We start from the raw sequence: 72,089 nt of genomic DNA on the forward strand, positions 1-72,089 counted from the left end.
TTTCCTATAAATATACATAATCCCATAATTTGATAAATTTAATTAAGTCAGTTGTTCTTACGTTCAACTCACGTTTTAAAAGAAAAGTGAATGGTAAATGTTTAATAGTATAAAATAATAAATAAAAAAAAACACACAGAGGAACGTCAATATTAAAGAATCCATCTAAAAAATTAGCATAAACGATCAAACAATTAAAAATATATACAAAATATAGTAAAATTTAAATCCGTCATTAACCTAAAACATTGATGCATTTTTAAAAGTAGTGTTTATCTACAACAGTTATGGATAGACATCATCCAACCAAGGTAAATTATTTATTTTTTATGCTTGTTTTTACCATTTTTAAAATTTATATGTCAAACTTTAAATTTGATTGACATTGACACATTTATTTGCCTTTTAAATAATGTTTGAGAAGTTGAGAATCTCGTATTGAAAAAATAAAAAATGACTCATACTTGAATGAACTCCTCTTCTCATTATCAATTGGTTTTGAAATGAAATTTCATGCTATTGAATTTAACAAACAAAGATGCTTTTTGAATATCCAACTTTTCTTAAAAATAGTTACGAAAAAACAAAATTTGAAAAATCTACTTACAAAAATATCATAATACACGGACCATTCTTTTTAAAACAGTAATAATAATAATAAAATAAAGCAAATAAATAGGAGAAAATAAATAAATAAATAAAGGATATAATTTACCAAATCGATAATAAATAAATGAAAGGTTTAATTCAACCATTTATATAGTTTTATTTTTTCAAGAAAATCTCTTAGCCTTACATTTGTTTTTCTTTGGACGTGGAAAGATGATATAGATAGATAGATTGGATTAACCTTTTAAAAATATCAAAAAAAATATTAAAACTATATATATATTTTTACTATATTTTGTAAATAGTTTTATTATTTTATTATATATGTATAAACTATGTTAGATTGATTTGGATACACAGATTATATAGATTTTAAATTAATTGATATATCATCAAAATTATAACACTTTTAACAAACATGAAATCATTAACTAAGACTTAATGCATGAAGTTTACAAACGTATTTGGTTTATGTTTATTTATGAAGTAACATAAACACAGGTAATAAATATGATTAGAACTTCAAATTTGGTACAATTAGGACATAACTGTTAAATAAAACCACTAATTAAATTTTTACAACTTTTATGATTTTTTAAACATTTCTAAAAATTATGTTAACAGTTTAATAACTAACATTCTAAAAGTCAAAAAAGAAAGAAAGAAAAAACTGTCAACCATTTAAGAAAAAATCTAAATATAGCTATTTTAAAATATAGTAAAAGGATAAAAAAATGTTTATAAAATATATATTATATTATAGTTTACTATGTATTATGATATACTAATTTCCATTATATTTATTTAACCTAAGATGTAATTAAAAAAAGAAAAACCTAAAATGCATTTTTTATATTTATTAAAAAAAGAAATCTCTTTTACTAAAAGGAAAAGGGAAAATTCTCGGCATGTTCTCCGCTGCTCACCGTATAAATATAGAGATGAATGCGCCTCGGCTTCAGCGGAATTCACATCTTTTAATCAAACCTTCAACTGAATTCAAAATTCCCACTTGTTCGGTTCTTCTGAATCATTCGAGCGCCAAAATTCTCAGATTCTTACGATAGATTCCAGTCTCCACCGACCACCGGATTGTTTAATGCGCCGTCACATGCATAGTTTCCTCGTTCCACGTTCCAAATCTTGTTTCGTCGTTATAGAATGATTGTTTAATTGATTTACCATGCCCCATGTGCTCGGCTTTTGATCGTCGTCCTAGAATCATCTTTTCGCAGTTTTTAGCTTTTTAGAAATCCTTTGTTTGAGATTGATTCTGAGAAAGAGTAGTTCGTGTTTGTTCGTTGGTTTCATCGTTGTCGTTTTGTTTTTTAGATTGAAGTAGGGGAGGATGAGTGTGGTCAAGTGTCAGGTATGGCAACCGTGTAAGAAGAAGAGATCTTGATCGGGGGAGTTTGTAGGGAAGTAGGGGATTGAAGGGGTGAAGGAGTTTAGAATTGGAGACGGATATGGCTTCCAGGTCCAGCGGTCATAGCAAAACGCGGGTCGGGAGATACGAGCTGGGACGAACCCTTGGAGAGGGCAGCTTCGCCAAGGTTAAGTTTGCTCGTAACTGCGAGACAGGGGAGAACGTAGCCATCAAAATCCTGGACAAAGAGCGCATTCTCAAACACAAGATGATCGGGCAGGTATAATTTAGATTCCACGACTAATTCAAACATTCACTTAATTTTGTTATTTTCCCAATTAATATCCATTTCGTGCGTGGTGGTTTAGACTACGGGTGTTATTATTTTGTTCTGTATTAATTAGATCATAATAGCTAGACGCTAGGAACCAGTCGAACTTTACTGGCTAAAGGACAACGGAGGATTTATTACTTTTCCCTTCTGAGACCATAAACAGCGGTAGTTATTGGAGATTGACTGGAGATTAGTTCTATATTGTTTGGTTTTGACTTTTGGTCTATTTATGATGAATTATGGCTCTCTGAATCTGAAGTCATCGTTCAATGGAAGGGAGCTATGGAGTATAATTTGTGAATTCGGTATTTTAAGGTCTAGAGTCTTGATTATTGTTGGTTTCGAGCAATTATTTTTCAATACCTATGGCGGACGGATGTGTAGTTGTTATGATTTTCCCCAACACGGGGGGGGCTTATTATGATCATTGATTCTCCCATCCAGTCCTTGTTGGTTGTAATGAATGATTGAGATCATTCGTTTATGCGAGAAACTATTCCTCAGTAAGCAAGTCAACACTACAACTGCTAATTTTTGTTGTAAAACGACTTTAAGTTGAATTTTGGGAGTCATACTTCTTTTAAGTGTTCTTACTGTAAAATCGGTTTAAATTACTTTTAAGCATTCTGATCCTTTAGAAGCAACCTAAAAATCATTTAGAGATGGCTACACCTCCTAAATCCATTCAAGCGAGAATAAATGTTTGATTAATGCATATTAAGTGCCTTAAAAATGCATATGAAGAAACTAAGATGTAGTTTATTATGAGTAGTATGATTCTGTGTGTGTATTTAAGAACCATCTATAGAGACCGCAGTCCCAAATACGCTCTTTAAAAAAAACTCCATCCTTCATCCCCCTTGGGCTGCCAACTTTTTTGCCGAATATTTATGAAAGAAATCCAAGTTTTATTTCATAATCAATTCTTTTAATTTAAACAAAAAGTCTATATAATTTAAGCACTAACTTTATTTTTATTATGATTATTTGTATATATGCAGATTAAACGTGAAATATCCACTATGAAACTCATTAGACATCCAAATGTCATTCGCATGTATGAGGTTAGATAAAGTTCACTTTCCATCTATGGATTTAAATTCCTTATTATTTTAAATTCGCATCTATGAATTTATCTTGTTTCCTCAATTATTTTATTGCATCTCATCTGACATTAATTATCTTCTTGGCGCAGGTGATGGCTAGCAAGACCAAGATATATATTGTCTTGGAATTTGTAACGGGTGGAGAACTGTTTGACAAAATTGTGAGATACAGTGACTGATTCTATCTCATTTCCATGATGCAATTATAACTGCTAGTTGAACAATTTTTTTTTCTTCTTTTTCCTTGATCCAGTCATGTAAGGGGAGACTGAAAGAAGATGAAGCAAGAAAGTATTTTCAGCAGTTAATAAATGCAGTGGATTATTGTCATAGCAGAGGTGTTTGTCATCGAGACCTAAAGGTAGCAAATTATAAAAGATACCGTTCCATTGTCAATTTTGTTAATATTATCTTGTTAAACTACAATTTTAGTCTTGGTCGTAAAAATGGAGGCAGTGAATAGTTACTAAAAGGTTTTTGTTTATGAGCTTCAGCCAGAGAATTTATTACTGGATGCTAGTGGTGTTCTAAAGGTTTCAGATTTTGGATTGAGTGCTCTACCGCAACAAGTTCGAGTGAGTATGATGCCAATATTTATCCGACATGTAGTTTAAAATTGCATGCTTTGGATATTTACTCATGCTATGAAAGGTTGCATGGTTTTGAATTGATAGATTCATGAGTAATTCTTATCCCTCTTATCAGGGCGATGGATTACTTCACACTACTTGTGGAACACCCAATTATGTTGCTCCAGAGGTATATTGGATTTTGACTTCTACTATTTATTACTTTGCTCTCTTAAACTTACTTTTGTGATTGAATATGTACAATTGTACATAATAGGTTATCGACAATAAAGGGTACTTTGGAGCAAAGGCTGACCTATGGTCATGTGGGGTTATCCTTTTTGTCCTCATGGCAGGCTACTTGCCATTTGAAGAATCCAATCTCATGCAACTGTATAAAAAGGTAGTTCTACATGTACGCATTTATTTTCTCATTGGTTCAACATTCTTATTAGTTATAGCATTCCTAGTTTCTGTGCAACCTGTGCTATTGTGCTATTCTTTTAAGATGTGTGAAGTCCAACTGAGGAAAACACACTGGCCTTTTCTTAATTTATTTTCTTTTTTCCCCCCTTTTCCCCTTTCATTTCTATAAATTACATCTACAATCTCAAACCATAGGATTTATTTTTTTTGTGATTGCAGATATTCAAGGCGGACTTCACATGTCCTCCATGGTTCTCCTCTAGTGCCAAGAAATTAATCAAGAGGATCCTGGATCCGAATCCATTAACTGTATGCCTTTGTTTATTTGAATACTTACTTTTGCTTGCTCTTCTAGTTGGACTATGGAAAGCTTCATTCATTTTGTTAAGGATATCCTGCATAGTTTATTATGTAATCTTTATATGGCTAACCTCTTTTCAGCTGAGGATTTAACATTTTCTGGATTTCTTTGAAACAGAGAATTACTATTGCTGAAGTCCTTGAGAATGATTGGTTTAAGAAAGGATACAAGGCACCCAGTTTCAAAAATGACGAAATCAGTCTTGATAACATTGATGACATCTTTAATGAATCAGAGGTAGCGCAAGTTCTGTCAGCATTTTTTTTTATTCATGTTGAGACTAGTAGACATGACCTTTCTTATGTTGCAGGCTACTGATAGCCTTGTTGTTGAGCGGAGAGAAGATAGATCTGCATCACTTGCGTCACCTGTCACCATGAATGCATTTGAGCTCATCTCTAAATCTCGGGGCCTCAACCTTGCCACACTCTTTGAGAAGCAAATGGTAGGTTATGGTCTTTCCTTTAGCCCTAACATCTTAAGTTGTAACATTGACACTTCCCTGGGACGATCCATCTGATGCCTTTTCCACGTTGAGATAATTTATGAATGCAAATTTAATACATGTGCTGATCTGATCGAGTTTTATGGTGAGCAGGGCATAATTAAACGTGAAACAAGATTCACATCCAATTGTCCAGCAGATGAAATCATTTCGAAGATAAAAAACACTGCTGTTCCTTTGGGTTTTGATGTGAAGATTAATAACTTCAAGGTCAGTTTTTCATGTTAAATTCTATGACAGTAGGGTTAGCTATTTGACCAAGGTCTCAAAGCTTTGGCTGAAAAATCAATATCTTTGTAGATTCTATCAGTAGCTTACCAAACCCATTTTGGACTTAAAATATCCATCTCGCCTATTACAGATGAAGCTCCAAGGCGAAAAAACTGGACGCAAAGGTCATTTATCGGTCGCAACAGAGGTGCTTTTCTTTACTTTGACCTTGCATTTTTTTTAAATGCCTGACATTTCTAATGGTAGATTTATAAATAATAGCTGTCTTAAAAATTCTCTTCCCTACCCAACAACTCAACTGACTTAAACTACCTAACATCAACTAAGAGGTCAAAGCTTTGAACTCCCACTCCTATATATTTCTAAGCTAAAAAAGTTCTCCTCTCCAGATTTTTCAGGTTGCTCCTTCGCTGCATATGGTGGAGCTTCGCAAAGCTGGAGGCGACACTTTAGAATTTCAAATGGTACGCACACTACACACTTAAAAGGCCTAGCAAACATGCCAATTCAAATGCAAATTTGAGAGTGAGATTGTTCTGTATCAAGTCCATTTAGTTCTCCCATTAATCTTGCATTGGTTTTTTTACCTTTTCATATAATTAACGTAACTATTATTCTCTCATTATCGTTGTATCATGCTCATGCCATACTTGACATGAAACACCCATCAGTCAAGTCCAAAGTTCTCACTAGATGATATGTTATAATATTGCAGTTCTATAATAACCTCTCAACGGGACTGAAAGATATTGTATGGAAATACGGAGACGAGGTGGAGCAGGAAAGTAAGGGTAAGCAAGCATGTCGTTTTTGTTGATATGACTGAAAGAATGCAGTGGGATTAGTACAATATGAAAAGCTTACAACAAATTGAGCAAAACTATAGTTTTCAATACTAAACATAGTTCAGTTTTGGTTGAATCCAAAATGTCTTAGGACCCTTGAAATGAAATATAGCTGTTGCGTTGTGGACCTTTATATATAACTAACTTGATTTTACATTGAATTCTGCAGGTACAAATTGATGAAAATTCTGTAATTGCTTCTTTGGAGGGAATGATATGCAAACCCCACCCCCATCCCACCCCCCCAGATGAAATGACTTGTTAGAATGTAATGAATATACGATTTTTTATTTTATAATTGATTTTTTTTAAACATAAACTATAAATATGTTTGATAATTATTTTCAATTCTTTTTATCAGAAATAAACAATGATGCCTAGTTTGTGTTTGTTTTATAGTTGAAACGAAATTGAGTATGTGTAATATGATAAATCTTTTGTAACTTATTGAAAGAAACACAAAACCATTACTGAGTGCAGTTTCAGTTCTAAAATTTAAAATTAAGAAAATATAAATTTATACCTTCCAACTCGAACTTGTATCGATTTAACTAATAATTTAAACCTTAGACATCCTTAAAATATATTAATTTAAATTCTAAAAATTTCATACAATTCTCAACTTTCGTATATTAATCGACTTACGTGACAGATAGGAACTAGTTCGATTACACAATTCTGTAAATTATAAACCATAGTTATTTTATTCTACTTGATCTTTTTTATCAATGAAAATTTAAACTTCATGTAATGTTTTAATAGCGTGCATTTCATGAAATAGAAAAAGAAATCTGTTTCAGTAGATTTCAACTTTTAAGCAAGAATTTAAACACAATAACTCATTTCAGGATGTAGATGTTCAATTTTGATTTACAAAGACATCCTTGTGTTCAACCCCATTCATCCACTTCACTTATATAGTTATAGATAGGGATCTTATAATTTTGATACACGTTTTTTAATATTTCACACTGCACAATAAATAAATTTCCCATAGATGAAAAGCAAATTTAAAATTATCAATTTAAATAATTTTTTGTTAGGCATGAAAGGATAAAAATTTTGATTTTTTTTTTCCTTTCAATATATTTTTTTAAAATTACCATTCAACTAAACTCCAAAAGAAATACATAAATATAGATTTGAAGAAAAAAAATAAAGTGTGAAGGTTAGTTCCCTAATAATTGGAAGTGGGAGAAATTAATTGAATTTCAATTTGATAGAAAATGTGAAAAAGAGAAACAAAAACAAATGTCAATGAATTTCCAAGTGAGACTATGAAAAAATAGAAAAGGGCAAAGCTTTGAGGAGGTAGCTGGTAGGAAAGAGCGTTTCCTCTTTTGAGTTTTACACCGCTAAGTGTATGGCTATGCTTCGCCGTCGTCATCAAAAAGCCTTCAGCGGCGGCGCTCTCTTTTGTATCAAACCCAGTTTTTCCTTCTTCTCTCTATAACTCTTCTTCTCTTATCCCTCTCCTCTGTATCTTTTCATCTGTGAAGCAACACCATCGTCTTCTCTGTTATAAGCTTTTTGGGAGGTGCAGGATGTTGTTTTATCGTGGACTTTCCCGGATTTCGAGGATTTCCAGAAACAGCTCCTGTTGTCGGTGGTTTCTTTCTCATCGATCAGACACTCGTCCAGTTCTTATACCCAACGTTCCATCTTTGCATCCTTCGGAATCTGATCGCCAGGTAAATGCTACTTGCTTTTTCTATATATATATATATTTTTTTTTGGTTTTTGGGTTAGGGAAGTAGTTTCTTTATGATGGGTGATTACAAAATTTGAGCTTTGTGTTTTTGGTCTTTTGAGTCCAGTTGATGCGAAAACTAAAAGAGTAAGGTGTTTTGTGTGTTTGAATGAAGATCCGAACTGGTGGTTGTAACGGACATTGAAATGTGGGATTGGTTTGTTGGCTACTCCACGCTTTGGTAGCGGGGATCATCCAGTCTCTTCATCTCTAGTTAGAATTTAACTTGGATGTGCTCGAGGCTTGTAATGGGTTTAGCCGATTTTGTCATGCACTAACGTGAAGCATTATCTATTTAAATTGCCGTACTAACCTGGAAGTTATACTCGAGTTTTCAAGTCAATATTGCCATGTTGAGTTGATTAGTGCTATGGTACATCTGATGAAATATCTAATTAAATTCCATTTATTCTTGTCAATTAGTTTGATACGTTTGGTAAGGAAACAGGACTCTTTCCCTTATTTAGGTCTTAGGATGTGTATCATAACCTTTTGGGGATTTTCTCTGTTTTTATACTAACAGTTAGATTTCTTTTTAACCAGTCTAATTTAGCTTTCTGTTGGTTTGGATGTACTCTTTATCATAATGACTTCGTTCTGTTGACAACACTGCTAATAGAGCTTGGGGGAATTTGTAGATTGGTTTGGGTTTGGGTTAGGTTTGGAGAAAGTCTGGACCCAAATTAATTCTTTAAGTTGCAAGTTCAACCAGTTCACTAAAAACTTGTCAGGTGATGACGACTAATGTGTTAGATCACATTTCATATTTTTGCTGTTTGGTGTACATTGCCTTATTCTCTAATTTTAATATCACTTGGATCTGAAGACAGCCACAACGAAATACCCTGCTTGAAATATTATGCTGTGTTGTATCATGTTATTTCATGATCTGACCACATACTTTATGTTTATTGGTTAGATATAGTCCAGTATACATTATGAATTTCATAAGTTGAGTATGTATTTACTTGCACATCCAAACATTTAATGGTTACTATACGGGCAATTGATAGGCTCTAGGATGCAGAGAAATCATGTACTTGGCTTCCCCCGCTTTTCATGGTTTGGGACGTCATATTCATCATCAAAGCAGCTCTGTAGTTGAGGTAAGTTTCATTTTTGTCAGGTTTCTCTTTGTGTAAATGTTCTTCTTTTATAAGGTTCAAGATACAGATTATGCAAGTCTTTCTGTTTTGGGCTTAGTCTCAAGCTTATATAGAAAAGTGGGAAAAGCCGATGAAGCTTGGGGCTAAGCCCATAAATAAAATGGTGAAAAGAAAATGGAAGTGAAATATCTTAATCTGTTTATTAAGTACTTGCGGAGAAAAGGAACTAGTATGTACACTAGTTTTTAACTAATTACTATCGAATCCAATAATCTGGAAAATACAAGTACTTGTGGAGAAAAGGAACTAGTATGTACACTAGTTTTTAACTAATTACTATCTAATCCAATAATCTGGAAAATACAAACTGGATCATAAAAATAAAACAATTTCAGTCTTTAAGATATAGGCTACCTCATAAGATGCCATGCCAGCTGCAATCGACTAGTACTGCATAATCCTTATCTTCAAATTTTTGTACTATAACTGATACATATTTCAAGCACAGTAATTCAATATATCCTTTTGCTAAAGTAAGTGCGATCAAAAGTTCAAAACCAAATGGCTTTAGTTGATTAACTGCAACTGTTATTTGTTATTTCTAAAAGTTTATATTTACTCATGGCTCACTTTGAATGAATTGGTTGATTTAGGGAGGTTATCCAATAAATCTGACATTTTGGAATTCCATCTATTGCACATATATGCTGTCCTTAAAAAAATTGTTTTTTGAAGAGTTACAATGTTCTTGTGCTGTTCTTTTTCGTTTTCTTCATATTCATTTTTTCATGGTCAAATAGTTTATCACTCTTGTACTATATCTAAAACCCCATCCTTCAATAAAAATGATGTAGAACAGCCCCCAACAGGCCAACCGTGTTTATATAGTGAGCATCGATCTCTTTGTTTCATTTGCATTGCATTCCAGTTTGATTCAGGCTATGGAGCTTGGTTTATTATTAGTATTTTTCTTGACCCATTCCATAGTCTACTCATTATATCATGATGAAAATTTCAGGAACAGCTTGATCCGTTCTCACTAGTTGCAGATGAGCTATCACTTCTTGCCAATAGACTACGGGCAATGGTAGTTGCGGAGGTATCTGATTCTTTGTTCTTTGGTTTCTTTTACGAAATTGACATCTACTAAGCAATGCTTGTAGTGGTATTCTGAAATAAGTTTCTAATCGTAGTTGGATTTTTCTCATACAATAATGTTTACAAACCATCTCATATAGGTTCCAAAACTTGCTTCTGCCGCCGAATATTTCTTCAAATTGGGAGTTGAAGGGAAGAGATTTCGTCCAACGGTATTTGTTTGTTTTCTATCCTTTTTTTTTTTTTTGTTGGGAACAACACTTTTTGGATGTTAGTTGCTGCTTATTTTTACCAATATTTATATTTTAATTCAATGTAAAGTTTGTAAGGACAAAAAGATAACAAGGGGGAGTTTGGGGTGCTGAGTTTGTTACTATAGTTAGTGGTTATAATAGTTTATGTTTATGGTGCAGACTAGTTCGTGTTTAGGATGCAGACTATTTTAGTTTGGGTAGGAAGTAATAAACAACGTAACAATGAGAGAAAAAGAGGATAAGTAGGAAATGGTAAATATTGTAAGAATAAGGGATTTGAACTAGGATATGTTAGACAATTGTAGGTTATAAATAGTTGTAGGCACTACTATGAAATTTGGAATCCCTAACATACAATAGGCTATTATAGCCCAATGCAACAACTTCAAATTGGGGGGCCAAGCACCCCCCCTCAAAGTCTAGAGTGCTCGCAACTTCTATAGTTGCGACATTTTTTAACAGAGTTTGAAGTTCCTCTTCCAACCCCTTTTCGAGAGAATGGGTTGTTTTTGGGGCATGATAGGGTGTATGCTATTCTGTGGAGTCTGTGGCAAGAGAAACATTAAAATCTTCATGGAAGAGAGTGTTTTTTTAAGGATGTTTGGGACTTTGTTAGATTCTCTGTTCCTCTTCTGGCTTCTCTTTCTGTATGTGTGTATTCTTTCACTTTTAATCCAATGGAAGTTCAGTCTTTTCATTAAAAAAAACAGTATGTCCGCTGCTATTGCAGTAAGTTCTTGAAGCCATCCTTCGGGACACCAAGATGGCAATTTACTTCTTTGCATAGTTGGTTAAAACAAAAGGGAATATAACTGATAAGTGTATTTGACGTTGCGGGACCTGTATGTGTTATTCTATGTAACTGGAGGCGGTCTTAACATATGGTGCATTTCTATTGCAGGTTTTATTGCTAATGGCAACAGCTTTAAATATGCCAATTTCTAAACCTCTTCCTCATTTAGTAGAAGACAATTTGACAATGGATCTACGCACAAGGCAACAATGTGTAGCTGAAATAACAGAAATGATTCATGTTAGTTCTTTGCTATGATTAATTTTTCTTTCATGAAATGTCTTCTATAGAATTGCTTGCTTGAGCAAGGGTTCAAAAATAGAAAGCAAGTAAAATTATTTTTGTGTATATTTTGTCCAATTAGAAAATTTATATAAATGAAGTGCATTTTGGAGGTGATTGATGTGTCATTTTTTACTAGCTGAAAAGGGATCTCTGGTGCTTGCAATCTGCAAATCAAATTTTGCGAAGTAGTTGTTTGTATATTTCATTCATCTTTTCTGATAGGATACATGTTATCAACAAGATAAAAAAAATCACTAAGTCAATTAAAGGTTATCTTCAGTCTGTTTTCCCCTAAATCAAAATATTTACATACATTTAAAGTTTCTAATGTGTGCGGGTGTAATTTTTTTTTTAAAAATATTTATATAATTATATTTCTCATTTTTCTACTGAATTTATTTATTGAGAATATTTTATACTTGCAAGGTGGCCAGCCTTCTACATGACGATGTACTGGATGATGCAGACACAAGACGTGGCATTGGTTCATTGAATTTTGTGATGGGAAATAAGGTAGCCTTCAATGAACATGAACTATGAATTTATGCTAATGCTGAGATACTTGGATGAGCATAACGAAATTAATAGTCACTCTTTAATATTTTGCATGAGACGCATACCATGTTTGTTGAATTGGATTCTTTTCTTCTTCATCACAACTAGGCTCTCTATTTCATCACAGTTGTCTGCAGAATTCTTTTGCTTGCTGAAGATTCTAGCATTCTCTTTAATCATGTTTTCTATTATAGATATCAGTTTTAGCTGGAGACTTTTTGCTTTCTCGAGCGTGTGTTGCACTTGCCTCTTTGAAAAACACTGAGGTATGCATTACTTGCATGGTTGTAGACCGATCAATATTTACTTGGATTCTGGCATCTGAACAGCCTTGTTAAGTTTCTTCTACATTACCCTTTTTTTCCCTTTAGGTCGTATCATTAATAGCACAAGTTGTTGAACATCTAGTGACTGGTGAAACTATGCAAATGACCACTACATCTGATCAACGTTATAGGTATGCTTTCACCTTTTGGTTGTAAAGGTTTGAATTTCTTGTTGTGGAAAGTGGATATGAAATCATGATAATGTACTGCTTTTCAACATTTCTCGTATTTTTAATGAACAGCAGTGCATTTTCTGTGGATATCAGTACATAATAACTACGTAGTTGTAATATTCTGAATCTAAAAAATATATGTAATGAACAGAAGATAACCAGATAGTTCTGATTTAGCCTAGGGAAAAGGGGAGCAATAGTAGTGATAAGAAGGTTGAGAGTAGTCGAGTCCTCATTAAACCAATGCACAACAGGTAAAGAAACCTTCTAGATAATATTTTGATGGTCCTGACACAAGAACAATCAGTTTTTGACAGCCTTGAATGAAGGACTTCATAGCCGCATCAAATTTTCAGTATTAAACTTGATGTCAGTGAAGTTCATGGGAAAAATCTCTGAGTGCTTTAGCATCTTATCATTTCTTTTAGATGTGGAATTGCAAACTTTTATATAGCATAAATCATTTCATTGCTTATCGTGATTTGTGTTTTGACTTTGAATAATTCTTAATTGCAGCATGGAATATTACATGCAGAAGACGTATTACAAGACTGCATCACTGATTTCCAACAGTTGCAAATCTGTAGCCCTTCTTGCCGGGCAAACAGCTGAAGTTGCGATGTTGGCTTATGAGTATGGAAAAAATCTGGTATATGATTGCTTAAGTTCTTTGGTTTCTTGTTCTCAATCTATTCCCCCTCCCCCTAGATCCTTTTTAGGTGGGGTAAAAGGAGAATTAACCTAGAATATTACCCAATTAACCCTATCCTTTCCTCATCAAGTTTCTTTTTTTCTCTTAAGGGTTTTATTTTTTTAATCACTAGTACTGATTACTGAAATGATTACTACAAGGACACTTTCATTTAAAGGTCTGAAGTGATAGCATTCCTACATTGCATGGAAGGTGCATTATAACATATGGAGGATGCGTATCATAAGATGCCTGCCTTTTCATTTGGCAGAGTTTTGAAGTTATGATGTTTCCTCGTATGTTTGATCTCTCTCTCTCTTTCTTTCTCTCAGGGGTTAGCATATCAACTGATTGATGATGTTCTTGACTTCACTGGAACTTCTGCTTCACTTGGAAAGGGCTCTTTATCTGACATACACCATGTAATTCATTTGAGTTTATTGTTTTTGCTTCTGAAATTTATCAAACGACAATGCAACTGTTACATTGAATATTCAAAGGTTTAACTTCTTAATCGATGATTTTGTTTCAATAAAATTCGATGGAAAAACTTTGCTTTTGAAGAAAGTATAGGATTTATTGAAAGGGTAAAAGAGCGAGTGAGGGGGGGAAGAGGGAGTGAGAAAGTGAAGAAAAATTAAAACAATAAGAGGGAGGGAGGATCACATTTAGGGAGAGATGGTCTATAAAATCTATTACACTTCCTTACCACCCTCCATTCCACCCCACTCATAAATAGATAAACAATAAAGAATGCTTTGAACATTTTGATTTCTAAATGCAACATTTTGATGCTTCATGATGCATTACTTAATCTTGAACTACCCGGAAATTTTGTACAGGGAATCATCACAGCTCCATTGTTATTTGCCATGGAAGAGTTTCCCCAGTTGCGTACAGTTGTGGAACGTGGTTTTGACAATACTGAAAACGTTGATATTGTAAGTTATTTATAAATTAATCATTAACATACGTGATCTCCGTTCCATTTCTTATTTAATTTTTCTCCCCACCTGTTTTTAGTGGTCTCTGATAACATATATACCACCTTTCCAAACACTTCATAAACTCTTCTTTGGCTTTGGCTTGTGATAAGTACAGAATACATTCTATCTTCATCTCCTTACAATTGTAGTGGTACACATCATACATGACCTTCCTTTGAGGTTGAAGGTTTAATCCCCTATCCTTGTTATACGCAAAACAACTGGAAGTTTAACTGCTTGATAGAGGTTTCCTTGTTAGCATTATTACTAAGTTCTTAGTAGCTTCTTTGTCAAAGTTAAGACTCCACATGGAATTCGTCCGATCTTACTTAGGCTCTTCCGGAGATTTGATTAATATTCGAACGACTTTACTTGAACAAGTTCTGTTCTGTAGGTTATACAACGTTCTTGAGTTTCTGAAGATTTGATTAATATTATAATACAATAATATTATCAGTTCCTGGTTGTGTGTGGTCTTCACTTCTTTTAAGGTTCTAGAGGAGTTTGCCCTCTAGAAGTAGAAGCTATGGGCTACGGAAGCCTAAGCCCAGAGAATCACCTCGCCCTTCTCATGCACCGTTAAATGCTCATATTTCAATACATTTAAGCACTATGCTATAGTCATCATTTACTATAATGGATTGAGGAGTATCTATTGGAAGCTGATGATATGTTAAAAATGCAGGCAATGGAGTACCTTGGTAAGAGTCATGGAATTCAACGTGCGAGAGAGTTAGCAGCAATGCACGCCAATCTAGCTGCAGAAGCTATCGATTCTCTACCCGAGAACAATGATGAAGACGTAAGAAAGTCAAGAAGGGCGCTTGTAGATCTCACCCAAAGAGTCATTACAAGAACAAAGTGAGAAATCAGATTAGTGTATACCACCACCATAGATAGAACTTTTATCTTTTCCATTTTCGGAGGGACAAATTTCCCTCAATTTTTTTTCTTCTCACCATCAATATTCTTTTAATTTATCAGCTTTCATTTCAATAATTCCTCACAAAACCTCCCCTTTTGTGTAAATTAAACTGTGGAGCATGAACCGACCCAGAATTTTGTTTTGTAATTTTATACTGATCCACCCCACTGTGCCCCTTAGTTCTTATCTTTCAAACTTTCCCACACGCCATTATTGAAAGAAATTTAAATTTTCTAACACCTTTGACTGTTTCCCTTGACTTTTGTAATTCATTTTTCGTTTATGAATGAAGAAACTGCTTCATTATCAAAAAGTTATTGTTCATAGAAATATTTCGATACCAAGTTTATTTTTTTAAAAAGCAAAATTCTTACCTAACAATTTATTTGTAATCTAAGTTCATTACAATTTAAAAACCAATATCGTGAAGGGTTAGTGACCCTTTAATGAAATTTACTTGATTACTAGGTAATGGTTTGAATTTCTGCGGTGATTACAGCTCTGATGGATTTGTTCTCTATAGTTTAAATCGTTTTTGTGGTTTGATAAAGAACAATTTATGAGATTTAACAAAAGTGAATTCTAACTATAAATTATAACGATCAATGTTTTCTTTTTAAAAAGAACTATTGGATCAAATTCGTACCAAGATCGGGCTTGTTGGCTCTTTCTTGTACGGGGATACAAAAAGTTGCTATATTGGCCTTTGTTTCACAAACAGCATCATTCTTAAATTTCCAAGTTACAGCGAGAACAAAATAAAGAACAAAAAATTATATTCCATCCTCAAAATTTACATACATACAGATACAGATATTACACGAAGAAGTAATTGTCCCTGATATTCTCATCTCATATGCTTTAATCCGATGCTTGTAGGAACCTTGCAAGTAAACGGGGTCTATGGACTTTCTGTATACTCACACTCTAATCCGATGCTTGGAGCCAAGCATCGCCATTTCAGCATTTGATTATCCAGATCTGCTCCTTCCTAGTTTTAACTTAGCAGTAAACTGAATTTTGAAGGTTCCCCGTTGTCCATTCGTCAAAAGAAAGCATCTTGAGATATGAAGGCTGTCCATGCTTCCTGTGGTTGTCGCAAACAAAATAAGTTTGTCATCAGAATTAACGACTCTGTTGCAATGCTTTCTCGTCTTGTTTTTTCTTTTCCTAGTACAACTTTTAGTCTGAATCTAGATTCATGTTGGTTTTCCTAAATTTATATAGATGGTTCAAAGAAAGAGTTACCTGGAGAATAGTAAAAGCTTTTTCAGCTACATATTTTTGCATGTCTGTTGCTCCTCTCTGTTGCAGTTTGTCCGGGTGGAGGCATAATCTTGCTTTCTGATAAGCTTTCTTCACTTGTGAACCCTCCATAAGGCTTGTAAGTGGAGTTACATGCCAGCCACTCCTGGGCCATAGAATCTGAATCATTTGTAAGCAAAACTATGTCAATCAGCATATCGACTTTATGTCATTGCAGGATTCAGAACACATGAGAATACATTTCGTAGAGGTTCTGATGCCAATTCAAAATTCTTACATGATGGAGTGTAGAAAGCAACAGCCGGATGTTTGTTTCCTTCCCAGATGACCATAACTTTATATCTTCATCTATATCCTCCATTTCCATCTGAAATTTTCACAACATTGTTACTAATCAAAATCTTTTCCCTTGGCAAAGAGACTGATGGAATGGCAGTAATGTCGAACCAATAAGATGTAGGTGGTTTGAAATCATAGAAACTGAACATCAACATTTTTTCTTAATATTATGGCTTGTTTCGTATTAGAATTAAAATTGTGTCATGGCCATGAACCTTTTCGTACCCAAAGCAAATATTTATTTTACTTTCATTTATATTAGAAGCTTACATCTTTTTCGGACTCTGCCTTTTCCTCTTCAGCTGACCAAATTCTTTCTTCTACCTTCAAAGAAACATAATTTAAGGAATGTCAAAAAAGGTGCACTAGTAAACTTATTAGGAAATGAAAAAAAGAATTGCCTTCGTTTTGCAGGAAGGGATTCACTCATTGAAATTATAAAATAGTGAAAAACTGAAAGTCGTTTAAATTGGTTCGATGTTTGTATAGGGTGTCTGCATAAACTGCAGTTTATCTTAATCAGAGGACGTTGTGTATTATTACTGTCCATTAGTGCCAAAAAACAGACTCTGGAATTGGGTGTAGGAGAAACTTGTTTTATGTCGAAGGGATTGCTGGCCAATCTAGATTGGAATGAGCTGCTTTTATACGATCCCGATTTCATCAATTTAGTGCTTTTCGATGGTCTAAACAAAACTTTTCTATTACCATTAGAATGATAAAATTTGAGAAAACAAGGTCTTACCTCTGCAGATTGTGTTATGTCATGAACCCCTAATTGTTCACCAGGAATTTCACATGAAGCAGATCGTCCTGCACAATATTACCGAAGAAAAGAAAAAGTTTAGGCGTTGATCTTCAATATAAAACAATTGTTAAGTCAAACAAAGAAATGGTCGAAGTACCTTCCGTCTCAACGAATTGTTCACTGTCGTGCAGTCTTGCACTTAAATCTGTCTCAGGAGTTTGTGTGTTAAACTTCTCTTTAGCCCAAGCAATCACTTCATCAAGTGCAACTGCTTCGTTTGTCCCCTCTCTGTTATCAGAACCAATTTCAATTACATAAGAGCTCATTACTTCATCATCTTCTTCTGCCAACACATTTATTTGAATATCAGGATTGGCCCCTGACCCCTGACACAATGAAGAGATAGCAGACGATGGGGAATTAGGTTCTAAATCATCCATTGATACTTTCATGCTCCTGTATGAAGTTGGTTCAATGCTAATAGTTTCTGGAGACGACACATGCCGAGGGAACCCAGAATAGGAGCTCCTGAAAGGTTCCTTAACCTCATTATCAACGTACTGGTTTTCCATTGGAGCAGAACGGTTGAATGGAAAGAACGACATCCCTTGTTTCTTTTGATGCTCCTCTGACTTCATCTTTGATGAGTTCCATTTTGTTGGGATATTGATAGGCCTGATACAAGCAATAACAATGAACACATAGAAATCAACAGTAGCTTGATTTTCCTAAATTCATAACAAAAAACATTCAAACTAAGTTGCAAAGCTTTAAATGATGACTGAAATTGGCGCCAATTTCAACTGGAGAAAAAAATTACAACAAAAGGATAATAATCAGACAAACAAAACATTTTAGAAAATTCAATCCACGTGGGCTTCAAAGGTTAATTTTGTTTATTTTTTCCCCTTGCTTGCATGCGACATAGATATTACACACAGAAGAAGTAAGTGGAACTTCAATATCTAACCCAGTTAGCAAAAAATTTCCCACTACATGCTGAAATTGGGTCTGAGTTTCAGCTGGATAAAGAACCGATCGCACATTCCTAACCACAAATGTAAATAGCATACAGCTTTTCATAATCAAATAAAAGTCTGCAACCTCCAGACAAAATAGCAATCAGTTTCAGAGGAACTTTTTGATACACAAGAAGACGACGAGTAATTTGTCCATACTCCATAAACCCGCTAAAACCAAGGCATACTGATAGGGGTAAAATCGTCAAATTAATTTAAGTAGTTGGATTGGAAAAACCTATACAAGTCGGTACTAGACGCTACGTACCTGAGCTTCGCAGCGAAGGAGGATAACACGACGTCGTCACCGTTTACATGCCGGAAAGGGCTTGCCTCCTCGGAGCTCAACAACGACGACGAGTTGGATTTCGACTTTCCCTTCGAGTTCTGCCTTGACCTATCTCTTGATCGCCGTTCATGATCGGATCCGAATATGTCGTTGTAAAACCCCTCACCTCCCGCCGGAATCCTGAAAACTGGTAAGCTTCGACCAGCATTCTTTGCTGAAGAGAAGAATTCCGGCGGTCGGAACATTTCTTCGTAGAAGAAGTCGAACTGCTTGTGTCCGAGTTCGCCGGAGAATTGCCGCGAGAGAACGCTCTGCGGCGGACCACCAAAGACGTCGGAGAAGTCTTCTTGGCTCAGAGGTTGGGCGCCTTTGGAGAAGGACCGAATCGACGGCCCCTCAGCCGATCGCCTTCGAGGAAGTTCCGGCATCCCGATCCTCATTCTCCAAGACTCGTCCATTTCACCGGCGAGAAGGAAAGTTAGTCGGGGAATTGACAAAAATAGGCCAAAAATGGGGTAGATAAAGACTTTTAGGATTGATTGTAAAAAAGTTGACATTTAGGACAAATTGGAGGTAAAATGACGAAAATACCCTCATTTCATGTTAAACATTTCAATTTAAGAACCTGCGAGATGTCTGCGAGATGTTTACGAGATGTCTACCAGATGTTTGCGAGATAAAATAATAATAATAATAAATTGTTTTAATTGTTTTATTTTTTTTTTAAAATCCGAATATGAATTGTGTTATATGTATATATATTTGCATCTTAAATGTATCAAGTTGATTTATGGTTGATTTAAGATTGTTTTAGAGATGTTTCAAAGGATGCTAGCAATTTATTATTATTATTATTTTATCTCGCAAACATCTGGTAGACATCTCGCAGGTTCTTAAATTGAAATGTTTAATCTTAAATAAGGGTATTTTCGTCATTTCACCTTCAATTTGTCCTAAATGTCAACTTTTTTACCATCAATCCTAAAAGTCTTTAACTACTCAATTTTTGGCTTATTTTTGTCAATTCCCCAAGTTAGTCGCCGGAATTTATACTGCGCCGAGAAAGTGTATTAAGTTAATAATATATAAAGAGATGAAAAAAAGGAGCTTTTTAAAAAAGTTATCATTTCCACTTCTTTATGCAACATTCAGTTTTTATAATTAGTTTAAATTATGGAATTATAATTTCCATTTTAAAAAAAAATCCAAAACTAAATTACAAAATTATTGTGGTTCAATAAATAATTACATAATAATTAATACTAATCTATGATTAACCATCAATTTTGTGCCAACAAACCTCAATTAACATTTCTATCATCCTATCATCCTATCATCCTATCATTATCTATTAATTCAATATCTTTTTAATAAAAATAACTATCAATTTTATAAAAACAAAATTTGATTATTTATTAGATGAAAACTAACACTTAAATGTTAATAAAACGAATCTATCTTAATTAATATAAAGAATTTACATATTCATTGCAAAATTCATAAATTTTAAATTGTTTTAAATTAAAAGTCTAGATAATTTTTTAAAATTGAATACTTTTATAAAATCATAACAAATTTGAAAATTTAGTGCCTACAAACCCAATTTTGATTTTCAATTTACGTCTAATAAATTAGTTAATCTTTATAAAAAATAATCAAGTAAGGTTGAAGTTTAATGATACACAAAATTAAGCTTAATTAATGTATAACAATAAATTTGTTTATAGTGAAAAGATAATCTTTATTTAATTAAAAAAAGGAAAATTTTTAATTTTAGAAATTAAACTATTAAACATAAAACCAGAAGTTAATAGTCTCACAGTCTCGTTCGACATTTTAAAACTTATTAATTCCTTCTTATTGTTTTACAAACACAAAAAATATTTTGATATATAACAAAATATTTAAGTGATAAATATGTATAGTTTGCAAAACAAACGTATAAAGTATATATATATATATATTTTTTCTTTATTTGTATATTAAGGTATATACATTAATAAGTCCCCACCCCAAGAAACTCTAATAGAGGAAACATATTTTATCATGTTTCCTATCTCAATCTCAATCCCAATTTAATTAAATATCTCTTTATGTTAGTGGGGGCAATACACCAATACAACACACAAAAAATGCAACCTTTAACATTATCCATTTAACATCTATCTTCTTGAATTCTTATATATGCTTTGTCCCACTTTTGTTGATTGTTGCTAAACCCCTCATGTTTAGTTTATGTTATGTTATTTCATAAACATTGTTACAATTACATGATAAGCTTTACAAGATTAGTCAATTCATTTTCAATTCGTCATTCATTTATATCCTTTTGTTAGGATATAGAAAGAATAATCAAAAGTTTATGAGAGGAAATTGCATGTAAACATATATGATATATATTGTTATCGTTGTTATTACTTGTATATGCTCTTCAATATATAATAACGATAATTTAATGACTATATATTATGATAAGATATATATTAAATGATTATTAATAGACAATCGCATTGAATAACTTTTGTTGAAAGGTACTTTTGATGTGTTTAAAGTCATAGTAGTCATTAAGGATGATGCCAAAATGACAATGACAATAACTCTAACAAGATTCAACAATAACATCAATGAGGACAAGGAAGAGAATGGCAACAACAATAACGAGGACGACAATGACACTACACAAATTTAAGTAAATCAAATTGGGTTTGATAAAGAAAAATTGAGAATAAAAACAAGTGAAGGGCACGCCAATGTTTCATTTGACTATGCCAAATGACAACACCTTTTACCTCCCCTAATTAATTTGCCGTTTCATTAACAAGTTTGAATTTTCGTTACTAAATGAAAACCAAACCAAAACAACACCGATAGAGTACAAAAGCTATTAATTTAAAAGAAGACATTTTCAATCAATTTGTTAAGATATACACACTAAGCTATATATATAAATATATCATTATGAAATCTAACGTGTTGTTAGAATAAATGGCATGTGATAGATCATTTAATTTATGTACAGTTGCATATATATACAACATTCTTTTTTAAAATAACCAACTTGAAGAAGAATCATGACTATTCAAATGACACTAAATAGTTTATAAATACGTCTCTTCTTTAAATTGCATTCGAGACTAATTTTCAAGAACACTTTTCTCTTTATTTGCAAAGCTTTTAAAATTTCGTTTATTTTTATAAAGTATGGTTCATTAGATCATGTGGACGAAGAAGTGCTACTTCCTTAAAGAAAAGTAGTTTGTTCTATTCTAGATGACAATTACTCATGAAACTTAGACAAACTAGAATGAGTAAATTTGTTTTAAGTATTTTTTGATTTGTCGACGATATTATTCTTACATAACACAATCCCATCACATTCTAAGTTATGTAATAAATAAGTGCAAAGAAAGAAGTTGGGCAAAACCCAAATATTTGTGAGGTTGATAAAGTTCTAAGGGGAGAGAGATATTAGGCCATAAAAATGGGAGAAAAAGTTGTAAATGAAGAAGGAAACAAGAGAACTGGGACATATATGAAAGCAACAAAAGTGGGCAGCCAACTGCTTGAGGACACTTCATTTGGTTAGGACCCTACTGTCCTTTGGAAGACAATCCCAATTCTCATGGTGGTTCAAATGACATATGTCATGTTGAATACTTCCAAAATTGTTTTGTCTTTTAATTATCAAAACCAAAATCAAAATAACGTTTGATGAGACTGTCACATTGCGATTGACATTATATATCTCGACTGTATTGAGAGTGTATATAGTTGAAGTCATAAAGTGCGTCTTGTAAACTCTTTTATGTATCAAGTAGTTACCTGAACATGAACATAGTTCAACGATGATATATTTGTAGAGATCCGTCATTGAGTTTTCAGTTCCCCATTTGCTGAATTGATAGAAATAAGCATCTAGTGGTTGTGAAAATGACGGTGGTGTATAACAAGTTCTCTATATCCTATAAATTTTTGTAAGTTAGTGAAGAGTTTAAATCATGTAGACAAAAGAGTACTAGATTGTTTATTATTAGAAAGACTTTATTTTTAGCTGTAAAATCTTTCTAAATCTCTATTAAATTTGTACATTATTGGAAGGTCTACGTCACATAAAAAGAAGGGTACAAGTCACCTAATTAGCATGATAGATTCTCTATTTCATAGTCCTAAAACGATCTTAATGTCGATGAAAAATATAGTACCTATAAAGTTATCGTTAAGAGACTATTTTCAAACACAAAATAATTATCTCACAATTAATTTTTATATTGATGGAAGACGGTTAAAACATATATACAATCAATGGCAGATCCAGAAAATTTATTGACAAGGGACTTCGAGTTATAACTTTTAAAATTTGGAAAAAAAACTACACAAATAAGACTCGAACTCTGGTTGGAAGCATAGTTACCATTAATTGGTTTTGTTTATACATATTATATAAATGTAATAAAGTTGAAGAGCACCACAACAGAGGTATAAATATTTTATTCTAATGAATAAAGTATAGTGTTAATATGCTATTTTGAATTTGCTAATTAATAACATATAACTAAATAAATAAAAGCACAAAAAAATCCATTCTTTCATCTAATTAGCAATTTCCAATTGCTTGCAATAACCTCTTTCATTTTTCTTGGGAAATAAACATATGAAAACAATACCATTTTTGTGAAAACGTGACACCATGTGCTATGTTTATTTATCATATACAAATCATTTTTCCTAATATATTCTTCCGTTTTATAATATATACTCAAAATTGTATAAACACAAATCACCGAAAACATTCATGATTCATGACTCCTTCCGAATGAGACAAATGTACATATCGTGTTTCTGTCATTTTGACTCGAATGAAAAAATTTGAATACATGATAGTGAATACAAACATTCTAATTTTGTGCTACAAATTAAATTTCTTTAACGTTTTTGAACTCATATAAATATACAATACTAAAATATCCATAAAAATCAATGCTTTCGTAAGAGAAGTTTTATTGAAATTTTGGTAAAATGAAGACTTCAATATTTTTGTCAATATCGAAATCAACATTTTATATCGTGGTCTAATTTAGTGGATAATATAGCGCCACGAAGAGAGTTTTTTTAGTGGTAATTATAATGTAAAATTAGAAGGTCGATATATAGTGATAATGTAAATGATTGGAGCTATTTATGGAAGGAGTGGTTGGGAATAGTGAAAAGATGTTAAAAGTGGGAGGGTGAGATGAGAACAAGGGTGTTTGCTCTTGATACCTTCTTAGCAGACATTGCTTGCTTTTAATACATTCATTTGCTTAAAAGAAACACTCTTTTTATAAACTTTACAACAAATCATAATCATTCTTCTCAACTATCTCTTTGAATCTCTATGCATTACTCATAACTACAAATAATATCTTTCAAAACTATTCAATTCTTCATATTATTCCTAACCTATTAGAAAGAAGAAGAAAAACTCTGTATTTTTCTTTACTTTGACCAATCTACCAAGGTTGAATCCTACCGTGAAAAAAAGGACAAAAAAATCTTTTTCATCCCTAAACTGTTAGTTTGGCTTCAAGTAAATTTTGTTGTTTTATTCTTGAGGTTTGAATTTTGTTTGTATATTTTTCAAGATTTAACCTTTTAAATTATATATTTTTATAAAATACTCAAGTTCTACCATTAATATTAATGTCTATTAATTAATTAATTTAATTCTAATTTCAACAGTGAAGAAATAGTAAGACTTAATTAATTATAATTAAAATAGATAAGTATTTAGTCAGAAGTTAGGGTTAGAAATTATAAATTTTAGAATTTGAGTACCAAATTGAAAGAAAACTCGATAATCAAAGATAAAATTTGAAAAATTTGAAACCAAATTTAAAATCTTACAGTAAATAAAAACTTGATAATAGAAAGAAGGGGAAAAAATCTGTTACAAATGCTCTAAAGATGCTGACAAGGCACCTCATAAAAATAGGTTTTTACCCCAAAATTACAAAAAAAAAAAAAAAAAAAAAAAAGTTTAAAGACAAAATTTGAGAAATAGGCAGCCTAAGTTGTCATTGTCAATACAGATTCTCTCTATATATTTAAAAAGAAGGATGATTATATCTAAAAAGCATCTAAACATTATTACAACAAGGAGCGCCATATGGAATTTAGAAAAGCCCTGAACTTTGGATTTTGTGGCTCTCAATTTCACAGCCTGAGAAAAGTTTTCTTTCCTTCTTTGCTGTTGAAAAAGTTAATGTTGTGACATATGATATATGAGTTTGTGGCTGTGTGTTACAAACAAGAAAAGAGAAGCACATGGTTAATAAAAGATTAGGATATTGTAAATAAACTAAGCATTACTTTAAAGTTTAATCCAACTAGCAACCAAACAGGGTCTTGATCTCTGTGATGGGTCTAGAACTGCAGTGGGAAGAGGGAACAATGTGTTAATAAAAATACTTGCTAAATTCAAATGGTAATCATGTAGCAAAAGACAACAAATCTTTATGGGCTGTTTGTATGGCCCTCACTCAACTCTATTTTTTAATTTCAAGGGAGCAAATAGAATCAGTTGCTTTGAACAAAATCTTTCTTCTTTTTTTCCCCTCTAGTCAGCTTTTGGGGTGTAAAAATGGCCAAGTTTTCAGTTTCCTATCAACACCATGTGGGAGAAATACAAGATGATACAAGCCAAACCAAGCATATAACACTGAAACATGCCTTGCTTTTTATATGATAAAAAATAGAAAATGAATTGAGAATTGAGAATTGATAAGAAAAAAAAGGAACAATGTCTATATATTATATATGGGGGGGTCAAAATTAGTAATTTCAAGCTTGGGCTATTTGGGGAGCCAAAATATAACCAAGGTCACTCAAAATCTAAAAACTATTGAAATGCATAAAGAATTGAAAACAAAACAAAAATGGGATCATCAAGTATGAAACAATAGAAAAAGTACTGAAGTTAAAGACTTGTGAGAACAAAATGAGTTTGGTATTATAAATCAAACCTACAACGCCCAATAAAAACCTGAATTTTGGACTGCATTACATTACAAATCCATTATTACGGGATGCTCCGAATTGTTTAGGAATGATTTTTGTTTCGACCTCGATTGAAGAAAAAAGAAAGAAAAAAACAGGGAATAATTGAAATTGGATTTGACTTTCTATTTTGACAGTTGGACTTGACTTGATTTATATATCTTTCTTTTTGACATTGGATTTGACTTTGATTTTGATACCTTGAATGCCTGGAACTTGTCCTTCAATTCCAGTTGTTGAAGCACTTGAATTCCTCATAATACAAGAAAAATAGAAGGGGGCAAAAAATAATACATTAAAAGGAGCCCCTTCAGGAAGTAATAATTAAGACTTATGGCCTACCCACTTGGCAGACATTTGTCATAAGTCTCAGCCTTTTCAAAAAGGAATCAAACATGTAACAGAAATAACCTAACAAAGTCAATAAAGACATTTTCAGATGTGCCTTGGCCCTTAACTAATAGACATTCCAAACCTAGTAATAATAGACTATCATTCATCATTCATAGACTTACAATTTCCCGTCCACAAGAGGAACAGCGACTTTGGAAACTCTGCCAAAGAAATCACTCCCGACTTCATCTTATCCTCTGCAATAATGATACTGCATTAAAAAAAGACCAGTAAAAGAGAATTCTGTTGAACTCAGTTCAGTTTTGAAGACAACTATGTCAATTTTACATGCAAATGCATCCAAATAAAAGGGAGTGAAGGGATACATTCATTTCATAATAATGAAAAGAAAAGTAGAATACACTCAGAAGAAGTTTCAGGATTGTAAAGCCTCTTGTATGCTTGCAAGTGTAAGATACTTCGTAGAGTATAAGCAACAATGCCATACCATTGGCTTTGATGACTCAACTTGCTCCATATGCTTTCTGAAGTATGCAATTTGGCTTGTTTGTTGAAAAATGAAAGCATCAGAAAAGCCTAATTACAGTATCATAGGCCTTTCAAGAGGAGAGTCTAAGCATAATGAAAATAAATAGATAATAATAATAAACTTACTTTTCTTTAAAAAACGATGATAAACTACGAAGTGATGTAGTCTAAGATCGAGCTCTGATCAATGAAGACCAATGAAAAGGTATAAAAATGCAAACTGAACTCCACAGCACAAATCAGGGCAGGGGAGAGCAAATTTCTCCTTTTTTTTCTCTTTCGAAATGAAAGGCAGAGATGCTTTTCATTGATATATTGAAAGGCTAAATGCAAAGATTACAATCCCTCGTTAGGAGTTCCAGAAAAAACTCCTACAGAAGTTAATTGCTAAGAATAGTAGTGTACATTGAGAAGAATAAATCATCAAACCATATGCATTTGGTTTAAGGCATAATCTCCCACGTCCTTCCCAGTTAATGTAAATTTTGATAGTTTCTCTCCAAGCAAAGAATCCACGATATTACTTCAATCGCATTAACTCAAATGATCTTACACTTTCCGTAAAAGTTACGTCCACTCAATAGTTGCATCATATGAATCATATGCTGACATTTCTTTTGTAGTCTCACAACCGTATTAAGCCATCCATGGCATACCAACCAATTCACCTTATAGAATTAGAAACTAAAAATTGATTGCTGAGTCAGAAACTGACCAGACTAGACGTACTAACAATTTGTGTTCACTTACCGCGTACACACAAACCTGATATGGAGAACTTTGTGACTGATAATGTAATTTTGTTTGCATAGAGGTATACCACTGACATGGGAGACGAGCAGAAAGGTAACAACTAATAACCAATAGTTCTATTTGCTCTTGTGAACTGAAATCATGTTCAAACATCTGCCAAAGAAACTATCAGTGGTGGACCTTCCTACATCAGGGAAGACGCCCATGATGTATGAACTCAAGGATTTTCTGTTGTAATCCAGTTTAGCGCTAACTAGAGGGCTTAAACCATTAAATTTGGAATTAGAGGGAAAGACAGAGAGCATCTCCAAAGTTATATTCAATCACTTCTTTACAACTTTGTACTCCAGCTCCAAACTTTAAATATATGTGAGGCACTGGGCTGCCTTGATATGAACCAAAATCGTGGGCCCACGCTCCAGTGATCATACTGTCTGATTACATTAGAAAGGGTAAGCTCCTCACCCGTTACCAATAATCCCATGGCCCCCAACCAACATTCAGGATCTTTCAAAAGAGCATTCTAGTACCCAACCTAGCACTTAGAGCTAGGAACAAGTCATTGGAAAAGAAGTACTACAGCAGGTAACATTTAAGCTACGTAAAGCCGTACTTATAACAGTCGATGTCGCAACAGCATGTAGTCATAGCATTAATGATTTTTTCCCCCTTTTTTATTTGAATTACCAAAAACAATTGAATCAAAAGACAAAGTTGATCCTATTGGACCAACCACTTCATTCAAGAGAGATGTGGGCAGTAGGTGACAGGGACCCAGAAAAGAGCCAACAAAAATGGAACAGCAAAAGATCTTTTTTCCAGCCTGTAGGAGAAACAGCACAAGATTCAAACTGCAAACTTTGTGGCAAAGTTTATCATAAAACAAAAGAAACAAATAATTTTACCCTGAGTACATTCCGACCCAAACCCTATCACAAGCAGCTACAACAAGAATATGAGGACTGAGTACCCCATATCATCTATTATCCTGCCAGCTTTTAGCAAATGGATTTTGTACATGCAATTCTCATCTGCATAGACACCTATTTTATTTTAGACATTGAGACCTTGAGGAGAGATAGAAACTTATGTCATCGGTTTGTGAATCTTAAATTTTATAAAAGAATAGAATACCACCCTTTTTGTGTTCCTAATACTCAACCCCAGAAGCAAAAGGAAAAAGAAATATAAGGTACGACAACTATTACACTAACTTGATACTGAAATCCATAAAGCAGCCGGTATCTTCATTTCATACTTTGTTTCTTCATTTGTTATTTAGTCATACGTGTGTTAGGATAAATTGGATCGGATCAGCTCTTGATAAATTCCACAGTGCTACTAGCTAGCTCTGCAGTAGAGCTTGGTAAAATCCTATAGGATATTCCAGGGAATAACTACAAATATTTTCAAAACTAAAGAATATATGTGTGTGCAACTATTCTACGGTGATTATAACAGCTGGCATCCGCAACCAAAATTACAAAAGAAATACATGATGGATCCAACAACTCTGAATATTCATCTGTGATAGCACAATGCAAAACAGGATATCAGAAAGAACCCACAAAGCAAGTGATAAGAATCTGAAACCTGGAAGCAGATTTATCCAACCCACAGCATAGAATGATTGTTTTCATATGAAGTCAACCATGATAATTTATTAGAAATCTTAGTTGTGCAAGTGTTTTGGTTCTTGAGCCGACACATGACCACGCTCAACAAACCGTAAGACAAGCCTGTCGGCCTCCTCCAATTTTCCTTCTACCACAAGCCTCTTGCTGACCTTCTCACATAACTTTAAATCAGGAATTAGATTTCTATTGAACATTCTACAAGCAACTTTATATGCTGACATAGGAATTCCAACATTTAAATAACTCTCCATGAGTACATGACAAGTTTTAGCATCGGTTCTTGAAGCCGTCCGCAAAACCTCACCTAAAAGGCTATTGGCCTCCTCGAGGTATCCAAACTTACATAGTTTCTCAATAACTAAATTATATGCTGTTTGAAATCTGCTTTTCAACAGCATCTTCTTCAGTAATTTCAACAAATCTTCTACCCTACCCTTTCGACAATACTGGTGGATGACAGACCTGTATGTAACAGGAGAAGGAACCAATCCTTGCCTCAGCATCTTCATTGTAAGTTCAGTGGCTTCTTCTATACGGTCAGTCTTGGCCAATGCATCAATTAATGCTGTGTATGTCACAGTATCAGGGTGCTTGTTACAAAGGTACATATCATCCAGCAATGACAGTGCAGCTTCCAAATCATCTTTCTGACAAAATCCATGAATGACAGTGGTGAAATTAACTACATTAACAGCACAACCCTTGTTCATGCACTCCTTCAGTAACTGATTAGCTTCACGTGGTTTCCCATCCCTGCAAAGAGAATGTACCAATAAATTAATTTCAACTGGATTTGGAAAGAAACCTTTTCCAATCATCTCCCTGACTACATCACAAGCTTCGTTCAATTTCCCTTCACGGCGCAACCCATGAACTACAACACTATAAGTAATGGCATTAGGTGTCCACCACTCTTCCTCACTCATATTCATCATCTTTCTAGCTTCTAAAGATTTCCCATTGCGGCAGAGACCATTTAGAAATGTTGTATATGTTACAGCATTAGGTTTGCAGTGATGCTTGTACATCTGTTGCATCATCTTTTTTGCTTGATCAAGTTTCCCTATGCGACAAAACCCATCAAGGACAGAGGTGTATGTTACAACATCTGGATCACAGCCCTTGGAGAACATTTCACTAACAAGCTCTTTTGCCTTCTGAATCTTTCCTTCCTTGCAGTATGCATGAACTATTGCACTATACTCAACCTTGTCAACCTTAAATCGCAATTTTTCTGCTTCCTGCAGAATCTCTAGAGCCTCATCTCCGTGGCCATGCTTTGAAAGCATCTGGATTAGAGAATTGTAAGTAACGTGATCTGGTAATAATTTACTGTCCGTCTGCATTTTCTTAATCAATTCCCTAATTTCATTCAGCCTCTTATCTCTACAGAGGAGTCCCATGACAGTATAGTAACTAACTTTATCAGGAGAACATCCCTTAGATGGCATTTGATCAATTAGTTCCATGGCTTGGTCAACCTGATGCACATTACAATAGCCCTTGATTAAACAGTTATAAGTCACAACATTTGGAGCAATGCCAATAAGAACCATACGTTCTGCAAACCTCAACGCCTTCTTTAACTCATTTCCCATGACCAAAATATGGATTGCAGTGTTACAAATAGACAAATTAGGCTCAACACCTGCCTTCTGCATCAAGGTCAAGACCTTCATTGCATCCCTTAATCTTCCTGCCCGGCTATATGACACCATTACAAAACCAAAAGCTTCAGGACAAAGCTGAATTCTTCTACGAGTCATAAGTCGGAGAATACGTTTAGCACCTTGACATAATTTGGTCTTACTGAGTATCTCAAGCATAACTAAGTACACAGATGAATCATGTCTATACCGCCACAATCTATCTGCCCAGTAGAAGAACCGCAAAGCATTTCTTTCGTCTTCCTGAGAGAGCAAAACAGCACAAACCTGCAGCGGATTTAGGCTTCTTACTAAATACCTCAATTCCCCTTCAAACTTTCGATTCCAAGAGGAACTTAGCTGGATCAGTTTACAAGTATCTCTCACTAAGGAATGTCTAAATACATCTTCACCAATTTCAACTTTTTTGCAATCATTTCCTTGTCCAGGATCTCTATTAGACAAATTAGACCCCAAAAGATCCGCAGCATCACCAAGATCCCCATCTTCCTCTTCTTCGTCGTTGGACTCCTCAGCCTCTATATCATCACCGAACTTAAAGTGCCGTTCCTTTCCATGTTCCTCACTGGGACTTCCAAAGAAACTCGAATCTCCGGTATCCTCCAAATCAGTTTTCTGAAATTCGTCATTTGCAGCATCAGACCCATTATTTCTCCCATAAATATCAGTGCAGTAAGTTCTTAAACTCCGACCAAAACTCGAATCTCTCCAAGAAGAAGACGAGAAAAATGCACCAAATTCAGTACATGCTAAAGGGTGTAAACAAAAATGGTCGAAGCACTTGTAAACAACTCCATTCAGAACAAAATCAGAATTGGCAACACCTCGTTGAAACTTATTTAGATAATTCAGTTCATGGAATCTGATTTGCTTTCTTCCAAATTTAAAATAGAAGTTGATAATGAATAACATATCATAATAATGCAGGAGCAACAGTGAAGAAATTGGCGAACGAATGAATACCGAATTCGTCCAATAGGCGCTCTTTACTGCCGCTCTGAATATGAAATATTAACCAGTGTTTGGCCGCTCCCTTGTCGTTCTTCAGCTTCGCGGCGAAACAGGGCATCGCAAGGGTAAGCAAGTCAATATTCATTTAGGATATAAAACGAAAACTATATTATTGTTATTGTTAGCAAATAAATCTATAATATATAAAAAAGTAAGAATAAAAAATATTTTTTAAAAAGACATTTTAATTGATTGAATTTATATCATTTTTCTAATTTGAAATATACATGACCGTTTAAAATTAAAAATTTATTAGCTAAATTGATATTTGAAAACTCTCCTCAACCTTTCTTTACATTGAGTTTTAAGTGAAATAAAAAAATTAATAATTAATTGAGTCCAAAACTAATATATAATTAATTGTTATGTGACTATTTTGAAAACACGGAAGACCAAGGACTTGTTTGGGACATGCAAAGCCGATTGTAGTATAACAGTTCACTTCTTGTTTGGGTAAGGTTTAGTTTTGGGTGTGGACTAGGAGTTTTGGGTGTGGACTAGGATTATGATTAAAGTAGCTCACACGACATTAGTATTATTTAACCTCCTCAAGGTATTTGTTTAAGAGTTGGAAAGTTCGTCAACCAACTTTCGGACACCACCTTCAATGATCATTGTTGGTCAATCTCCAACGACCACCTCTTATGACTCCATCAACAAACTTCTGACAATCAACTCCAACGACCATTGCCAGCCAACTTTCAATACCACTTATTGGCCTTGAAAATTTTTAATACAAACATTTATTATAAAAAGAAATTAGGGTTTAGGCTAATCTTCAGTGACTCTCGACCAATCTTTAGGTATCAGTTCCGTGACTCCATTGACGAACTTCCAACAACCAACTTCAGTGACTGCCGCCATGAATCAACCTTGAAATATTTTAATAAAAACATTTTTAGGGTTTAAGCTAGTCTCAAGTGATTATCGTCGGTCAATCTCCAATTACCACCCCTATGACTTTACGAGCAATAGCAACTAACTCTAGCAACCATTGATCAATCTTGAAAAAAATTAATACAAATATTTTTAGTATATATAACAAACCAAATAACTTTATATACAAATATTTTTCTAGGCCAGTCCAAATACGTATTTTATTTTATTAAATAATATGTTGTCTAAGTGTTCTATTTTTGACAATTTTACATCATAAAAATACACTTTCTCGTATATTTTCCATGTAAAACTATTTTATCTACGTGTTAGCAATCATATATGAAAATTGTATTTAAATTTATTAAATGAACAACCTAACTAACAAATTTTAATTAAATCAAATAATTTTTTTTATAAATATGTTATAATATAAAATTGTAGATGTCATTGTTGAGCAAAAAATTTCAGTCAATAAAATTATGCCACATCATCATAAAAATATTTGATAATTATATTTGTATTAGATTTTGATAATTAACTTTACTCGATCAAACCCAAGTCCAACAAACAGATTAGCCAATGTCAAGCTCAACAAGCAGGTGGGCCCAAACCCAATAAGGTAAATGGGTCCAAACCCAACAAGTAAATGGGTCCAAACCCACCTAAAACTCATAAAATTTCTCTATAAATAGACCTTTGTCATTCATTTGAGAGGTCTTTGGTAAGAAAGAATTGAAACTCTGGAATACTGAAGTTTCAACTACGAGATAAAACATCAAAATAGTAAATACTAGAAATTGTATTCACAATATTCATCAATATACAAAGTTCAATTTCACGAAATACATTTATTCAAAATATACAAAGTTCAATTTCACAAAATACATTTATTCGAATTCTCGTGTGAACAGTTATGCATCCAAACTAATAATAAACTATAACTTTTAGAAAAGATATTCCATGTAACTAATATATATAAACAATAGTTAGAACTATATTTTTAGAAAAGGTATTCTAGGTAACTAATATATATAAACAATAGTAAAAAGAAAAAAGAAAGACAAGGTATTTACACGTATGATAATAGGTCAATGTAATTACATTTTATAAATTATAAAAGTAACACACCCAAAAGCAGATAACTCTCATATTTGTCATGTAATGCAATTTCTCGTATACATACCAGCTATAATTATCTAAACGGACATTTTTAAAACTAAAACAATTGACCGACTATTTATAGTCCAAAATTTTAATCAAACCCAAAACCACCTTTCCCACAAGTCCGTTAAACTATATAAGTGACCGTTGGAGGGGACTCAAAATTCATGTACCGCGCCAGATTCTCCCGGGTAAATGTCGACAATCGGAATGGGCGACAACGTCGGCTATGAATCGTCGCTCATCTTCCCGAGCACGGCCTCATGACCCCCCACCGTGATTGCTATTAGGCACTGACGATTCCTTAGCCTTAACCCAAATTACAGGCGATTTCATCAGCTTGCTAGTTTCCAACTCTACTTCGAGGCTATTTTGCGGAATAGGTATTTCTGCTTCTAGATTTGTGATCATCTCTCTGGAGCATGGATTTTGGACTTCGTTGCATCTAAATTAGACTGCGTCATTTGTTTTCCTCTTCGTTTTTAGAACAATGGTCCGAGCAGTAGATTCAACTTCATGATAGCATAGATGAAGAAAGAGAAGCTCCTATTTCGCTTGAAACTGTGGTTTTCTGATTTATTTGCTGAAATTTCTTTTCTGCGCCATTTAGATTGTACTCGGACCTAGGTATATAATTAACGGCGATTCCGCGCAGTTGCTTGCAGTTTTATTGTCCTCGTTTTGTCCGATATATACGAGTGGCTACGGCGTAGATGCTAAGCCAAGTTTTGTATAATTTCAGATGCAACACATCACTACTCATGATTATTGCCAAACAATGGCGAGCACAAGTACATATCGATCGATGGGAGGCCGTTTTTAGGGCGTAAGTTCTAAAATGGTTTACACGCCATAAAATTTATCGAGTGGATTCTGTGGCGTTTTCACTTGCTTTTTATGTTTTTATGTAACCGATGTATAGTCTGTTTGCAAAATTTCAAAATAAAACGCATAGATAATTATGATTGGTATTTCTTTCTGCCACCTGTTATTGCTTTCAGAAGCTATTTTTGTTTGTTCGTTATTTCTACTTTGCGTCATTTTTTCGAGAAAAATGAAATTTCACTATCCTCTTAGTTTTAGTTAAAGAGCATTTTCTTTGCAATAAATTCGACTCTTAATTTCCAGGGCTTGTTTCTTTTTCTTTCAAAATTCTTAAGATTATTTTGACTCAGATTCTTGGTTTGGATTATATACATACTGCGCAACCTTTTAGTTACTCAAATGAAATTAACCTGATGCATGTTTATCTAGCACAAGATTCAAGTATGACGAAGAGGTATATGTGGCTACCTTTTCTTTATATTATTTTTTGTAGCATCATACCTCATAACTAATTGGCCATGGAGTTCGTTGCTTTTGTCGTAAATGTTGAGCAGTCTACTTGTTCAAAGATATTTTATTAGATACACGATAACTCTGATGATGGAATAAGTCCTATTCGGCACAAGATGTGAAGGCTCCTGACTTCTATTTTTTTCTCTAAGTTTTTTTTTCAAAGCGGTGTTATTTTGCTTTTTGGAGGATTTGAGATAATAACTAAATGCATTACAATAAATGAAAGCCAGCATGATTTTCCTTTGAATGGTGAACACTCTTTCTTGCTCCTTGCCATCCAATGACCTCTGAAAAGGTTCCTTGTAACTCGTGTACCTCTATGCAGTTAATATTTTCTTCCTGACTGTTCACTATCAAACTTAAAAGCAAATTTGATTCATACTGTGGATCTCATGTGTAATTTTACATCTTCAACAATTTGAGTTAACTCTTGTTCCCATGACTTTTAAGAGGCGATTTGTCAGTTATTAAGTTGGGAACTTGAATTATGTACTTAATTTTCTTTCTTCTCAATCATGAGCACAAAAAACACTAGAGATTACTGTATTTGTTTTGCAGTGGTGTAAATTGTGAGTGCAAGGAAGCTCTCTCATGACATTATTTTTTTAATTTCATCTCTTATTTTGCGCTTTCCTCATGTAAATTGCAAATTGAGCTGTAGTTTATCGTGCACTAACCTTTTCTGTTTTTTTTTTTTTTTTCCTTTTTTGGCACCGTGCAGTAATGAGGTTCCTGTACTAGGTGCAAAAGGAGTAAGAGAGGCCAGGAAGTGTGAGATGAGTAGCACAGCTTGACGCTTGACTGGTGAATTATTGAGAACAATTACAAGGAACCATTTACTGCATCGGGCTTACGGTTTGTTCCTTTATGAGTTTCTTAATATGATATATATAAATATTTCCTCGGTTATCCTCCTTAACTGTAATTGTTCAAGTTCAGGTAATGCATAGAGAAGATGTCTTCTCTTAGGGAAAAAATATAAAGGTCCTATATTTATCTGATGTCTCAAGATTTCCTCCAAGCACAAAACATGGCCAGTTTTGTTTCATTCAATATTCTTTTAGAACATGTTTATGTTTCTATTTTCTTACCCTTCACTTTTGGATTTTCCATGATATTGTGAAAGCACACAGATCAATTGATAAAGTTTGTTGACGTCCTATAAGAGCCCTTGTGCATAATACGGTACGATAGGTAGCTGGAGTATAGGAAACTGCTAAGTTCTTGTAGTACAATGTGATACTAAGCCTGAAATGTCCTTTTTTTTCCCTTTATTGGACATTATTGATTGGATCAAATCATTGAAAGCAATTTATAAACTTGACTTGTTGATGCTCAGTTTATTTTCTCTAGATGATTTTTATTTATCAAGTTAAAGTGGAGGGAGTCTGAAATGCCCACGTACAAAAACAGATTCTCCAGAAATCTCGACTAAGGTTAGTAAATCTGAAATGGTTCCATGTTCAGAACTAAAATTTGGGAGAACCCTGTCTTGAATGCCTATCCTTGGAATAAAAATATTAGTCATACGGGTTTATTATTTCTCATTTTAAGCTTTATGCGGGATGAATTTACTTTATTTGCCCTTGAGTAGCCCATACCAGTATGTCGAGTTTACTACTTTTCTTATTTTGTCCAGCTGAAAGCTTCATAGACTAGTTGCTCCGAAAAGATTGGATGTCATCTTAATCTTTGTAATTTTGGTACTTTCTCTACATCTGTTTCCATTTTGTCCATGGGTTAAAGGCTAAGGATCTACGTGACATGCCATTTAAAAAGGAGTTAGGAGAATATTTCTAAACTTTATTTTAGGTTTCCATGCTATACTTTTCGTGCTGTAGTCATCAATTTCAAAAGGTGAAGCGCTGGTCTTTTGGTTCTTCTCGTCTTGGATGCACCGCAAAGGGTTAGTGACACAAATCTGAAGGAATTCGTTCGTTGAAGTTCTACGTGATGCTTAAACTTTTGTGTGTATGATTGGCAATATGTCGGGTGTTTTCAGGGATGCATATGAGAAGAATCATGCTTAATTCACATGAACATTTAGAATTCATATTGAAGCCAACGAGCTCACATGCTGTCTTATTTGAAGGTTTTCCCCGTGTGTTGCTTGGCTTTCCAACTTCCTCACCTCATGTCTTTTACCTGTATACTTTCAGTGATTACTTACTCCCTCTACTTCAATTTGAACCATTTTATTTTGTTGGCACTTCATAGGGGTTATTTAATGGATTAGACATTGTAAGGTATAACAAGACCTCAATTTATAATTTTCTTGATATACATATCCACATGTGCATGGGAAATACTGTTGCCTATTGTTCAATGCGAAATGTGAGGTGGGCAATGCTTGATTGTTTAAATAAAGTTATCCGGCTATGTAGGTGCATATAAGTTCTTCAAGTATTAGCCCCACCATCTCCATCAGAGGTTTATCCTTGGCAATATATTACCTAAGGGATTTAAACGTACGAACTTTCTAACTTTATTTGATGGCTAACAGTGATTCAACTACATGAAGTTGAAGTACAACCAAATAACAGAACCAAACAACAGTCTACCTATACCTAACCTCTGGTATTTATGATCCAATTTTCTCTATTGGCAATCTTCTAAATAAGAGATTGCAAAAGTTGTCCTGATCTTTTTATTTACTCTTTCTTTCTGTTTTAATTCGAATTTGGAAGATTCTTAGATCAATTTTCGACATTATTAGAAGTGTTCGTTGGAGAAACTTTTTATTTGACTGATGCCAGTGAAATTCACCTTGTACCTGTTCTCTCTGCCTGAAGATAGTTTTGCTTACATTCTGTATTTCACCGTCTCAATACATCTCAAATCCAACAATGTCCATTTCTGGCTTAGCATTCCACCGGTTTCGTAGACATTTTTATGAGTTTGGTTTTTAGTATCTTTTGGCAGACTCTTGAATCAGTGAAAGGTGCCAAAGCAAGCCATGCTAATTGGAATGGGTCTTGGATTTGATCACCACGTGTGTAATGAGTTTATTAACCAACGGTCTAAAAGGTATAAAATTTACAATATGATCTTAAAAGTGGAACTAAGCAGTTCTAAATATTCATTCAACGAGTATCCTCACATGGCTGTCAAGTTATAGGGACTATTCCACTGTTCCATCTTTAAAGGTCTAAAAATGAAGTAGGAGGGAGATGTTTTTCTTTCTTTTTTTCCATTTTGTACTGTTTGCTTTACATGGATCGGATTTTTAGTACTGATCTGTATGTCCTATCATCGTACTCATTTAGGAAAGGAATTCCAGTGCAGATTGCTCATGATGGTCTTTGAATCTCCTTGACCTATGATTAGGTAATGCTTATTCTTTCAGTTTCTTTAAACGGAAGTCAAAATTACCATTAACTTCTTCGTAAGCTATCCTTAATTGTAGTAACTATATTATTCTCAGTGTATAATTCTTTTGTACTTTGAGATTCTACCAATAAAGAAGCTCGTCTCTGTTTAAAAAAAACTGTAACAGGGTGCTGTTTTTTGATTGGATCAAGCAAGCGAAGAGAGTAAACCAAGCATTCAACAAACACCCCATTGGTGGATGTGTTGTTGGAGAACGATACATCTTAATGAAGCATAAATGCATAATGATAGGAGTGGTACCAAGTAGATATTGACAATTAGTTAGGAAAGTTGCTATGGTACTTAGTTATAAATAGAGGAAGTGAAAAATGAGGAAGAAAGACATTGGTTAAGATCATTTAGGTTTGAGTGTTTTCGAAAGAGGATTGTCCTAATTCCTCAAATTACTTGATTAATTTTGAAGCTATTTAATGTTTTTATATTCAAGATATATTTTTTGGTTTCTATCACGTTCTTGTACCTGAGCGCTACAACATTGAGTTTTAGAGTCAAACACGTCAAGTTTATGTCCTACTGATGTTGGAAGGAAAAATAAGAATAGAGTTGATATGAAATTTGAATACCTTATCTGAGCTGGAGCTGTGCTGGAATTTTATTGTGACAAAAGAGTAGTATGGTTAGTCTTTATTTAAGTAGGTAGAACGAGTGCAAAGGGAAAATACTCAAACCCCATCAAACACTGAAAAGTTCAAACTAAACACACCAAACAGAAAAGTAGAGAAGAAACTTTAAACTAAAACGTCAAAACTTTGAAAATGAAAGGAAAATTAGCAAACATATGAACGATGAATCATGGGACCCCTTTGGGAAAAACGATACATAATTGTACAATTCCTTTCAACAATCCCACGATCTCCTTCCTCAATTTCTCTGTTCATTTTGGAATCTTCCACAGCAAAGCTGGAAAAGTTAAAATTTAATAGAGAGACAATATGGAGATTATGGTATGCAAAGTAGGACACTGTATGTGAATAAAGCTTGGAATAGTTTCTTTCTTGTTTGTTTTTTCCCTCTTAACAATAATGCTATAGAAAACTTTTCTTTTGTTTTTTTTTTTTTTTTTTGAGACATCATACTAATAGAAGAGCTCATTACTGAACATCTGTTGCAAAAAAAATGCTCAAGGAACTAATCATGAAGAAATTAAAGCCTAATCTCGACTTACTTTTTAGCTTTTGTCCCTTTGGAGGATTTTTGGTTTTATCTTTCCTTTTGCCCAAACAGAAATTTCTCATTTGCCTATGTAGTTGAATATTGTATAAATATGACATTTCTCATCTACTTTTGAAGGAAAAGTATATCAATTGCACATGAAGAGACAAGGGTAAAATACAAGAAGGATGAATCAGAAGCATTGTACTATGATAGAGAAATTTGAGAGAAAAGGTAAGTTTCTTACATACCATGACACCCTCTGAACTTTACACATTTACTCCTTAAAGTACTTGGAAATTTCAACTTCTTCCTCAGCGGTAGGTAACTTTTTCATCCAAAGCTTAGGTCGACTTTTAATTAACTTCATTATTATACGTAATTCCGATGATAGTTTCATTTTGTATTTATAAAAAGAAGAGAGATAGATCTTTGAATTAGTTTAAACAGTTGAAGATTTTTGGAAAGTGTGATCTGCCTGCTGTCTTGAAAAGGAGAACCATAGAAAAAACATTGATCAAAGATCACAAGGAAATAAATATAGGTTAACTTGTCTTAATCCATCATCTCCCCATTTGAAGAGAATTTTCATGCCCTGGACGTTTACTGATCATCTAAGATCTTTTCATTAATCACAGGAATATCCTATTCCTGATTCGCCTACCTCAAGAATGGTGATGAAGATAAATTATAGCCAATGATCTGATAGATTTACTAGTGAATTTTGGCCTCATTACATCTATGGATAAATGGTTATTTGACCTTCCCACCTCTCCATTTCGTACCCATCCCCCTTTTTCTACAACAAATCCCAAACAAGGCACATTCTTTTACACATGCATGGTACAAGTGGAGTTCAAAACGAATATCAATTCTAATGGAAGACGTAAAATGAGTTATGTTCGTTTAACCTCAAGCTAAGAACCATGTACACTTCCATTTAGCCTGCATGTGTTGGACATTTGGACACTCTGACTTGTTGGACACGTATCAAACACTTGTTAGTGTAACAAATATGTTAAACATGCACAAAACACTTACTGATTAGATTAAAAAGTTACACATATGACAATGATAAATAAATTGAGGGATTGTTTGCCCCACCAACTTCTTAGCAACTCAACTTCAATAGTAAATATTACCGAAGCTTGCACATTTATCGAGTACCTCATTTTTTCATCTTTTTTTTACTTTTCACATTTGCCTAGGAACTTCATCTTCTCCTCCTAATATATTTTCCACAATTATCAAGCTTTTTTTAACTCTACTACACAAAATACAACCATACTAACTCCAATGCATTAACTCCAAACCCATTAACGTGGCTCAACGAGCTAAACACCTCAGTGTGAAATACACCAAACTAACTTTTTAAGCATATAAATGCATCAATTTATTTACTTTGAATTTTTTATTATAAACATGTCATTGTCATATCATGCAATTTCTTTTCAAAAAACGATGTGTTGCATGTACGCTTCATATTGCATCATACTCATATTCATACATGTGGTTAAATATAATTCAACTAATTAAGATATATATTTGTATAAATTGAAATCCCCCCCTACCTTGTTGGAACGTGAAAAGAAGGTTAGAACTATGGATGTAAATTAAGTGAACATTTGGAACGCAGGTCCATAAAAGGAATTAATAATAGAAGAAGGTGGGCCTGGATTTGGAAACATAAATAAAAGAATAGAGAAATAGAAAGGAGGCGGAAATGTCTAAAAACGTGGGAGAGTATGGTCAAAGAAAGCAGCTAAGGAGTCAAATCATGTCTGGTGTATTGTTCAAAGAGATGCAAAGTGGTCAAATAAAATCAACAAGGACGTGTAATTCATGCCCTAACACACACCAAAAGACATATCCTCCTCATTCCTCCACCCAACACAGCACGTGACCTACACCCACCCAACCCTTCCTCTTCTTTTCACTTTGATTCTCCATAAAGAATGTTTTTGGACTTCACACTTTCCACCCCCCCCATCAACTTCTCTCGCTAAATATGACCTATTCTTTATTGTTTTACTTCAAATTTATTATTAATCTAATTCCATACCCTAACCTTTGCCTTGGGCTTTGAGTTTATAGTATATTGATTAGGGTTTCTGGACATTGTTTGGATAGCATACATATATATATATATATCACCTAATGTTTGGGTGTGTTTTCAGATTCGGTTTATGTTGAACCTTATGATAGCATACTTAGTGAGTGGGTAGAATTTAGAATTTAAAAGGAAAAAAAGGACATAAATAAGTTGAAATATAAGTTATAGCAAACATTTCAAATTTATGTGTGATAGAATATTTCATTGATATAATTTGAAATATTGCTATATTTTGAAAATATTTTCAAAAAAAATTGTAAAAAAATAGCAAATTTGTTGAAACATTTTTTAATATAGGAAGTTTTTTAAATTATTTCAATAATAGACATTGATATTCTTCTGTCAATGTCTCGATTTTGATGATAGACAATTTTCTATCATGGATAGAATTTACTTTTTTTATATAAATATTTTAATTATGCTTCTATTTTTAATGTTTGGAGGAAAAAAAATATTTCAAATTTTCTGTTTACTTTTTAGAAATTAAGGGAAGGAATTATGATTTTTTAAAAAAATCATAGATGTCTTAATTCTTCTTCTTTACCGCTACTTGAATAGAACATGTTCTCTAGGTTTACAATGTCTTTGAATTCCTTAAAAAGGGGAGGAAAAAGAAGCATTAGTCTTGTAAGCTGTCAACACCAATTTCAACCTTACCAATTAAAGTTGGGTAATTGAAAACTAATGTCAAAATACTATAGACTAATTTAAGAAAATTTGTGCAATGATTTTTAATATTTTTTTAGTAAGCGCAGTACTAGAATTTTTAATTGATATTCCCCTGTTTTTGCTCCTGTTTTTGAGGCAACTTTTTTTTTCTCTCTTAGGCATAATATATATCACTATCAAGTTGATATAACCTTTTTTTATCTCTCATTTTATTATTTATAATGGCTTGACATAAAGTAGGGTTAATTTAAGGCCTTTGGATTCCTTTAACTCCACGTGTCCCCTTGTAAAATAAATAATATTATCTCTGCTCTAAAAGAAATTGTTTTCGTTTGTTTGTTCTCTTTTTCTTGTATCGTAAAAGTTTTAAGTGGAGTTGAATCTTAATGCAAACTTTAAGCATATTGAAATTCTGAATTATTATTTTTTTAATTATTGACTGAAGTGTCATTATTGGGTCCATAAGTTCTATGATATTAATAATTCAGAAGGTAGGTATGATAGTTTTGAGAATAAGATATGGAGCGTGTGAAATATGCTTTTAATTATATTTTCTATCTCAAAAGTTGTTTTAGGAAAAAGAATTATGAAATCCCCTCTCCTTTCTTATAAAGTACTAACGAAGGTGGGGGAATTGAACTTGGACCATGGTTTCATGGCAAATTCTCATATGCATATATCTTCAATCAATTCAAGTGATTGAAGATATATGTCAATTTAAAAATTTATACTTGAAAAAAAATATAAGAAAAATCTCCCGCCTAAATAAGGCAATCATCAACCTCTCCTTTGTGAATAAATGAATCCACTTTGTGAGCTAATATGGACCATTTTGGGATAGAGCCCTAGAAAGGAATTTTGATTCTCCCAATATTTTGGAAAACTAAAATTTGTATTGGTACCCCTAAAATTAATTATCCTAAAATCTTAGGGACTTAGGCTACAAGCCCTATGAGAGAAGCAACAAATAATTAAGGCAACATTTCCAATAAAAACAATAGTTATTATTCTTTTCAAGTCCAAAACCTCTACTTGAATATTATTGGTTTGAAAGTGACCTATTGGAATATTACTACTCGTGACTCGTATCTTTCAGCTTGTACCTTTATATATATAAATACACAACTATGAATATGATATTATGAATTAGAGGTATGAGTAGTGATCATAACACCTAATTTTGTTTTGGATTTATGTTTGATTTATTTAGGGTTGAATTTGATGTAATTTAATGCAAGTTTGTTTGAAAAATAAATGCATTTATATTACTTTTATATTATATTCACAAAATCTTTCTGTTAGCCAAAAAATTTGACTTAGATTCATATGAAGTTGACATGTGACCCTGCTAATTAATACTAAAGGTACAAATATAGTTTTTTAGAAGGTGATATTGACCATTCGAAAAATATAGGTTAGCACCGACAATTAAGATATTGATTCACTATATTTCATCAAATTAGATGAAGATTGTTTGTGTATTCTTTTTAAATATTTGGATTAGCTTTATAAACTCCTAACAAGAAATGACCATTTTTAAAGGATTTAGATAGTTGATACTAATTGGCTTTTGGTCAACCTCATTTACTGGACCGACTTTTTTAAGAAATTTGAAATGACAAAACTAATAGAATTAAAATAAAATTTAACTTTGGCTAATTAGAAGAAAAATCTAAGATACCCAAGTGAGGTTGTGTTTTTATGGGTAGGAATTATATTAACAATATTATTTAAAAGAATATGTTGTTTCTTGTTTTTTATAAGACAATTTAGATTAAAATATTGCTTTTCTTTCTATAATTTGAGTTTGGTTTTATTTTTATTTAAATACTTTAAAACGTTGAGTAAAGAAATTTTTGTACTATAAGTTATAAGTTATTTTGTTGTTACTTATTTTGTTGTGAGCATTTAATGTTTGTAGGCATTCCCTTTCTAAATTACAAAATCATACTATCTTTTTTTTCAAGAATATTATTAATATCATCGTATAACCAAATCATAGATATTGATCTTGAGCAAGAATTATATTCAATTACTCAAAGTATTAATCCTTAATATTATCGTTTTTTACTTTCTCCTCAATAGTACTAATACCATGCTCTAGAATAAATTCCATGGCAATCAACTATTATTTCATGGAAGATTTTTCAAACAACTTCTGAACTTAAAAACGATGAACAATGATAGATTTAGCCAAATAAAAAAAACGATAATGAAAAGAAACTTGCTTAAAATATCTCTAAAATACATGAAATGAATAATTACATCTTCGGAAAAAGAATTAAAAGGAGTATAGACCCTAAACCCTAAAGTCAGGATGACAGTGTGTAGATTGATATTATAAAATTCTGAACCTCAACACCTCATTTCTTCTTTTTCATTTTAAAAAACATTTTTTTCCTGACATTGTTAATTCCTTCACATTATATTTTCTGAAAAAACAAAACCAAATAAAATAAAAAATCCTTTTGGGAAAAAAAGGAAAAGGGTTTAAGAGCATGGGTGAATGTGCCTTTTTTTCCCCTTCAAAGAAAAAGAAAAAGAAAAAAAAAAAAAAGAAGAAGGAAAGTATCTTTGACTGCTGACTTCATCATCCCTTTACCTAAACTTTCCCGACTTAAAAAGAAAAACGTCGTTTTTCTACTAATCGGCATTTCCTCGCCGCTCATTTCAAATTCCTTTCCCTCTCATTTTGTCCGAACTGGATGGATTATTGTTTAATTAACCTTTGGTAGTGGCGAGATTAGCGCTAACTTATCTCGTTCTTTTAATTTTTACCATATTATCAACAAACCTAACTTATCTGTTTTTTCAGCTCATAAATGTTATTATTGGAAATTCCAAACTCATCCCTTTTTATTTTGAATTATACTTTTTAAAGATATAAATATATACCAATTTAATGGATAGAAGATAAAAATAAGTAATATAAAACTCTTAATTAAAGAAGTGCAAACAAAAGCATACATTACTCAACAATATATGTTTGGTTTTTTTCTTTAAAGTTAGAATTTAAACTTAAAAAGGGAACTTTTTTAATATATTTTGTTTCTTGGGAAAAAGAAAAAAGGAAGTGTTGGTAAATTCCCATTCCAAAGTACCCTTCTCTTCTCTTCTCTTCTGACTCTCTCATCTCTGCTGTACGGTCAATCCAACCCCTAAATCACTACCTTTCTTTATATATATATATATATATATATATATATATATATATATATATATATATTATTTAAATGTTACGACCAAAAATGTAATGAAGATTTAAAGGGAAGAAGAAAAAAATTGTTTCATAAATCAGAATTGAATTTTGAGATTATTAATAATATTTTTTTGTAAATTGATTGATGGATGAATGAATGAAGATCATTACTTTACACTTTCCAACAGTTTGTTTCTATGCAGAGGAAAATTGAAATTTCCTCTTTCTCCTTTCCCATCATTTTCACTGTTCATTGTTCAATGCTTCGTTTCTTTTAATCATTTCCCATAATTTTCCCTCCTTTTTGTCTTCTTCTCAAATCCCCACCTACTAATTTCAAAACCCATCGGCTCTTTTCTTCCATTTCCTCCATTGTCAATGGTAATTTGATAGCCGACCAATCTCTCTACTCCTTCTTCTCATATTGCCACCTCATTTTGGTGGGTCCGGCGACTGCTCTGGTGAAAAATCGGAGATGGGTTCTTTTGTATTTTGTTGGATTTGTTCTTGAGCTTGTAGGAAAACAAAAAACTGCCCGCTTGTTCCACACTCTTTGTCGGTTTTTCCATATACCCTGAAATTGACTTGTGGGTCTTCTTTCTTCTTCTTTCTTCACCGGCCATTCACTTTATTTCTTCCTCTCTCTCTCTCTCTGTCTCTTCAGCCATTTTGCAGAGTTCCATCTTCAGAGAGAGAGAGAGTTAGAGCTCTAATGGAGTACGAGAGGATTCACAAAGTTCAGGTGGGTGTTTTTATTTTCCACCTTAGCTAGGAAACTGGAAATGCCCAAGTTCATTTTTGCCAATTTAGCTGGACTGTTCTTGTTCTTCTGGGTTTTAATTGTGGTGAAGTTTGTCTCTGTTTTTTTTCTTAATTACTGCAACTACTCTGGCTTCTGTTATGTTGTGTTTGAATATGTATGGGAAGAAGAACTCTTGTTTAGGTTGATAGATGAGCATGTAATTTCTTGATCTGGGTTTGTTTTGTGCTGTATTGAATCTGCTGACTGCTTCTAATTTGTTTGATATTGAAATCAATTTTTACTGTGAGCGATGGGTCTGTTCCAACCACTTAAGAAAGAATAGAATGTTTTGTGTACTTTCTTTTTCAGTAGTTTCTTTTTTTTTTTTCTTTTTTTTTTTTCTTTTTTTTTTTTTTTTTGGTATTGGAAGAGCTTTATGGGTGTTGTTCTCTATTCCAGACTGGTATAATTTCTCCAAGTAAACTGAGGATGAAGCTTATGGGACCTCATCACCATAAAAAGAAGGATGGATCAAACAGCAACTCTTCAAGAACTTCTCCCTCCAAGCTTGAGGACTCTGAGTTTGTTAGAAATAGTTTATTATTGGCCACAGAAAGTGGTGACTTTGAAGACGAAGGTCGGTCTGCTCACACTCGTTTCTTCCCCCTTTCCATCTCATTTCTATTCTCTTTTCAGTAAATTACAGCATAAGTTGTAGCCACCTATTAGAATTTCATTAAATGATGTCTTAATGTGAAACTTGAACTGAACTTAGTTTCATTGTCATTTGTTTCTGTGGAAGATATGTCGTGTTTTTTTTTACTGATGTAGAGACCTGACATGTCATGCAGTGACTTCTTCCTGCTTGGAAGTTCCCTCTGAAAAGGTTTTGAATCAGTCAGTTTCAGACCCAAAACCAAATGATCGGTCTTCCGGCCTGCCGAAAGAGTTTCTCTCGAAGGAACACAGTGAATCCGTTCGAAATAGAATGCAACAATGTCTGAAAGGTGATGGTTGTAATTCTAGTACAGTTCACCCTTCAAAATCAGTAGAAGATGAAAATCTGGATTATGACAGTAATGCAAGTTCGTCTAGTTTCGAGTTTCACAAGGGGGAGAGGTCTGTACACAGTTCCATTTCAAGGTCCCACTTGAGACCGATGCCATCGAAGTGGAATGATGCAGAGAAATGGATAATAAATCGTCAAAATAATGGACAGGCTGCTAATTATTCTAAGAAGAATGCCCCACCAACCCATGGATATAGAATGGCGGCAACAAATATGGTGAGGGTTGCTCCAGAATCTGCAAACTATGAGCTTCGTTCATCAACTGGTAGAGCCGTGGAGGCGAAGCATGTTGATTTCTATCAATCTGGACTGCAGATGGGGCCTGAGAAGTTCTCTTTTGTGCCGGTTGGGGTTTATTCCTCTGCAGACAATGTGATGATTGATTCATGTTCTCAAATTAAGGACCTGAAAGAAGTGGATCACAAGCCATCCTCGAAAGCTAGTAAAGAAGATTCTACAGGTATAAAACTAACACTAATTTGGTTTTTTCTTATCTCAATTATGTTCTTTGTTTTGATCTTTTGTAATACTATTTTGCTTATGTATATGTTTAAATGTTTAAGTTTCACGAAAAAAGTTTGAATGTTTAATTATTCAGGGATCCCTGCAATTAGAGCAGTTTCAATGAGAGATATGGGAACAGAAATGACCCCAGTTCCTAGCCAAGAGCCTTCAAGAACAGCTACTCCTGTTGGGGCATCTCCACTTCGCAGCCCAACGTCTTCAATTCCCTCCACGCCTCGGAGAGATGCACCAGCTCCAACTCCTATTGAGCAATCGCCGATCGGGTTGCAACAATTGACAGAAAATGGCAAAAGGGAACTATCAGCAGATGAAATGAAGCTGAAGACAAGAAGAGAGATTCTAGCACTTGGTATGCAACTTGGCAAGACAAATATTGCTGCTTGGGCAAGTAAGGATGAGCCAGAAAGGAAAAGACATAATGCTGAAAATGCTGACAAGGAAGCATTCGAGCGAGCAGAGTTTGAAAAACGTGCTGCTGCATGGGAGGAAGTTGAAAAGTCTAAGCATACAGCAAGGTTTGCCCCTTACAATTCACATGCTTCATTACTCATGTGGTTACCAGAAACCGCTTAGTCCAGCTTGTGATTGTTAAGTAATTCATTCTAATTTGAGGAGATAATTTTAACATTGCTCAGATATAAGCGCGAAGAGATCAAAATCCAAGCATGGGAAAATCAGCAGAAAACAAAGCTAGAGGCCGAAATGCGGAGAGTAGAGGTAACTAGATTTTCTTTAAATTAAGCCAACTTCCTATCTTTTTTATTTAGGCTGCACTTAAAGGTCTAGGTCTATAAATCAATGATTGTTATCATCTAAAAGGGATCTCATATCATGACAATGAGAGTCAATATGGCAACCATATTAGTACTGATCTATATTTTGACACAAATTAGGCCCAAGTTGAGCAAATGAGAGCTCAAGCTGAAGTGAAGATGATGAAGAAGATTGCCATGACGAGGCAAAAATCAGAAGAAAAACGGGCAGCAGCCGAGTGTCGGAAGAAGCAAGAAGCAGAAAGAGCAGCAGCACAGGCAGAACAAATTCGGCAGACAGGCCGAATGCCGTCCTCCCCTTACATTTGTTGTGGTTGGCTGTGATAGAACCAAAAAGAGAAGAAAAGAACAATGAAGTATTCAAGATAGTCATCTATATAATGTTGATGCTCAACTTGGATCTTTCAAGCAGCCTCAGCTAGTTTCCAGAAGAGAATTTTGTAGTTGATGAATTAAATCCTTACCTCAGAGTGTCCATATTCAATAAACAGAGCAGTAACTTCATTTTCTGGATGAAAGATATCAATAGGAAGAGAGCCATTTTCCTTTCTTGTAGCTAATACAGTGAGAAAGCTTGATTGTTTGCCTTTGTGGATTTGGCATGATTTTCACTGAAAATTGAATTGATCAAAGATTGGTCGTTAAATGAAAAGTGCCCAAGATCATGGCCAATTTTAAGTTATACAGAATTGATTTGGACATAATTTCACCTTAAAGTAACTAATCTTTAAACTTATCTGTACCTTTTTTCTTCCACAAATTGATGCATCTTTTTGTTAAGAAGCATCAAAATGTAAGTTTATGAAACTTTCTCACTATGAAAGAAACATGCCCATAATATTTTAGGTGGTGGCAAAATATCATTTTAATAAGATGTCAATCAAATTATGGAAGAACTTTTAAGCAAATCATCAATATATGTTTTTTTTTTTAAATATGGTTCCTTCCTCTTTCATTTTTTCTTTTCTTGCCTCAACCAAACTTTAACAGTTGAAGGTTGAAGATGTGGCTTTACAATGTGAAGAGTGACATTTGGGTGTGGTTAGTGTTCCAAAGGTGTACAAAAAAGTGGGAAAATGTAATAGTAATAATAATAATAAAATCCCAACAATGAAGAGTGGGTTGGGAGGTTGTGTTGTGGCTAGTAGGTTCTGATGCCCTATCTTGTCTCTTTTCTCATCCCTACAAATTAGTACCTTCATGTACTATGCCCTACTTTGTGCCATCTTTTTTTTCTTTTCTTCTTCAATACCTTTCTTTTTTCTCTTTTACTCAATCCATTAATGACCTTAAGTCTACTACACTTTTAATTCTCATATTTCTTATTGTTAAAGGTAGAAGGATCACAAATCATGCTTATTGATACATATTCTTTTCAATCAGTACTAGAATCTACCTTTGAGTAAAAATTATAAGTAACTTTAACTAAATGTCTACACAAACCAAACTATTTTGTTATTTCAATGGGTGAATTTTTCAACAAAGAAAAGCTAAAAGATTTTTTTGTTTCAAGTAATAATTGGATGATTTTTTCCCATGTAATGAGAAATGAAGGAATCATTTGGTTGGGGAGTGAGAAAAAATGAGGAGACATCCCCATCTACATCAAAAGGGCCCATGAGCCATTACCATGTTGTAAATAAAGCAGTTTTTGGAGTTGTATGATCACACAACTCCCTACCAAGTAAATTTTAGTTCCTATTTCTCATCCTTATGGCTAAAAATACAGATGTTCTTTTTATATTTATTTTCTTTTGTGATTGAAGAAAATGCATAGACAAAGACATGATACAGTTTAGGTTACATCCAAGTACTCATTATTAAATGGTTAAGAAAACATATATGCATGACTACTTTTTTAAAAGTTAAAATGGTTTGCTTTCAAGAACCTTTTTGCCATCACTTTTAGTACACACAAACCAGTCGTGCCAACATTAACAATTTCGTTTTCAAAACAAGAAAATCTCCTTTGGAATCAATTCCATTAAAGCTAGCCAAATCATTAAAAGTTCAACTGACAAAGCATAAACAGATAGCTTTCACATGAACTTTATGATTTTTTCATAGTTTTGAAGCTTGTTAAATACAAATGTATATAAACTAAACCAAAGTAAAGGACCAAATCAAACAAGACAAAAAAAGGTTTTAGCCGTTCTAATAGAACTTTCATTTATAAAACTGCAATATATAGCAAATAACAAAAGCTATCTCCAGTCATACAAAGCTGTCCTGAATACCTGTATGTATGATAAAACAGAAGGGAGAGGGGGAATCACTTAATTAATTACAGTTTTTGGCTCATATCTGAGCTCAAGTTAACAAACTAAAATTGCTTTTACATTCTCAAGAAAAAGTAACTGAGAGCTAGTAATAGTACAGAGAAGGCATGTTGACCGGTTAAATGCCTCAGTACTCAAGAGACCCGACAGAAGTAATCCCAGAATTCATATTTCTGGATGACTCCTGTCTGTTGGCGTAGTTATCACAACTGCCATTTGAGAGCCTCTGAATCGGGACAGAGTTCAAGAGCTCTAGGCCACGTTTGCCCATGTCCTGCACTTCCTGTGGTGATAGTATTTTGATACACCACACGCTGTTGACAAACTCCCTGTCAAAGAAAAGATGATGCCATGCTCGTCAAGAAAGAACTAAAAGTTTCGACAAAATGAAAGGCTAGCATATGCCAACAAATATATAGGGAATGGGAATTCTAAAAGGATGTAATTAAAAAAGTAACTCACGGCCAGGGATCGTCCCCAAGAAGAAGGACGTCATTTTCCCGGTCAACGAATACAAGCTGCCAGCCTGATCTCAAAGGGTCCTCCAATTCGCCTTCAAGGCCGAACATGTGAGCAAGCTCACTGCGTAGCTGATGGTAGCTACTGAATTTGGAAATATCCAGTGATCTACCGAAGGACCCCGACTTGTAAACCTATTCAAATACCAACAACACAATCATCAAAAAGAGTAGGAGCAAGGAAAACACAAACTACAGAAAAGGAAACCGTGAAATGAATCAAACCAAGTTTGGTAAAGAGCAACCTTTACAAAGGTTCTGGTTGGTGGGTTTACTTGGCCAGTGTTTTCTGGAGACTGCAAGAAACCTGAATCCTCATTGCAATTGGAAGGTGTCCCTGTCCCAGTTGGATTGGCAGAGAAGTTGGTACCAGCAGTATTCACATAATTCGAAGAAAAAGGTATAGCTGTTGAGTCACTGTCACTGCAAATTCCCCTAAGATTTGGCATGCCATTCTGCATTAGAAGAGATGAAGGCTCTATATTGACACCAAACAGAAGATTACTCTGCGGATCGACATTCCCTTGATCTAATGAACACTCTCTCCCAGGAAAAGGCGGCAATGAAAAAGCATTCTGAGAGATATTAGCCGGAGTTGTCCCTATATTTTCCCCTTGGGAAAGAACAAACTGAGAATTTCCTGAAGAGAGAAGAGGATCGATTGCAGCTCGCTTTGACGGCCATGTAGATGAATGTATCATGGGATTGGTTCGAGGAAGGTTAAGCATCTGAGATGATTCATCTTGTGAAAATGAACCACCTAATAGGCTGTGCAAGGGTGAAATGATGGGACTTGTCACATGGTTGGGATTTGAATCAGAAAAACTCTGTTGCCGACATAATGGAGGAATAGTTTGCAGGGATTGGGCTTGGGATTGGGAAGCAGAACTGAACTGAGACATTGTAGACATGGGACTTGGAATTTGATGGTGATCAAACACTTGCTGTTGTGGTTGCTGTTGCTGCTGTTGTTGTTGTTGTTGCTGCTGCTGCTGCTGCTGGGGGTGGTTGTTGAATGTTTGATGCTTTATCTCCTGCTGAAGAACAGCAGTAGGCTGGCTTTGGGCCTGAGAATGAGAGAGATGTTGGTTTTCATCACCTTGAAGAAAGGTCTGTGGAGGCTGAGGCTGAGGCTGAGGCTGCTGCAACATCTGAGGTGGCATGAAATTAGCAGGCCTGTTGGGAAGATTTTGAGTTTGTTGGAATTGAAGAAGCGAAGCAGCCTGCGCCTTAGCAGGATCTACGGTTCTCATCTCCTGTAGTGCAGCAGCAGCCATTGCTTGATATATCTCCGGCTGCAGACCGACCATAGAAGCATCAAGCCTTGGCTGCATCCATGGTGCAACTCCAATTCCAGGGAAGTTCAGAGGTTGAATTCCACGATCTAGACCATCTCCCCGAAGCCACATTAGTTGAGAATTTAATCCCAGATCGTCCTCTTTAAGACCTGAGACAGGAAGCACAAAGCCGATTTAATTAGATGCAACCAAGGAATACTTCTCTCGATAGCTAAATACAGCATACAGAAGGCTAGAGGAAAATATAAACCAAACTTCAAAATCATAAAAGGGAAGAAAAATGTATAATGTTAGTCCCATAGTATTATACCATGGAAAGAGGGAAATCCAGTTGGCCAGGGGCGCTTAAGCCTGAGGGGAAATGGAGAAGGATACATTGGGAAGGTTGTAAGTGGCTCGATCTCCCATAAGGAAACCCTTGGCTGTCTCTCCCCAGCTGTAGATTCATCCCATCCAACCTGCACAACACAAAAGTTAATAATTGCTTAGACAGTCGAATTCCAAATTCATCTTAAAAAATAAAATGGTAACGTAAACCAACCTTGACTGAGCGCCAGTGTGAATTTGGCCACCGGGTAGAATCTAAATCACTGATACCAGTAATAGTGCCCATGTAACTGGAAAACATACACGCAACTCTTAGAGATCCATGATTACACAGATAAATTTCTCGATGAATGACCCCAAAAACACACACACACATATAATTAATGGAAACTTGGGAAGTGAAGTCAATTGGATGCTGCACAATTACACGTGAAAGTACAGTCGATGAAGGGAATAAAGCATACCCCACAAGAGGCTATTATTACTGATCAGTTAACTCAAATCACAAATAGCTGAAAATGTTTGGAAACCTACCGACGAACACTTGATTCTTCTGTTTCAAATAGCATTCTAAAACGCATACCAACAGAAACACGGGTATGGTACACAGCTTTGACATACTTGGCCAGAGGTATGATGAACTCTGATGGGCTAGCCCTGAATGAAAAAGTAATGCGACTTCAAGTCAAAAATAAAACTAAGAGGGATAAAAACTGTTCACAAGATTTAGAAATAGACAATGCACCACCCTTGCTAAATTGAACCTTGGATTATAAAATATCGTGAACCGACTATTTGTAGCAGCTGCATGTGCTGCAGCAGCAAGAAGCCCCAAGTGCATGCTGTCACTGGACAGAACCGACGAGGGCATCACTGTTTGTGGTCGATTAGCTCGACGGATCCCCAACAGTAATTGATTCTTTTCATTCCTGAAAAGTCCCAACATTGCAAATATGATACAAATTCGAACGAATAAATGTGGAGTCTAAATGAATGAACAGCCAGCCCATATGCTCTGCACAGTCATGTAGCTTCAGTCACACAAATGCCGAAGTTCTATTTTGAAATATTAACTAATTGAACCTACACAAGAAAGAGCATAAAAACGAACCAAATAAAGATAACCGAATCGCCAGCAACAAGCCTCTTAGCACTTACAAACACACTCCATCCAGTTGTAAGGAGATGCCTTTTCGGTTGGCCTGCAAATAAAAGGTAATTAGACCATAATAGCTGCTTCGAAGATGAGGTGAAAGAGTAGGGCATTAACTTCAGAAAACTAACCACGAAAGATATGCCTAAATTTCCACTCATTATCATGCAGATCCCTTGCAATTAACTCCTGTGCAGGAGGCTGCTGAGAGAAGTCCTAGAAGCCGAAACATGATATTTTCAGTTGCAATATTTTTAAACTACATGAATGAATACTTGTGGTCAATGTTTCAGAGGCATTTATAGAATTACCAATGGAGGAAACACTTTCTCAGCTGCACGACGAGGAACAGAAAATCCTCCATGTGTACTAGTGTCACTTGCTGTCAATGTTTTACAAAAATAGTTGGTTGGTTGTTTGCTGGGGGCACCCAACTCAGCTGGAAGATAAGGCTCCTTTTGCTCTTGCTACAGAAAATGTTAATCCTTTTCAGACAAAGTTCTTCTGGAGACCTATAAATACATTATTCAAATCAAATGAAAGTAACATACAGCAGTGAGCGGTTGCAAGGTCATTTGGGCATACACTTCATCTGTCTCAATATCTGCCTGCAATCATAAAGTCGTTCAATTAGAACCTTTGGAATTTGAACAAACCCATGCTAGAAGTTAATAACAAGCCTTACATGCATTGTAACATTGTGAAGCTGGCAGATTAGCTGTGGTGGCAAGCTTGGATAACTTGGTATATGGGCATCAACTTCTCTGTTGGTTGATATGGCAACCTACTCAAAATCAATGAAATTATGTTAACAGCTGATTCCTCTCAAACTGATTAATTTTAGTAAAAGCAATTTGTTAAATAGTAGAAATATTAAAGACAACAATAGGACACAAAAGAACAAATAGAAATGTCAGCTTCATAGTATCTAACTTCGCCATCACACTAAAATGATACTTGAAAAAAGTAAATATGGAGCAAACTGGGCAGGCCAGGTAAAGATCTGGTGAAAAGATACAGCCAAAAGGGGTCGATATGAATGAAATAGAACTCCAAAGTAAGGTAGATAACAAGAAAATTCTCATGAAAAAGAAATATGAATTGAGTTGTTCCTCTAATAATCACCAGAATACATGAACAAGTGCAGACAACGTTAAAGTACAAGCAAAAACAGCTTAAACCAACTGAAGATCTTCAAGATTATCTTCTTGGATTAAAAGAAATAACAACATTCACCCGGGGAAAAAACAAGTGATGAACAAGAATAAAAAATTAGTCGGGAAGTTCAGAACTCACAAACATGAAATGATTATTACAACAATAAGGCAAATAAATTCCAAATCAGAAAAGGGAGTTTCGAGCAAAAGAATCGTCCTCATAGGCTCACCTGCTCGCTATGACCCTGTGGAAAATAAACAACCCGACTTCCAACAGCAGGTAGAGAAACAAGTGGGCCAGCACATGCATGCCAAAGCTCCGAGTTAAGAACTCTCCTCTCCCCTGAAAATTTTGATACAAGTTCCAATGAGTCCCAGCATTTCATCAAAAGATAACAACAAATATAAGAAATTTCCCAGAGAAAAGAACACCCAACAGAGAGAGTGGATCATTTGACAGAGGAATTGAGCTAGATAAGTCTTCCAGAAACCAGAAGGAGAGAGAAGGAGTAGAAATCAAGCAGGAAACGAAAAGGGAATATGGGCATCTCGTTAATGGAAAGTAGTCTTATTCTTCAGAAGAAAGAAGAAAAAAAAAAAGAAAAGAAAAGAAAAGAAGGCAGAAGAAACTTATACCTTCCGGAGCCTGAGGACTAAAACCAGCAGTTGAAAGCCTCATTTCAGTGAGATCCAACAAACAAAAAGAAATTGACCCACAAATTTGAAGCACCAAAGTATCTTCCAAGAACGCAACAACGACTGCAGAACAACTTTTTTTGCACAACCTTTCTTATCACTACAGAAGTACCATAAATCGACCAGCAAATCAATCTGAATCTTCAAAAAGTAAACTACAAACAGTGGAACCTCATCTGGGAATATCACAACCCAACCCCCACCGCCCAAAATCTCAGCCGAAGCCGGTTTCGCTAAAGAACACGATCAATTTCAACCTCACCCGCATCTAATTTTCTCGACCCAAACCCCCCATATACACAACTTTTCAATCGGAGACTTCATGCCACAGCAACCTCGAAGCTCAACAAACAAAACCCAATACCCAGAGCCCAACAAATCCACTGTTAAACCAAAAAAACTATAATTATAAACTTAAGGGGATAAGAATTCCAACGATTCAATCAAATTCCTTCAATAACCCGACAAGAACAGAGTTAAATCAAACAAAACCCAGAAATGCAAAAGGGGGAAAAATCAGATCTCAACCCCCAAAAACGCCAAAACCCCAAAGCAAGAAGCAAAGAAAGAGACAGATCTCAGCACAGTAGAACCCCAGTAGAAGAGGCTAGAGCTTAGCGGCCATTCTCATCGGGGGAAACAAACACAATGATTTCAGGTAAAAGAAAATAATGATGGGGGCTCCAAGTTCAATTGAATGAACTGGGTATACACTGAAGAAACAAAAGGGTTGAATGGTGGAGCCAAGATTGGTTGTTTTTTATTGTGACAAAACGAAATGGAAAGTTGCTGAAATTGCAGGAGAAGAGTGAATAGTAATGGTGGAGTTGGAGTTGCCAATGGTGGGTGACTTCACTGAAAGCTTTTATTGAACAAATAAAGCCCTTTAAAGTTGGGATGGCTTTAGCTTCTCTGTGTCTCTCTTTCGAATTCTTTGTGTGTGTTCTGTTGTTGGGTACTCTGTAAAACACACAATCAATCAACGAAACGAAACCCAATATTATTTGAAGCTGTCTTTTGTGTAGGAGAGTGAGAGATTAGGGAAAAAGGTAAAAGACAGAGTCTAGAGAGAGATTAAGCTCTATGAATATGAGTATGAGAGAGTGTTGGAAAGAAATCTCTGATTTTTATAGAATCCCCTGTGAAAATCAACTCTTGTTTTTCCATCTTCTTCATTGTTCCCTTTTCTTTTTCTTCATACTTTCTATTCTTTTCACCCCCAAATTTTAATCTATTATATACCCTTATATAGGTTAGGTTGAATTTTCTTTATATATTATAATCGTAATTTTAGTTTTTATACTTTCCAACAATTATCAAAAATTATTTATAAAATATAACAAAACTTATATTATAACTCGTGATAAAATATAAAATTTTGGTTTATTTTAGTAAATTGATATATAAAACTTTTTTATCAAACTATTTACCATTGAGAATAAAACCATTTAAAAGAAGTATTCTCTTTTTCTGACAATTTTTCTTTAATATATCTTAAATTGAGTGTCTTAAAATTCATTTTTAACACAATTAGTTAAATAAAATAATTATTTTAAATTAAAGAATGAATCTCCTAAAAAAAGCTAGAATTTAGTTGTGGTTTTAAAAAATAGATTTTAGTTCATATGGTGTGATAACCTCGAAAATAGTTTGATCAAATTTGATGGACAGTGGAAAAATTATTTAGGAATGTTTTAAATAACTATTTGAAAAGATTTTATGAAACCCTAGAAACTACGTACTAATTATTACAAAAACATAGGAGTTGAATTTTAGCTTTCTTTTAATCATGTAGCACTAATTCACCGTTTAACCTAATAATAACTTTTAATTAAGAAAATAGAGTTGAGTATATTTCTAAATAATAAGCTATTATTGATTACTAAATTTAGCATTTATTTAATATGTGAAAATATAAAAATCAATGTGGTACTTTAACCTTAATTATAAATTTAGTTTTCATACATTTAAAATTGTATCGTAGATCCTACACATTATGTACAAAAGTTAAATCTTTAAATTTGATTGTATTTATAATTAAGAAAAACTATATTAAAATCTACATTTTGAGTAACATTTTCTTTCTTTGTTGAAGACACATTTAACACTTTAAATTCAACGTTTGAAGTGCTAGACCAAAAGGATATGTCAAACGTTGTAATGAACTCGATGAGATAAAATAAATCAATGCTAGATTATAAATTTAGTCTTTAATTTATAATTTTGGACATAACTACCCTTAAGCTTTTAATGGATCGGTGAAAAATTAATTTTATGTCTCTAAAAAGTTTATATTCCATATATAATAAGATAGTCATATATTTAGTTAAAAATTAAATTACAAAAATGACCTATTAAATATGAAATTGATGAATCTTATAGCTATATTAATATTAAATATTGAATTGTATGTGTATAACTACATGTCTAATAAACCAACTAATACAAAATTAATAATAACAACAATAATTAGAAAAAGTGTAATTGATGGCTATTTTAAAATTAATAATTAAAGATATAATAACATTTAAGAAAAATTATGAATGTAACAAAACTATTGTTAATAGACTCGTATAGTCTGTCGATGATAAACTTTTATCATTGATATAATTCGATAAATTTTGCTATATTTGTAAATTTTTTAAAATATCATTATATATTTAATTATTTTAAATTTAATTGATAAATTTGCTACTAACTCTATAATAAAATATATTTGTCACAAACGTACGATATTTTATCTTGTATCTCTCTTTTCTTTCTTTTTCTTACTGTGGTAAATATACGTATATGTATATGTATGTACGTATGTGTATATATATATATATATATATATAATATATATATATATATATATATATATATATATTTGTGTGTTGTTGTAATACTAAGATGATAAGAAAACAGTGACAAATGAAATCATTGAAGAGAGAGAAACACAAATTCATGAAGATGATAATGAATAAGTTAAAATTACATAGTTTACTTTAAAAAGTTTAATGGTTAATTTGGTGGTAATTCAAATTATGTTTTACAAATATAAAAGATTATATTAAAAAAATAACAAAATATTAAAAATATTTACAAAATATAGCACAATCTATTTATTTACTTTTTACTATATTTTATAAATAATTTTCAATTCTTTGTCAATTATAATGAATCTAAATAATGCAAATTCTAAATTTTAACTTTTTTAAAATATTATATAATGTAATTATGATAGGTAAGATAGAGCATGGTAGTAAATTAATTTATATTGAATTTGAAGTAAAATATATAAAATAAGAATGACCATTTTATTTATTTATTGAAAGAAAAAATAAAGGTGGATTGGAAAATAAGTAAATATGGTTCGTCAACTTTTAGTTTCTTCTCCCAATTGTTGATGAAAGAATTGGAAAATTCATGAATTCAAACACCCAAATTTATAGATAGTTGGACATTTTTGCCTTTCCTCCACGTGTTTTTTCAACTTCTATATTCCTTCTTCATCAATTTATATTCTTATACAAATAAATAAAGATGACAAAAACACACACACAAAAAAAAAAGATTGTTAATTAACATCTTGAAATTCTAACACGAAGATTTCGGTCGAAAAGCTCAAAGTTAGAAGTTATTCAGTGTAGGCTCAGGGACTCGAACACTCTCTCAACTTTATGCTCGTTATTATATGTGTGTAATGAATATTACATCAATGTTATTAGTTCGCCTATTGGTAAATTAGGCTTTCAACCACACATTTAGAATTAGGTTAAAGTCGGATATTTGAGGTAACATGTTTTTTATTGAATTATAAAACTTCCATCAACAAATTAGTTGGATTCATATCGTTAACTCTATGGCCCATACACGTACATATTTGTTGTTAGATTATAGTTTTCATAAAACCAAAAAAGAAAAAATATATCGAGCCAATTTTGGGGATAGAAGAGTTGGTGAAGTTAAAAAGATTGCATGACATAACAAATTAATATTAGAAAGTCAAGTAATTAATATTAATATTTCGATGAAAATTTTATTAAATTGAGTTTTATATGCTACGAACGAAAAAAAAACATATCTGTTTGATAGTTTGAATCGAATAAATTCGTTATTTTACAGCATACTTCTTTTAACAAGTGAAAGTGATCTACCTAAATGTTCAACGAATAATAAAGACTTTTAACTCATACATCGTATAACGGTAGAAAGTTAGAATAGAGAACTAAACAATAAGTTGAAATGTCAATATATGCATCGTAAATCTACACAACAACCAAGTCATGTATTAACCATGGCGTAATGATAATAATATCTGTTGAGCATATAAAACATGTTTATAGAGGACTAAAAAGTGCTTTATTGTTTTGTTTTGTTTTGTTTTTATGGGTTGATAAGATTTTAGAGCGGTAAAAACACCTTTTTGACTAATTAAAAACGTTTTTCGAAGCTTTAATTTAATAGTCAAAAGTGGGATATAAATTTTTTTAGAAACAGTTAAAAAGCCACTTAAATTGCTTTAAAGAAACCACTTAACTATTTCCCTTCAAACGTGTATACAATTATTATTCTTTACTTCCTTTCACAACGTGATACAGTGATACTGTCTAGAGTTTAGAATAAAAGATTATTGAACTAAGAAATTAAAGATATACATTTATAATTTATCGTAAAAGTCGATAGTAATATCTAGCTAGTATAGTAATTATGATTTGAAATAGAGTTGTAATGAAATAAACAATTACTAAACCAATAGAATCAGTATATATCCATGGTAAAGTGAAGAGACTTACTTATTGATATTTTACTATTAGACATAAAATTGATTTTTTTTTTTTATTCTATTCAAAGTTTGAATCTATCAATTAAAAATTTTCTTATTCAAACACTTTAAACTACGAACAATGATGAGAATCATAAATTTTCTAATATTCCAATGATTTGGTACCTTTATTAAACACTATAGTTTTTTGCTATGATAATTTAGGAAGTCGATGTAGTTTAACACAAATGGAAGTAGTCTGTAGTATAACTTTTTTCCAAATTAGAACATAGGTTAAAAATGATTGCAACGTTGTAGATCGGGAGAGCATCTCCGACCACGTCTTGCGCCCCGTTGCCAATTTTCAAGTCTATAATTATGGTTTATAATAACAAGGGTCAAAAAGAAAAGGAAAGAGAGAAAAAAAAAGTGAATAATTACAAATATGGAAGGGTATAGGGATGAATAAGGTAAATTAGGGAATTGAGAGGAATTTGAAATGCAAAGGGAAGAAAGTTGGGAATGAGACTGTCTCATCATCTCTTATGACCTTTTCTAATTTTTTTTTTTCAATTTTCTATAGCAAAAAGGATTTTATTTCATAAATCCATCATTGTTATTTTGTTATTATCAAACTCTTTTGATATTGTAATTTCCTTTTCCATTATTTTCAACACCAATTCCAATGCAACTTTACATAATAAATGATAATACTTCCTTCTTATTATTATTATCATTTTGGAATAAAATGAAGATCTAAACTTATCATTTAATCCCTCTTTTGGATTTTCAAATTTTGGAAATAATGAATATTAACAAATAAATTGTCAAAAACAAAAAATATAAAATACTTACAATATATATAGCAAAATTTTATTTTAAAAATGTTCCTATTAAATATTTGGTCTCAAATAACTGTAGTAATTAATTACTTAATGTGCAACATAATTTGATATTTAACAACTAATTAAAATCAATATAACTATAAATGGTGGATAATTTAAATCAATACTAATAAGTTCCTAGTACACACAGATCAAATAAGATGAGCAAAACAAAACAAAACAATTCAATTTTGCAATTGAATTGTCTTTGTTGATTAAGGATTTAGTTGTGAAGTCGTACATTTTTTTTACAATTACATAACATATCTAAACAATAATATATAATACCCGTTTATTACAACTACATACTAATTTGTTTTTTATTTTTTAATTAACAAAACTATGGTGAAAAAAGGCTAGAGATTAGGTTTTTAAATTTTATATATATATAAGTTTTTGAATTGGATATGAAGTGGATATTCAAAAAGCTGTTCGTATCATATTATTATGCTTATTTTCAACAACATACTAGAGATGGTTGTGATTTTTTAAAAAATATTCCATAAGAAAAAATTAAAAGTAATATTTTGCATTTAAAAGTAGAAGTTTTAATAAAGAAAATTGTCAAAAATATAACTACAAAATTAAGTGTAATAAATTTTATTTTTTAATAATTTAAGACGTTGCTTCGTCATTGGTATTTTTATACTTTTTCTAAAACTTTGCTTTTTGAAAATTGATGATGTTATTATTATACATAGAACTTTAAAACTCATGTGATGTTTATTTTCTATTTTCTCTATACGAACGAGATTTTTATCCTTGGAATATGAACAACAAAAAATAGTAAATTAAATATCATAATATGGAATATGAACAACAAAAAAGAGTACTCGATACACTAAATTATTAATCCTAAAAGTGTTACCCATTAGTGACGAATCTATACAATTTATTGATAGGTTGGAGGAGAGCTATTATACACCGTAACTACTAAACTATTTACAAATATTAAACAATAATTATATTTTTTTTAAAATATAGTCTAAACGAAAACTATAAAAATAAAAGTATTATCTTGAAATAACAAATATATGGTTGGAAGGTAGAGCTAAGATATTTAAATATCTCGTGAAAAAAAAAAGAATATAGTATTTATAAATGTAATTTGAAGGTTGGATTGAATGATATGATTATGAATATTTGATATGAAGAAGAGGGGTTTAGGTATGAGTTGACAGAGGGAAAAATAATAAAGTGGAAGAGAGAAAGGAGAGGATAAATGAGAGTCGTTGATTAGAGAATAGGACCCAGGAAAAGACGTGATGTGAAACTGTGGAACCTCTTTCATTGCTTCCTTATTTAATGTATTGTGTAGCAACGACACAAATAATTATTGTCCCACGTTCCAACATCAATCACCCCCCCATGACTTTTTTTACTGCTTTCCTTTTTACCCTTCCCGGTAACTTCTTTTTTACCCTTAACAAAAATCACTTTCCTACCTTCCATTTTTTAGATATTAAAACTCGAGTCAATGGATCGCACATGTTTTTAGATATTTTATACGTGTTTTTAATGGATGATGTGTATTGAGGTTAAGGAAAATTGCATCAAATGACGATAATTAACATTTAAGAAAAAACAACTCATGACATCTAATATGACAAAATTAGTGATATCATATAGTAATCGTAGAATTATCACTTTTAAATTTGCTATTTTTATAAATTTAAAAAATATTGTGACATATAATTAATTATATATACTGCTATTTTTGTAAAAGCCTCTATATATAATAGGATCGTTCGTAAAAATACTAAAAATGATTTTATGATAATATAATCTATATCACTATATTTTCTAAATTGCAAAAGTAACAAATTTAAACGTCGATAACATTTATGATAGTTTTCTAATAAATCGTCTTGATTATTTGTCATATTTTTCGTATTCGCAATATGCAAAAAAAAAAATCGTGGATTTTCTATATAATATTATCCATATAAAAGTAAAAACTATAAATATTCGAATCTAAGATGTTAGAACCATGTCACTAAATTTAACCGTCAATAACCTCTCTGATAGTCATATAACCATTTAATACTTTTCTGATACCACTAATTACTTGTCATATTTGTCATATTCGCAATATGTAAAAAATTTATCGTGGGTTTTTTATATAATATTATTCATAGAAAAGTAAAAACTATAAATATTTGAATTTAAGATGTTAGAACTACGTCATTACATTTTCTAAATTGCAAAAGTAATAAATTTAACGACCGATAAACCTCCAACAGCTTTTTAATAATCGTTCGATAGTTATCAAATATCACTAATTAGTTAGGATATTTGTTATATTCACGATATAAAAAAACAAAAAATCATACATTTTCTATATAATATTATTCATATAAAAGTAAAAACCCTACAAAAATATTTTGAATGTAAGAGGTTAGAGCGAAGACGGAAGTATATTATAAAGAGGCAATGATTGAATCATTTTTTCACCTGAACTATGATCTCTCTCCATTTCTAATCTCTTTCGCTCTTCACCAATCGCTTTCTTCCTCATTACTCTCTTCTCTTTTCCGCCATGTCGTCCCCGCTTCTCTCCAGTCTCTCAACTTCACTCTTTATAGCTAAATCGTACAATTTTATACAAGACTTTCTAGAGATACGTGTATATACAAAATTAGATTTTTATAATCTTCCTCATAGTTAGGAGATTACATGGATAGCTAGCTATAATATATACATATTCTCTTAATTAAATGAAGAGTTAAAATAGGAGGTTTGATGTGTGGGAAACATAGGAGAGAAAGTAGGGATTAAATTAATCCGAATATGGGTAGGAATTGTCGGCTAAAAATAATAGAAATAGTTCATGAAATGAATTTAAAAAATGAAAATATAAGTTGGTAACATGGGGATGGCAAACTATTGAATCATGGTGTACGGACTGGGGACACGAACATGATTGTTTGGTCATGAATCAAACCTAATGGACAGCTCCTCTAACCCCCCCAGCTTTGCTTTTCTTTATTTCTTTCTTTCTTTCTTCTTTGGTTTTCGTACCAATTTAATTATATGTTTCGTACTTCTTTAATTACTTAATCAATCAATTAACTGTTCTAATTGTTGCACATCGTTTTCCAATTATCAGTTTGATTAACCATCCATTTCCCTTTAAGTACCATGTGATTTAGAACCTCATTCTGTTTAGTGTTTCTGTCTTGTCTAATTGCTTCCTTGGATTTGCTTTCCTCTTTTTCTTTTTCTTTTTGTTTCAAAAAGGCCACTTTTAGTTGTTATATATTGATCAAAATCTCTAGTTTGAGTTTTTTTTATGAGTAATTGTTTGTTGAATTATACTCAATTTGACTTTGAAAATGAATAAAGTATTGTATATAAAACGTCTTAAAATAAAATTTAAGGATTGAAATGAAGATTAGAGTGAAAAATATTCATCTTAAATATAGAAAATAGAATAGGGTTCTTAAAAGTCTAAAGACAAAATGGAGTTGAAGCCTTTTCTTTTTCAATATAATTTTTTTAGGAAACATATTCCTCTAGTGGCTGTTTTAAAATATATATTTTTTACCATCTATGAGAGATGTTGCTAAAAATAACACAAATTTCCTTTTTAGAAAAAGGTTTTTGTTCAAAAATGAAAAAGCAAGAAAACACATAATATACAGCTATACAACAAAAATTAAATAATTTTTATTAAAAATGACAAAATAAAATAGTTGTCAAAGCAGCTCTTAATTCAAAAATATATAATTTTTAAATTTATATAAAATAGGATTTAATATCATCATATTTAATATAAAAATAAATGTTTCATCCATAAAGCTGGAGCATCACCAAAAGGGGAAAAAATAAAGTTGGCTCATTTAGGGTTTGTAATTGGTGATCTGAACCATACAAGAAATTTGTGGGTTTGAAAAGATTATTCAGTCAAAAAAGGGCACATTTTTCTTTAATTAAACTATGTTGTCACTTAAATTTTAATATAATATATCTAAAAATACCCCTCAACAAAAAAAAAAGTATATAGACCAAATCTAATCAATATTATTCTTTTCAAATATTATATACTTTCTGTTTATAGATTAAAATATTAATCTTTTTTTAAGAAATAATTTAGAATGATTATTTTAAAGATCATCCAACATGCGTATAATGACTAAATTTGAATACTCGAAAGTTATTTCAAGCAATTAAACGTATTAACTCAAATATGATAATTATTTTTTTGAAGAACATACGATTGTACAACTATTGATTGAAATATCATTTATGGTACATGAATTTAACCCATCTTTATTTAAACTTGAATACAACAAAGATTGTCAAACAGCAAAATGAGACTTGTAATTCTTCCATTAATGAATATGCATGCATGGACTAAATATATGATACTAAGTTAAAATCTTGTAGAACAAAAGTGTGTGTGTGTGTGAATATTAAGAGAGTACGTATCTTTCAAAGCATTAATGAATGGACCAAATATAAGACACAAAATAAAAAGGGACTATACACATACACTACAAGTTGTGGAAATATGAATATTGAATATAATTCAGCTAAAAAGTCAAGAAACTCCATATCATACTTTACAAACCTAATAATTGCAATGTAATATTTTTATTTTTCAAATCATCCACACACATATACATATATATATTTAAGAGATTATAAAATGAGATTGGATGTAATTAAGTGATTAAATGTAAAGAAAAGTGGACGAAGAAATTGGAGTTTAAATTTAAGTGTAAAGGGAATAGGAAGAGCATTAAATGTTATTGAAAATGATGTGTGAGAAAATTATCCAAATGTATATGGTGTCATTGGATGAGGGTTTGTTTGAATATTAAGACCAAATCGCTGACTTTTACGAATGATTTTGAATTTGTCTAGAAAAAAGATATAGCCCAAACCAAACATGTCGTGTTATAAACACGATTTAACATCGACGACTATGAAAATATTATATATTTTATACCATACACGCATAGATCTTCTCGAGTGTTTGCAAAAATAGCAAAAAAAATTATGATAATAGAACTCATGTTACTATTTTTTTAAAATTACAAAAATAACAAATTTAAAAGCAGATAATTATCTAATAATCATTTGATATACTTAATTATTTGTCATATTTTTTTTAAAAAAAATCGTCAATCAAATGCAATTTTCTAAAATATTAATTAATTCTAAAACACAAGCTCTTGCTTGGGATAAATAACTAAGAAAATAAAGATATTTGTGTGTTTAATTTTTATTTGAGTTTTAAGTTTTGAAATTGATCTTAATTTAACTTAGTTGATTGTAATTTTTGAAAGTTAGTTAAAAGATATTAAGATTAAGGACGAAAAATGACTATACAATAAAAAAATCAAAGTTATAAATTTTATAACTTAATTAAATCTTAATCGTAAAGTTTTAAAACTTATTGTAATCAAATCCAAACCTTATAAATACTCGATCCATACGTAAAAAATTTGAATATTTCTTTCTTCTTTTCTCCATCAACTAAGAAAAAAAAAAGAACTCTCGTACATTTGTAAAAATCATAATTTACAAACTCATTTTTGATTGTGAAGGGAGAAGGTAACAAAATGATATAGTTTAGGTTATATATAGGCAAAGATGTTGACCACTCCTTGGCTCTAAATAGAGATTCTTTGAATCTATGCATTAGGACCCATATAAGGAAAAAGTTAACACTTACTGCTTAGTCACACACCCCTATAATTAGTGGAATGATTTTAATGATAACATTATAATTTAATTGACATTTTTATTTATTTATTTATCAACCATGCATCGAAATTTGAATAGTATATTTAATAGTTGACCTATAAGATTTGGAGTTGCTGGATTGTGTTATTGAGGTTGAGTAGTGTGTGTGAGAATGATGTGCATTGTTGGGGTGTTTGGCTAGGGTCGATCTCGGCAGAGACGGAAGCAACTCTCAAGAGGAGGGGGAGGTGAGAGAGAGAGAGAAAGTGAAAGGGAAGAGAGAGAGAGTGGGGGTTGGGGGAGAGAAAAAGTAAGAGATGCGAAGAAAGGGACGGGTGAAGCCTTAGATTTGGGGGACCCAATTCTAAATTCTCTCCTTAGATTTTCCTCGTTCCACTTTTTTCTTTTTTTAATGACGCCTCTCTCCCTTTCCCACCGCCAAACCCGAACCCACTCCAACCAACCCAAACCCGGTTCATTATTAGATGAGTTTACTAAATGAGTGAGTGAGTGAGTATTATTTTATTTTATTTTTAAAATTTTTATATAGATAATAATTATTTGAATTAGAATCAAATAGTGAACTAAACTAAATATAAGTGAAAAGAAAAAAAAAGGAGAAGAAGAAGTGCATGGGAAATGAACAAGCAAAGGCGTGCACGTTTGAAATGAATATGAGATTAAGAAGAAAGGGACAGCAACCAATTATCCTTGAAGAATTAATAGTTGATAATTAATAAGGTTATGGAATCAAATGCCAATTAGGCACTTACTTTACGACTAAATAAGTAAAGTTTTTGAAGAACAAATTATGTCAAAAGCCATCAAAGTGGGTCCTTTTTCTTTCTTTTCTATATTATTAATCATGTTTGTTTGTTTCTTTGTTTTGTGAGACTTAAGACCCCACAAATCCCACTTTCTATTTCTTAATTTGTTTATTTACTCCTTCATTATGCTCTCTAATCTTTGTCATTAACCACTTTAATGCTCCTCTACCTTCTTCATCTCTCCTCTCTTTTGGTTTTACCCATTTCATTATTATTATTATTATGTATTATGTATGTCTATTTCTTTCTTTCACGAAGTAATTGTTGTTGTTTTATGACAAATATTGTTTTAGGTAAATTTTAGATGGAAAAAAATTGTATTTATGACCAAAATAATTAAATAAGAAAAACATGTTAACATAGTAATGCTCTAATTAGTCACCGTTCATTTATCAATATAAATAGAACGCTTTAAAATATGATGTTTGTACTCTTTTCCTCCAAAAGGTTAAGGGTCGTTGGTTTGGATTGATGACGACAAAAAGAAAAAAAAAAACTATTTTGAATGGTGAGTCAAAAAATTTAGTTTTCTTTTTAAACTAAATCGACTAAATGAATCTAATATCCATATAATTATTATCATCTAGTCATAAAAATGTTCATTGTTGGCTCGGTACTCAATTCTTTTCGAACAAAGAAGACTTAGTTAGTTAAGTGATATACCATTGATTAAAGTTTAGAGATCGAGATTTGAATTTGTATCTCCCAAGCCAATTCCCACATTAAAAAAAAAAAGTTTATTCCTTCGTTTATATTTATGATTTGTTGACCATCTCATATTGTGTGCCATAAAGCGATTATCCAAATTTTGTTTTCTTAAAAAAGATTTTTTTTTTCTTGTAAAAAGGTTACTAAGAGGAAGAATAAAAAAATTCATTCATTTTTTAGGACTTTATGAAGGGGCCCAATTTAATTAACCAAATGATTTGAAAAAATACATATGAAAAAGAGGTTTAAAAAAATATTAATTATTAATGAGACCCTTAGTATTCTCAAACTCCTTCCCTTGAAGATGATGAAAGGGAAAACAAACACACAATCCATTTAGGGTTTTGTAAAGGAAATTCCTTTTCCCTTTTGTCTCCTTTTTTTAGGGTTTTCTTTTTTCTCAATTCTTTTTTATAAAAAAATCTTTTTTTTTTCTTCATCTCCTTTTTATATGAATGGGCAAAAAAAATTAAAATTAAAAAAATGGAGAGAGAAAGAGAGAAAGCAAGAAAACAAGAAAGCAAAGAAGTCAGTGTGTTGAGATTTTTTTCTTGATCATGTTTTGGGTGACAATGAGTTTCCAAATAGAACCCACAAATCTTTCAATTAGCAAAAATAATAATTATTATTACAATAATAATCATTATTATTATTTATAAGAATCAAAATTTGATGTTTTTGGTGACAATTCCTTCTCTAATCATTTATTTATCAACATCAAGAAGCTTAGTGAGAAAAAAGACCAACATACCCCATTATTGCTAATCATTTTCTTGTTTAGTCAATTCCCTTAATTTTCTTTAATTAATTAACTAATTCCATCAAATCCAATTTCCCTTTCTTACATCCTAAAATTGGGATATTGGTTTTATGCTAATCCACAAGATTAATAAATGAGAGCTATCATAATTATTGCAATAATATTGTTCTTTTTATTTGGGGCTCTTTTAATTTTTTTTATGTATTAGTATTTAAGTAAAATCATTTGAGTTAAATCACTAACAAAGAATTGAGAAATTCAATAATGACCAAAGGGAACTGAAATCAATAATGGAAAGTTAAAATAATGACATATTCTGATCAATTATAGATGGGGTCTTCATTTTTTTTTTTTTGGTAAAAAAAATTAAATACTGGACTTTTTCTAGAGATAAATGTTGAGAATAGAAAAGTTTTATTATAAAATAAATTTAGGTGATCGTAAATTTTCTCCACATGTGATCCAAATTTGAACAACTTTTTAGGTATCAATAAAGATATTTGGAATATTTTTGGGAGTAAAAAAATAAGAATGTGTGGAGGTTGCCAATGCTAAAGCATATCAAATTAGGGTTTGGTTTAAGTAACATCACTTACTCATTTGATCATTTATCCTACTTTTTATTAATATTATTTGTGGAAAATTAATTTATTTTAATAATTTGTAACGGTTTAGTCCATATAAAAAAAATATTGATATGATTTTAATAAAATTTTGTACATGTGTGATTGATAAAAACGATTATAAATTGTAATGTAGAGAATATGTCGTTACTTATTAAAGTTTAACGACTAATTGTCACAAATTTAAAATTGGATTGAATAAATATTTGTTTACTCAATCGAATAATTTGAAGGAAGAAAGAAAAAAGGAAAAACAAATTTTAATTTTAAAATTCTCATAATTATATTCATAATTAATTAAGCACATTCATCCTCTATGGCATAAAATTTGAGAATTATCGTAAGAATTATAATTGTAATTTGTCTTTGTTTCATATAAATTTGAATTCATCTCATATTACTAAATATGAAAAGTGATTGAGTTTTAAGAGATGAACTAAATGAACTTTATTGATAAACAATATAATAGAATAAGGAAATTTGGAGTTAATGCAAAATTTAAAAGAGATTAATGCATTGAAATTGCAAGGCTAATTAATGGGACAATATGGAATGTGTGGCCAAATTTAGCATAAAAGGATGGGTTTTAGCTTAGGGGATAACAATAGTCTTTCATGACAAAAATATTTTAATAATGCAAAAAAAAAAAAAAAAAAAAGACATTAAAGGTAGTTTCCTTTTTTTATATTTTTGTTTTCTCTTTTTCAAAATTGAAATGTTATAACACAAAAAAGGCAAAAATATGCTTACATCACATTAATGCTTTATTCTTTCTCATCCCTTTTAATTTCTACTTTTTATTCCCTAAATTATGCAAAGCACTATCTATGATTAGCCTTATAGCTTTTTTGAAAGAAATTAGACCTAGAAAGAGAGAAAGAGAGAAGCTTCTCTAATTATTTGTTGATGTATTCCACAAAATCTTTAATCTATCTCTTTACATTTCTATCCTAATAAAATTGTTTACAATCTAAGAATAATAGATCGACCAAGTGATAAAGGAGAGACATAGTCTCAATCTAACTAAGAGATCGTTAGTTTAATCCATGGTAGTCATCTACGTAAACATTAACATTCAATCTCTAAAATCAAATAAAGATTAAGTTTTTTCAGCTTTTAGATTTAGATTGAATAGTAAAACTATTTTTTTACAACACTATTATTTTTTTCCAAAAAGTTAAAGAATCAGATTATCAAATATCATCGACCAGTTCTTATATTGGTACTAAAATTTGATTTGTTTTTTCAGAAAGTAGTTTGCATATTTATATATACATAAAAATATATATATTGGAATGGTTCAATAAATTTGAAAGTCCAAGCCCACTAATAGTTGGTCAGGCCCAACTTTTGGACCAAACCCAAGAGATTTTGATCGTTCTGGCCCAGGTTAAGGCTATATGTACAAACCCCTTTATTTAGATTAAAATATTTAAATCTCCCGCGATTTTTCAAAACCCCAATTCCC

The 72,089-nt window shown here is 32.5% G+C and overlaps 6 protein-coding genes and 1 long non-coding RNA gene across 8 annotated transcripts; 3 read left to right on the top strand and 4 right to left on the bottom strand.

Annotated features, from left to right (window-relative positions):
- Positions 1–1,542: 1,542 nt before the first annotated feature.
- LOC101214052 (CBL-interacting serine/threonine-protein kinase 23) lies at positions 1,543–6,748 on the top strand. The gene is made up of 15 exons (XM_004134525.3): positions 1,543–2,255; positions 3,311–3,373; positions 3,505–3,576; positions 3,669–3,776; positions 3,910–3,990; positions 4,121–4,174; positions 4,262–4,387; positions 4,630–4,719; positions 4,889–5,008; positions 5,082–5,216; positions 5,370–5,486; positions 5,638–5,694; positions 5,897–5,971; positions 6,223–6,298; positions 6,522–6,748. The coding sequence occupies exons 1-15, from the start codon at positions 2,076–2,078 to the stop codon at positions 6,530–6,532; spliced, it is 1,365 nt and encodes a 454-aa protein (XP_004134573.1). The 5' UTR covers positions 1,543–2,075; the 3' UTR covers positions 6,533–6,748.
- Positions 6,749–7,624: 876 nt separating this feature from the next.
- LOC101213567 (solanesyl diphosphate synthase 3, chloroplastic/mitochondrial) lies at positions 7,625–15,547 on the top strand. Its single transcript, XM_011660004.2, has 12 exons — positions 7,625–8,043; positions 9,116–9,208; positions 10,227–10,307; positions 10,447–10,518; positions 11,462–11,593; positions 12,065–12,151; positions 12,388–12,459; positions 12,565–12,650; positions 13,209–13,341; positions 13,716–13,805; positions 14,226–14,324; positions 15,055–15,547. The coding sequence occupies exons 1-12, from the start codon at positions 7,897–7,899 to the stop codon at positions 15,232–15,234; spliced, it is 1,272 nt and encodes a 423-aa protein (XP_011658306.1). The 5' UTR covers positions 7,625–7,896; the 3' UTR covers positions 15,235–15,547.
- A 338-nt stretch (positions 15,548–15,885) lies between these two features.
- Positions 15,886–19,446, bottom strand: LOC101213807. Its single transcript, XM_004134860.3, has 7 exons — positions 18,935–19,446; positions 17,805–18,322; positions 17,645–17,712; positions 17,170–17,223; positions 16,838–16,927; positions 16,543–16,719; positions 15,886–16,381 (listed from the first exon to the last, which is right to left on the bottom strand). The coding sequence occupies exons 1-7, from the start codon at positions 19,411–19,413 to the stop codon at positions 16,340–16,342; spliced, it is 1,428 nt and encodes a 475-aa protein (XP_004134908.1). The 5' UTR covers positions 19,414–19,446; the 3' UTR covers positions 15,886–16,339.
- Positions 19,447–24,834: 5,388 nt separating this feature from the next.
- On the bottom strand, positions 24,835–32,033 carry LOC116404764. The gene is made up of 2 exons (XR_004217838.1): positions 31,893–32,033; positions 24,835–26,594 (listed from the first exon to the last, which is right to left on the bottom strand). It is a non-coding gene; the product is annotated as an uncharacterized LOC116404764 (long non-coding RNA).
- Positions 29,230–31,896, bottom strand: LOC105435971 (pentatricopeptide repeat-containing protein At1g09900). Its single transcript, XM_011660003.2, has one exon. The coding sequence runs from the start codon at positions 31,839–31,841 to the stop codon at positions 29,298–29,300; it is 2,544 nt and encodes an 847-aa protein (XP_011658305.1). The 5' UTR covers positions 31,842–31,896; the 3' UTR covers positions 29,230–29,297.
- A 6,215-nt stretch (positions 32,034–38,248) lies between the features above and the next one.
- Positions 38,249–49,652, top strand: LOC101217408. 2 transcript variants are annotated; one of them, XM_031888169.1, is made up of 8 exons: positions 38,249–38,345; positions 38,585–38,645; positions 39,999–40,094; positions 47,043–47,220; positions 47,435–48,112; positions 48,251–48,692; positions 48,813–48,894; positions 49,071–49,652. In XM_031888169.1, exons 4-8 carry the CDS (start codon positions 47,073–47,075, stop codon positions 49,272–49,274), a joined length of 1,554 nt encoding a protein of 517 aa, XP_031744029.1. In that variant the 5' UTR covers positions 38,249–38,345; positions 38,585–38,645; positions 39,999–40,094; positions 47,043–47,072; the 3' UTR covers positions 49,275–49,652. The 2 variants fall into 2 exon arrangements, with proteins under 2 accessions (XP_031744029.1, XP_004134586.1); XM_004134538.3 differs by lacking the exons at positions 38,249–38,345; positions 38,585–38,645; positions 39,999–40,094 and adding an exon at positions 46,081–46,583.
- Positions 49,653–51,095: 1,443 nt separating this feature from the next.
- LOC101210406 (auxin response factor 6) lies at positions 51,096–56,865 on the bottom strand. The gene is given in 14 exon segments (NM_001305695.1): positions 51,096–51,558; positions 51,692–51,882; positions 51,993–53,194; positions 53,356–53,503; positions 53,587–53,662; positions 53,907–54,029; positions 54,137–54,301; positions 54,484–54,574; positions 54,657–54,741; positions 54,837–54,992; positions 55,077–55,133; positions 55,211–55,309; positions 55,913–56,025; positions 56,319–56,865. Coding segments are annotated over 14 exon segments (2,751 nt in total). The 5' UTR covers positions 56,362–56,865; the 3' UTR covers positions 51,096–51,356.
- Positions 56,866–72,089: the final 15,224 nt, after the last annotated feature.

This window comes from Cucumis sativus, chromosome 6 (assembly GCF_000004075.3).
Source record: "Cucumis sativus cultivar 9930 chromosome 6, Cucumber_9930_V3, whole genome shotgun sequence".
NCBI lineage: Eukaryota > Viridiplantae > Streptophyta > Magnoliopsida > Cucurbitales > Cucurbitaceae > Cucumis > Cucumis sativus.

Bases quoted from the DNA above. Each gene is read 5' to 3' on its own strand.
- LOC101213567 (XM_011660004.2), top strand. From the start codon at position 7,897: ATGTTGTTTTATCGTGGACTTTCCCGGATTTCGAGGATTTCCAGAAAC. The intron at 12,152-12,387 runs GTAGCCTTCAAT...TTTCTATTATAG, and splicing joins ATTTTGTGATGGGAAATAAG to ATATCAGTTTTAGCTGGAGA. The intron at 13,806-14,225 runs GTAATTCATTTG...AATTTTGTACAG, and splicing joins CTTTATCTGACATACACCAT to GGAATCATCACAGCTCCATT.
- LOC105435971 (XM_011660003.2), bottom strand. From the start codon at position 31,841: ATGTTATTCATTATCAACTTCTATTTTAAATTTGGAAGAAAGCAAATC.
- LOC101214052 (XM_004134525.3), top strand. From the start codon at position 2,076: ATGGCTTCCAGGTCCAGCGGTCATAGCAAAACGCGGGTCGGGAGATAC. The intron at 3,374-3,504 runs GTTAGATAAAGT...TTCTTGGCGCAG, and splicing joins ATGTCATTCGCATGTATGAG to GTGATGGCTAGCAAGACCAA. The intron at 3,991-4,120 runs GTGAGTATGATG...CCCTCTTATCAG, and splicing joins CTCTACCGCAACAAGTTCGA to GGCGATGGATTACTTCACAC.
- LOC101217408 (XM_004134538.3), top strand. From the start codon at position 46,554: ATGGAGTACGAGAGGATTCACAAAGTTCAG. The intron at 48,113-48,250 runs GTATAAAACTAA...TTAATTATTCAG, and splicing joins TAGTAAAGAAGATTCTACAG to GGATCCCTGCAATTAGAGCA. The intron at 48,895-49,070 runs GTAACTAGATTT...GACACAAATTAG, and splicing joins CCGAAATGCGGAGAGTAGAG to GCCCAAGTTGAGCAAATGAG.
- LOC101213807 (XM_004134860.3), bottom strand. From the start codon at position 19,413: ATGGACGAGTCTTGGAGAATGAGGATCGGGATGCCGGAACTTCCTCGA. The intron at 17,224-17,644 runs GTAAGACCTTGT...GTTTCTTTGAAG, and splicing joins ACATAACACAATCTGCAGAG to GTAGAAGAAAGAATTTGGTC. The intron at 16,382-16,542 runs GTAACTCTTTCT...CGACAACCACAG, and splicing joins AAGCTTTTACTATTCTCCAG to GAAGCATGGACAGCCTTCAT.